The sequence below is a fragment of the Benincasa hispida genome, chromosome 9, assembly GCF_027475165.1.
Source record: "Benincasa hispida cultivar pf3 chromosome 9, pf3_genome.v1.1, whole genome shotgun sequence".
NCBI lineage: Eukaryota > Viridiplantae > Streptophyta > Magnoliopsida > Cucurbitales > Cucurbitaceae > Benincasa > Benincasa hispida.
Window position 1 is genome coordinate 74,951,023 of NC_143486.1, and position 72,089 is coordinate 75,023,111.

The window sequence follows — 72,089 nt, forward strand, 5'->3', positions numbered from 1 at the left end:
AAATTCCCTTCACCGAGAACTAAGTTCAAAGGAAAAAATGAATTATAAGGTAGTCGAGAAATGCACTATCTTTATATTTTGATCCATCCTTATGATGTGAGTGCATTATCCTCTAACTATGTGGAGGGTTGAGTTTTTCAATAAACTCTTAGTAAAATTTGTAGCTCCTATAAGTGAGATGTATTGTATTATAGCAACACCCTTGACAAATTTTATCTATATAAGTGTGAGAGTGAGACCACTCTTTTTAAGAATATGGGACTTATTCTCAAATACACTCATAAAATATCGGGATAAGCACAAACCCTTAAAGTGCTAACCAATGAAGCTCATGTCAACATCTGGATAATTATATGTGGATAATAAATTTTCTATTTCCTCATTAGCATTATAGTTCAAGTCGGAGACCATTACTAACGCCGGACTAGAGATTATTATTTCACTAGTAAAGGTTCAATGCAAAGTGGCATCTTTTATGATGCATGATGATCTTTCTTTTGACCAATATTATTTTGATGTCTATCTTAAATATTAAAAATGAGTGGAAAAATGTTGTTACATTTTCAATATTTAACAACTTTCTTTTTGGAGTTTTAGTTGAATCAAAGAAAGAGTTGCTAACGTGCTTGATTTATATACTTAAATAAAAAGTTTAACGCACTTGAATTTAGAGGTTATTTATTATGAACATTAAAAATCAAGATCTAGATTTGAGTATAAATAGGGGTAGCATCTTTCCCTCAAGATGCACAACTTCAATACTATATATATATGAAATATCTACTGTAGCGATAGTTGATATTTTAAAGAGATACAACACAAATCGCAGAGGGCTTGAATCTCCTAAAAGAGAGTGAGATATTTGCACCTCAACCTAATTGTTAACGTATTTGATTTTTTCAATATTAACTTCATTTTTCTCTGTTACTTGAAATTCTTCCATTTTTTATTTGCCAAAATGAGTATAGATTAACTGACGTATAATATATGTCAAAGACCAAAAATTTATAGTTTAAATATCTCACCAACATTTACCTAGGAAAAATGTCTTCAATTACATTTCTTTTTTCTCCTAAAAAAGATATTGCCTTTCATTTATGAATTTTGCATTTATGCGAATTTCATCTCATGTTCGATCACCTATACCGAGGGTTTTAGAAAATTTATTAAGGATGAGTTTTAAAGTTAGGATAATAATTTAAGTTTAAAGAATTTGTAATATAAGAAACTAACATAGATAGGACTAAAAAAATGAAAGGACTGATCAGAGGAATAACATATTTTAATTTTCTATTCGTAAAAATAGCAAATCATCATTTCATTCATAAAAATGGAAAATGAATTAAAAATAAAAAAATAAATGAATTTATAAAAGTCTAGACTACCCCCAACTATATAAATGAGATTGTAATTGACTTATTAAGAAATATTCTTAACTACACTGTAATTAAAACAAACATCTAGAGACTATCAGTGTCTCTCTTGGTCAGGCTTTGAGCACCGCACAAACCTCTTTTCCAATCAAGTCGTCGCCATTTTCCTTTTTGAAATCGACTCCTCCACCAACAGTAGCGACACCGCCGACTTTAATTATGTCTTCATCTCTTGCTTCATCGAGCGTGGCTCCCTCTCCTTCCACCAAAACTTCACCACCAACTTCGACTTCGGCTCTTTTTCTATTGGCTTCATTTATTGCTCCTTCAGGACCACCAGTGGTCACTCCACTCCCATCTTTTTCTATCTCAACTCTGTCGACACAGGCTCCGTCGTCGATCTCAACCCCTAGTAATGGTTCTTTCGTGAATTTCACTGCCTTGAATCTATCATCACAGTCACAATTTCCTCCACTCTACTACTTTAAATGTGATTGGTCTGTCTTCACTCTTCACTCTACTACTTTAAGGAAGGCGTCGACGCAAATAAGAAGAAGGGAGAAGGCAAATAAGAAGAAAGGAGATGGCATGCAGTGCTGTTGAGTTAAAACAACTTTACATTTTTGTTTAAAAAAATTAATAACTTGCATTATATATATATATATTCAAATATGATATTTGATTGTATAAAATTTTTAAACCAATTAAAAAATCAAAATGTAAAAGCATAAAAATAAGTTGAAAAAAGATAAATAAATAATAAATAAAATAAAATAATATTTGAAAAAATTGGTTTAGTTTTGATATTTTAAAAAAATAACAATATGATTTTGTGATTTAAAATATGTGAGATATTCTAAGAGAAAATAAAGATCATAATAGAAGAAACGTACAAAGGAAAAAGTTAGTTACATTGTAATTCGGATAAGGGTTCTGTAGTCATAAAAAAATCTTGTAAAAGTTTTTTGCGATACATATTTAGGTGACCTACAAAGATATTTAGTACGTGATCTAAAAAGGTATATTTTTTTTCCTATTACAAACTTCATAAAAAAGAAAAAAGAAAGGACAAAAAATGTCGGCAAGCCACTTGGCATGGCCTTCTAGTTCATAAAGTTGGCAAAAACATAAGGGATCCAAAAACAATTAAGAAATAAGAACAAACTCGATGAGGTCGTTTTTCTTCGTAAATGTGATTTGTTGGGAAGTGGACGAAAAGGGTATTGGAGTTTCTCGGACAACGAAATTTGTAAGACATGGAAAATATTGTACTATATCACTTATTAATATTACAATCACAACTCATCAAATAATTTATTAATTTATTGTGTTCATCCAACATAATTTTTAAGTATTGGTTTTATAGTAAATAATGAATGGAACTCTTGAGGGAAATTTTAATTTAAAAAAAATAAGAGGAAACCAATCTTTGGTTAGAAAATCTCAACAAAATTTTGATAAGCCTCCCTTATGTACTCCAACTTGAGCTTTGGGTTTAGACCCCAAGGGATACCCATGTTTTGAAAGGAGTGAGAAGATAGACCAATGTGGATTTGGTGGACGTTCCATAGGTGCACCACTATCCGATCGAGTGAGGCGTATGTGTGATTATTTTTAATAAAAATATTATTATTTTTTCGAACAATTAGTCAGAAAGGGTGTGTGTTCTGATTGGTAACGGTGCATTTCCGATCGAGTTTTCTTTTTAAGTTGTTTTATCCTGGAGACGATGTGACAGACTTGGGCAGAGTCACGAAACGTCTTAAAGAGAGCGAGTTTTGCGACTCAGCCTATAACGAGCTTCTGTTTTGCAGGTTTTATTCTTTGCTCGACCTCCGTGACCTGACCGTTTGCTACTGTCCTGTTCGTCATCTGAGGGTTTTGTCATTTCCAACAGGAACTACTATGAAAATTTTTTTATACTACCATAATATTAAAAATTTTCTCGTATGCCACTTACAAATATATACTTAAGTTTTTAATTTTTTTAATCATTATAGTAGTGAGAGATCAAACCATCCATGAATCAAAGATAAAGATAAATTGTTGCTTTGTATATTTAGATACATTGGAGAGTGGTTTTGAAATTATTAAAGCTACTTTTCTTTAGGTTCAAAACTATTACAACACATGGTTTTAATTATTCAATATTAATTTATATTATACAAAAATTACGTTTAAAAATATAAAATTAAGATTACGTTTGGTAATCATTTAGTTTTTTATTTTTTGTTTATGAAAATTAGGCCTATAAGCACTATTTCTTGCTCTAATTTTTTTGGAATTTTTATCTAATTTTTATCAATGTTTTCAAAATCAAGCCAAAATTTGAAAATTAAAAAAGTAGTTTTAAAAAGTAGTTTTTGTTTTTGAAATTTGACTAAAAACTAAACTCTTGTACATAAAAAAGATGTAAAATGTTTTAAGAAATTCAAAAACCAAAAACAAAAAACGAAAAACGAAATAGTTATCAAACGAGACCTAAATAAATGGTTTAATTGAAAATTTGACCCATATAATTTAGAAAAAGTTGGAATTTAGTTCATATAGGCTAAAATGTAACTTTTAAAATCTAAGGGACAAAATTTTAACTGGACAAAATTTTCAATTTAACCTAAATAAAATTTTGAAGAATTAAATATATGCTTTTGACATTTTAAATATGAAAAAGAAAAAAAAATTAACCATCACAAAAATCGCTCTTAAATATCCTTTAGGTATGTTTGGATTCACTACAAATATATATACCTTTAAATAAAGTCAAAAAATGTAAAATAAAATCCAACAATGGAATTTATATTGTACTGAGATAATAATTAATAATTAATAATAATAATGGAGATTAAATAAAGTTAGATAGTTGGTGTCCTAAAGTGACAGGCCATTAATTATTGATGACAAGTTGGTGCCCCTGCATGGAGTACTTTGAGTCAATTTAGAACACACTAGAGATTTGAGAATGGATTTTTGAATTGTTTAAATAATTTATGTTATGTTCAAAAATAATTTTGAAATATCTCAAAATCCATTTTGATGGAATAGGTATAAAATAAAATATTAAATTAATTTTGAATAATTAAAAACATATTTAAAAGAGTAATTGTTTTAAATGATAAAATTGCAGGGGATATTTACAAGTATAATAAAATTTTATTGTTTAATCTTCATCAATGTCTATCACTGTCTAGACAGTAAAACTCTGTTATATTAAATAATTGGTTGATTCTCTTATATTTGAAAACAACTCTAGTTAAAGTTATTCTCAACCCAATAAAAATGATTTTAAATCTAAAATCATTCATAAATATATTTTTATTACCCATAAATGTTACGTACACTTATTCAGTAAAATAAATTTTTTTGTCTTATATGATTTTATTTTTAGTTTTTTTTTTATACCGACACATATTCAGTAATTGTTTTAAATGATAAAACCGCGGGAGATATTTACAAGTATAATAAAATTTTCTGTCTTATATGATTTTATTTAAAGATATTACATACACTTATCCATAAATGTTACCTAGAAAATTAGAGGTAGAAGTAATATTTATAGGTTTAATTGTTAGAAATAAAAACGAAAATTTAAATGGTTACCAAACGAAACTTTAACTTTTTGATAAAGTGGTACACTTCATAAACTAAATGAATTATGCTCTTTCATTTATTGGCTTCCACGTTAGGGTCATTTTGAAAATAACGTGAGATTGACCTAAGATTAAATAATTCTTTATATAGACAAAATTATCATGTAAATTAATTGAGAGTAGGTGCCAAAGTGAGTGTTGTTAGGTAATTGAAAGTTGGAAGCTGAAATCCTCCAACATCTAATTTGTTGTATAAAATAAATAAAAAAATTAAAAAGAAAAAAAAAGAAAAAAAAAAAGAGAGAGAGATGGGAGTTGGTACTATCAAAAGTTTTTTCACACATCATTCGAGTAAGATGATTCTTGAACTAAAGGCTTTGGATGTGTTTTTGGTAGCCAAACTGGAAAACAAAAATTTGAAAATAAGAGATTGAATGAAAAACATAGTTATAATTCATATTTTTAGATATGTGTTTGATAACCGAGTCAAAAAATTGGATCTAAATTTAAACAATTGTTCAAAGGGGGTTTAATATAATATATTTATATCCATAATACTAATTGCATTGCAGTTACTAAATATTAAGCTGAATAATTAAGGCCAGTTTGTTAACTATTTGGGTACTTTGTTAACCATTTTATTATTTTTTTTTTATTTTTTAAAATTAAGCTTGGCACTATTTTCACTTTCAAATTTCTTTCTTTATTATCTACATTTCATTAAAAGTTTAAAACCAAACCAAAATTTGAGAAGTAAAAAAAAGTAGCTTTTAAAAAAAAAATATTTTCAGAATTTGGCTAATAATTGAACCAATGTACTTAAGAAAATAAAAATCATTATAAGAAATGTAGATAAAATAAGCTTAATTTTCAAAAATAAAAACCATAACTCAGATGGTTATCAAACAGGATCTTGATTTTTAATTTTTTGTTTTTGAAAATTAAGCTTATAAATACTATTTCGACCTTTAAATTTCTTAATTTGTTATCTATTTTTTTACTAACGATTTAAAAAAATCAAGCTAAATGTTGAAAACTAAAAAAAGTAGCTTTTAAAAACTTGTTTTTGTTTTTAGAATTTGACTAAAAATTCAACCATTGTACCGAAGAAAAATGCAAATCATCATAAGAAATTGAGATAAAATAGTCTTAATTTTAAAGAACAAAAACAAAAAACGAAATGGTTACCAAAGGGGCCTAATTAGTTTAAGGATGTGTTTGGAATACATTGTCAACTATTTAATTTAAAAAATAAGTCGTTTTGGAAGAATTGAAGTGTTTGGCAACAACTCAAAATAACTTTTCAAGTGTATTTTAATCAATTTTTCTTAAAAGTATTTAAATAAAAATGCACTTTTTCAAAAACATTTTTTTCTCAAATCAATCCAAACGGGTCCTAAATTTGGATTCTAAAAATTTAAATACAATGACAATATAATAAGATTGTTTTCAATATTTGCTTATTTGAATTACAACAATGGTAATTATAATGGGTAACACTTTTAGAGCTAATAATTGAGTGCATAACATTATTTTTAAAAAAAATTGAAAAATGATAAAATACATTTGTGATAGACTATATTATTAATAGGAGTCTATCATTGATAGACTTGAGAGATAAATCTAAATTTTGGTATATCTATAAATTTTTTTGCATCGTGCTATATTTACTAATACTTTCGACCTGATTATATTTGCAACTATTCTTTGCAAATAAGAAACCTTTCCAAATATAGGTACCTTCCGATCGCGAACATGAAAAAAACGCTCCGGGCCATTTTTGTGGGCTGGGCTGAATCGAAGAAATGGAGGCCCAAATTTTATATTGATTGTGTCGTTATTGTTAATGTGACAAGGCCTACCCCAAATCGTTCATTCAACTCTTCTGCTTGCTCCCGGGTTTCAATTATGAAAATCAATATCCAAGATTTCTGTCTACTGGTTTTTCGTTTGGTTTTTTGAATTTTCATATCCTCATAGGTGCAGATTTTGATCCTTTCGAACAATACTGTAGTTTATCGAAAATGCACGAACGGCTGTGCAAGCCTCGGAAGCTGGAGGAAGAAGAAGCTTCAGCATTGGAAGCCGCAAAGCTTCGAAATCTGCAATCTCAATTGCTTTGCAAATCACCACCAAAAGAAGTAGAATATCTGAATTCCTCATCGCTATTCTGTGTTCCAGTTACAGTTTAGGTTTTTCTGTGATTTGAATTTTGGATTGAATGTTGTAGCTATGCAAAGGAAGCTCTAGAGGTCAGCACTAATTTTCTGGAAATGAATCCGAATCTATATACAGCTTGGAACTATAGCAAACTTGCGGTTGAACACTACTTGAAGGAATCTCCATCAGACATAAGAGTCGATCAAAGCAATTCTCAACGAGGAACTTAGAGTAGTAAGTTTTCATTTGGTAGCAATGGATTTGAAGCTCTTTTTTCAATTCTTTACGAGGCTTTTGCTTTTAGTGAATCAATCTAAACTGCAATTTCATTTATGTGTTTGGTAACTCAACACTATTGTTCACAATGAATAGTGGCCACTGATTTTGGTTTCTTCGATTCATCTTTTGGTAGGCTGAAAGTGCACTGCGTCAGAACGTCAAGTCTATGGCGTGTGGTATCATCGAAAATGGATTTTGAGCAAGGGGCATTCGTCCACCGATCATGAGTTGTGACTGCTTGGAAATTTTCAGAACTCGATGCTAGGAACTTTCATGCATGGAACTACAGAAGGTTAATACCTGCTTGCGTTCTCCTTATCCAATCCTCCTAGGCTGATAGCCGTAGTTTACTGTCCATTTTGAAGGTAACAGTCGGTATATTTCTTTGTTTATTCATTAGATTTGTGGCACGGCTAATGAACATACCCGAGGAGCAAGAATTGAAGTACACAACAAATATGATAGACATAAATTTCAGCAATTATTCAACATGACATAAGCGCAGGTATACCCTACGTAATGCTGAATTTATTTATTTATTTTTCTGTGAAAGATTTAGGTTTAGTTTAGTTGTGTTGGCTCATCGTTCTTTGTTCATAAAATCCATCTATTCCTGGTGTCTTTTTGAACGGTAATTCAGACTTGCTCACCACAGATCTCAACTGGTAGACTTTTGCCAGAATTCTATTAGCCATTTGATGAACTTGGTAAGGATGGTACTTAGTGCAGGTCTTTTGTTGTTGTTTTTTTAATGTAAACGCAAGAGAAGCATATAAAAAGCTATTTTCACTGATTCGGATGATCAAAGTGGTTGGTTTTATCATCTTTGTCTTCTGGACCAAACGGTGAAAACAAATCCTCCTTGTCCAGTTTCTTCTTGGCCACCTCATAGAAGTAATGTGGCATTATCAACTAGAGAGTCTTTATTAAGACACTGCTATTGCTACAAAGAGCAGATATCGCCATATATTGGTAGTATTACCTATCTACGGCTCAATAATTTATCGATTTCACGGATTGAATCTGTAGAAAAACTTCTATGGGTGCAAGTGTTGGACCACAGCCACAATGAACTTCGATCGATTGAAGGTATACTTTTTGACATGGCTTAGTGATAGCTGAAATAGTGTGCATTTCACTTTCTCACCTTATCTGTGGTCATTCACTATATCCTATCAAATCTATTGAAGAACGTATTCGTTTTATTGGCAAACCATTGAAAACTCATATTTGATCACTCAAGTGCATTTCAAAGTTAAAAATAATATAGTTGCATGCTCTAGTTTCGATTTAGTATTTAAGGATTTAGTTGTGCCTGTGTGATTGAGAAAATTGATGTTGATTTTCTCTACCATTCTTCCCCAAACTCTCTATCAAGTATAAAAAGTTTGAACCCTTTTTTACACACGTTATATCCTTTCGTTTACCATAAATAATAAGTCGTTTATTTTCATGGAGTCTTACAAATATAGCAAAATATCACTAATCACTATCTATAAGTGCAAACCAGTTTTTGTTTTAGAATCGTTTTCAAAGCATTTATGTGCTCGGGAGCCAAAATGAAAATGCATGCTACCTACTGTACTGGACCTTCGACCAGGTATTCAACCCTCTGCATGATCCTTAATCTACGATTAAGGTTGCAAAGGTGGCAGGTGAACAGTATGGGCAAGGATGTCCACACAAAAAGAAGTTGGCTTATTGAATGCAACAAGAAAGGGCTCCCGAAGAAAGGAAGCATCATTGGCTAAATCCACGAGCCAAAGACAAAATTATCTGTCATCCAAGACCCTCAGTGTCTATCCCCAGTACAATCGATTGACTCGTTAAACAATACAAATGGTCCCCGGAGTTTTATTATATATATATATATATATATATATATATATATATATATATATATATATATATATATAATATGTATGTATATTTCCAGGAGTTTTAATTAGTCAACCGATTGTTTGATAAAATGGCAACTGATTGTACCGATCTCCCAAGTTTTTGGGAAGCTCATTTACTATTAAGAGATCTAAGCTTTCCTTCCAATTGGATATGGAAGGAAACACGATATCTAGTAGGGGTATACATAGGCTGGGTTGAGTTGTGATATTTTTCTTAACCAAATCGAAAATTCGAGTTGGTCAAGTTGGCAACCCAAATGACCCAAACATGGTCTCCAATTTGAGTTAAGTTGGGTTGGGTTATTGGGTTGATATTATTTTTTCTTCTTAATTTAAAATACTTAAATTTATCTACAACACATATCTAATAACTAAAATCTCATAAAATTGAATTCTTATATACCAAATATCTATGGTATCTATTACAAACTTTATATAGAAACATTCTTAAAAGAAAAACATAAAAAATTAAAAAAAAAAAAATCATCAGTTCTAAAAGAAATATATATATATATATATATATATATATATATATAAGTAATTCGGGTTGGGTTGGGTCAACCTAATTTTTTGTTTATTCAACACTAAACCTAACCCAATCCAAGAAAAAATAGAAAATATTCAATCCAACCTAAAAACAAAACTTACCCAACCCAACTTTCAAAGTTTAGATTGGGGAGTCTGGATTGTTTGGGTTGTCGGATCATTTGTGATAAGGATAAGGACCTCCACATATCTTCACAATGGTATGATGTCCACTTTGGATATAAACCCTTGTGACTTTACTTTTGGTTTCACTACCCAAAATCCTCATCTTTTCTAATCAAAATCCTAGATTGGTCGCATTCCCAACCATTTCAACCCCCCTAATATCCAGGAAAAGGTTTAAAGCATTTCCGGTAAAGCTTCTTCCCAAACTCCACTGGCTTGATAGAAAACAAGTACAATAGATGTCATAATACTTCTTATCTATATCCAATCCTCTCTCCACTTTGATAGTTCATCTCCTGCATATAAAAAGGTATGCTACGAACTATCATAGACCCTCAATTGAACAAGCCATTGTATTGGATTTCTTTCCACCGCAAGGTTAAGAACGGAGGATTCGATATCGCATTCAATAAGCATTAAAATTATTTAAGTTTCTGGTGATCATTAGAATTAGGTGACATGTCTCGAAAGCTTAGACGGATACATATGGCTGGTTAACGACATGGAAATCAATAGGGCATCCAGTTCTTTGGGCTGTTTCAAAATAACTTTCATTATACATTATAGTATGTGCCAAATGTATTTAAAGGACTATCGATACTTTTCAGTTTTAATAATCTATATTAAGTTCGAGATTTGTGTAGCAATCAGAAATGACCCAAATGAAAGGAGAATGTTGAGAAGCTAAGGAAGTATTGGACCCGAAGTGTATAATTTTGAATTCTAATTTAAGTAATTGTTTAAATGTGATTAATATATTGTAAATCACTAAATATTATAATGAAATAGATGCCTATTAGTACCCATGATTAGTGTTCTAAAAAAACATGTGTAATTCTTCTATCACCACCACGTGTCATTCTACATAAAGTCCAAGTGTCTTGTGGAGACTAATCTTTAGTGTCCACTTCATTTTACCTCTTACTTGTCAAGTTGCATATAAATAGTGACATTTGGTGGATCTTAGTATTGCACAATTAGTGAAAAAAGAAAAGAAAGGATTGGAGAATTTTAAATTTTCATATCTTCTATTTACATCAACTTTATATTTTGTATTTTATTTTATTATATTAGGCTTTAATATTTATTTACTTTATTATATTATATTTATTTTAATATTATATTTTATTGACATCCATGTTTCCGTTGTGCTCTTCAAATTCACAACACGTTATCAGTACGAGCACTTATCGTTTTCCTCGCTAAAGGTAGGTTCTAAAAGTATGTTGGTTTTTCTCTTTTCGCTATAATTAATAAATTTAATGTTATTTTGCATATTTAATATCTATTAAATTTCTAAGATAAATATAATATTTTATGATAGTGCTGCCATTACGAATCTTATAAAATTGAAATCCACCTAAATGCTATGAATCTTGAAGAGACTATTAAAGAAGGAAATACGATATCCAGTCAAGATAAAACAAAAGTTATGATTTTCCTTTGTCATCATCTGCACGAGAGATTGAAAAAGAGTATCTTACAATAAAAGATCCTCATATCTTGTGGAAAAATTTGAAAAAGAGGGATGGTCATAAAAAAAACAATTATTTTTTCTAAAACTCGTTATGAGTGGATGCACTTGAGACTACAAGATTTCAAATCAGTAAGTGATTACAACTTTGCATTATTTAAAATCAGTCTGAAATTGTTATTATGCGGAGAGAAAATTACTGATACTTATATGTTAGATAAAACATTTTCTACATTTCATGTCTCGAATATGCTCTTGTAGCAGCAATATCGAGAGAAAAGTTTTAAACAGTATTATGAATTAATTTCATGCTTTCTCGTGGCCAAACAAAATAACGAGTTACTAATAAAAAAATCATGAATCTCGATTAACCAAAATGACACCATTTCCTAAAGTGAATGTTGTGAATTTTAATAATAATCGTGGTCGTAGTCAAGGTCGTGATCGTGGCAGAGGAAGAAATAAGTATTATTTTTGTGATGGTTCTAATCATTCAAATTTCAAAAGAACCACACAAAATGATGATCACAAAGGAAAAGTTCCACAAGATAAGAGTTTAAAAAATGTTGAAAATAGATGCTTCCAATGCGGAATGTTTGGGCATTGATCACGTACCTGTCGTATGTCAAAACACTTAATTGATCTCTATCAAGCCTCCCGAAAGGAAAAATAGAAAAATATAGAAGTAAATTTTGCATACCAGAATAATGACATATTTGACCCATCCCATATGACAAATTTGAATGTGGTAGACTTCTTTGAACCTCCTGAAGAGAAAATCGGCAGAATTGATGGAAGATCAAGTGTTTCATTTAACTTTGAAAATATCTAGATCTAATGTTGTTTTTTTCATCTTCATGTTTTTTTCTTCTCTTAGTAGATGTTAACTTTTGTATATTCCAAATGTTGTTTTTCTTATTGTAATTATTTTCTTTTAGTGAAGAAACCTGGATCATTTTCATATGTTGGGTGACTTAAAAATGAGTAAATAAGATTTATATCTGGCAGACAATGCAACTACACATACGATACTTACAAGTATAAAATATTTTTCCAAATTGACAATGCTAGAAGTAAAAGTCAATACGATATTAGGTTCTGCAAACCTAATTGAAGTTTTTGGAAAAGCAAATATTATTTTGCCTAGAGAAACACCATTTACAATTGATAATGCATTGTTTTCAAGTCAATCAAAGAGAAATCTACTTAATTTTAAAGATATACATCACAGTCGTTATCGTATTGAAACTGAAAGTAAGAATAATGTGGAATATCTATATATCATATCTATTGTCTCAAATGAAACATATACGGGAAGAGTTGTTTGTTTTATCTTCTGGATTATATTATACTCATATACAAGTAATTGAAACATATGCAACAATAAACCTGAAGTTCATGAATCCATACATATTTACAATTTGACATGACCGATTGGATCATTCAGGATCTATAATGATAGGGGGAAATTATTGATAATCCAAATGGACATCCATTGAAAAGCCAAAATATTCTTCAATCTAATGAGTTATCATGTGATGCTTGCTCTTAAGGAAAATTGATAATTAGACCATCATCAGCTAAAGTGAGAACTGAGTCATCTACATTTTTAGAATGAATTCATGGTGATATATATGAACCTATTAACCCACTAAGTGAACCATTTAGATATTTTATGGTATTAATAGACACATTCAGTAGATGGTCACATGTGTGCTTATTATCAAGTCGAAATCTTGCATTTGCAAGATTACTTGCTCAAATAATTAATTTAAGAGCACACTTTCCTGATTATACAATTAAGATTGTTCGTCTTGATAATGTTGGTGAATTTATATCCCAAGCTTTTGATAATTATTATATATCAATTGAGATAAGTGTTGAACATCCAGTAGCTCATGTTCATACATAAAATGGTTTAGCATAATCATTTATAAAACGTTTGCAGTTAATTGTTAGACTATTGCTTATGAGAGCTAAGCTTCCTACATCTGTATGGGGACATGCTATTTTGCATGTAGCATCATTTGTACGCATTAGGCCAGTAGCTTATTATAAGTACTCGTCATTACAATTAGCTTATGGTCATGAGCCAAATATTTTTCATCAGATAATTTTTTTTATGTGCAGTATATGTTCCAATTGCTCTACCACAACATACTAAGATGGGTCCTCAAAGGAGGTTAGAAATATATATTGGATATGATTCCCCATCAATTATCAAATATCAAATATCTTAAGATGAGTGATGTATTTATTACATGATATGTTGATTTTCATCTTAATGAGACAAATTTTTCAACATTAAGGGGAGGAATTAAGAAGTTAGAAAAAGAAATTACATGGAATGCATCGTTATTGTCTCATTTAGATCCACGTATAGATCAATATGAACTTGAAGTTCAAAAGATAATTTATTTACAAAATATATCAAACTAGTTACCAGGTGCATTTATAGATGCAAAGAAAGTAACTAAACCACATATACCAGCTGCAAATGTTCCATCGAAAATTGATATCTCAACACAACAAGTTGTCACTAATGAGTCTGGAAAACGTCAGAAGTGTGGTAGACCAGTGGGTTCTAAAGATAAAAAATCCTCAAAAAAGAAAAACAATGAATAGTCAAGAAGACTTGGTTGAGGATGTAAATACCCATGAAAAAATCCTCGACATGACTAGTGAAGAAGGTGAAATAACTAAAGATAATAATGAGATTTCAATAAACTGTCATGACAAGAAAAATATGGAAATGGATTCATGCAATTATTAACATAGAAAACATTGGCTTTAGTGGAAAGAAGTAATCGAGGCAGAATTAAACTCACTTTCAAAAAGTCAGGTTTTTTGAGTAGTGGTCCGAACACCAGAAGATATCAAACCTGTGGGATGAAAATGGATATTTGTGAGGAAAATAAATGAAAATAATGTGGTCATAAGATATAAAGCAAGACTAATTGCACAAGGTATTCTTGATTATGAGGAAACATATTTTCTGGTAGTGGATGCAATTACATTAAGATATTTAATTGGTCTGACTGTGTATGAAAATCTGAACATGCATCTTATGGATGTAGTCACAACATATTTATATGGATCTCTTGAAAATGATATTTGTATGAGAATCTCAAAAGGATTTAAAGTACTTGAAACATATAAATCAAATTCCTAGGAATTGCATCCAATAAACTTACAGAGACCATTATATGGATTGAAACGGATATTTTTTTTAAAGAAAGATACCAAAACAACCCAATATATCCATATGTTTTTATAAAGAAATCGCAGTCAGGATTTGCTATTATAATTGTATATGTTGACGACTTAAATATAATTAGAACTCCAGAAGAGCTTTCAAATGTTAGTTTCAACAAGCATGCAGCGAAAGAAAACAAAATCATTAAGCATTCTAATTCATTAATTTTAGCAACAAATCAAGCATGTTCATCAAATGAAAAGAGGGTTTCAGAAATACTTGTGAAGATTTTCTTCTTCCTTCAAACTCAGCTGCAATCTACTCCTCTACTGGTCGTGAACCACCAGAAGATATTCCCTTCTATCGTCTAGGATTCTTAGATTAAGTTGCGGGACTCAAAACAAGCTAAATTAAGGGAAGAATTGGGGAAAAATATAATGGATATCACTAAAAATTAAAGAACACTTCTTCAAGAACTCTCAGCCAAATCCTCTCTTTGTATATCTTTTCAGCTGAAATTTCTGTGTGTTTTATCAGATTGCATAAACAAACCACACCTCCTACTTCAATAAATTGAGTGGGATTGAAATGAAATAGTGACTAAGGTGTTCGACCCAAAGTGGGAAAATCCCATTTTTCTGGTTTTTTAAAATTTCATATTTTTCTTTTTTTTTTTAATTTTGAAAATAAATTTCAATATCAAAATCATTTTTCAGTTTTAATTCTTTAATTAAACTAAAAATTTATTAATTTTACAATAATTAATTCAATTAATTAATTTTTCAAATATAATTAATAATTAATCAAACAATTTAATTAATTCTAATATAATTAAACACCAATTCCATTATCATGAACCTCTATTCATGAATTTAATATTTAAATCATATTTAAATATTATTCAATTATTCAATTTCATTTAATTTAATAATTAAACGTGTAATTATATCGCATATAATTACTAATTCCCTTTATTCGAATTTGAACGTTTCAAATTAACTCATCATGTTATTTTAAGGTTTATTTCGTTTGTGAGTTAGTAGGGAGACCTAATGGATCTACATATCATGGGCTTCAATGTTTCAAATTACTAATCCTCATTCGTTAACTACTGAGTCACTTCACTAAAGTCAGTAGTTGCACTCCTCTCACTGTAGATATATTATATCCATTCGATATAACCATGATTAGTAAGTTAACCCTTCACAGATTATTCGTAATAACAGTTGGGTCAATAGTTGTTTCACCTCCGAGATTACCTCTTGTTCCTGAAGTCTCACCGATCCTCTAATGAATAATTGGTTTGAGATCCAATCATCAAACCAAGTCCCTCTCGGGCCAATGAGAGGGTGAGACCCCTTGTTCAAGATCTGGAGTTAGCACTTAAGGGAACAACCTCTCTACTAACCCTAAAAGCGGGTAGAAGCGAATTCTATCTTGCACCTTATGTCCCCAGCTATCTACCAAGTCTTACCCCTGAAATGGGAGGTTTATTGAGCCGGTGTTGTTGAGCCAATCCTCACCTATGAAAATCTAAGGATAATCTCGAATAAACAGGAGTTCATAGTTAGCTCAGGATTAAGGTTAAGTTACCTAGGTCATTGCTTTGAAATAATCAGTCTTTAAACAATAAACAACATTATAAAGTAAGAGTGATTTATTTCATGGTTCGATCTTATACAAACTCCTTACATAGGACACCCTCACTCTTCATGTCTCCCCATGAATGAATTAGGATCACTTCGTTTCCAGCACTTTACAACGAATGTAATAACTGGCCGCATCCGATAGTGTTACTAGAATAAGTACCCAGCCTTATTCATATATTATAGACTATTTTGGCTATTTACTGAACTTGATCTACTCTTATGTCTCCTCATAAAGTTTAAGTATACATATAATAACCATGGATCTTTAAGTTTGTTGGATTTAGTTTTAAGAAGTGCAATTTATATATTCAACAACAATTTTATTGAATAAACGTCAATAACATCTTTATTGAAAACAAAATATGTTCCTAGTTTACAAACTACGAGTTTTAAGACATAAAATACAATATCAAAGGCAATAGAATATCTTAAGATAGAATTTGAGATGAAAGATCTCGGAAAAAACAAAAGTTTACTTTAGCTTGCAAACTGAACATTTAGCAAATGAGATATTTGTTCATCAGTCAACTTATACAAGAAAAGTTTTGAAAAGATTTTATATGGACAAAACACATCCATTGAACATTCCAATGAAAGTTCATTCACTAGATGTGAATAAAGATATATTTCGACCTCGAGATAAAATGAAGAACTTTTTGGACATGAAGTACCATATCTTAGTGCAATTGGTGCACTTACGTATTTTGCTAATAAAACAAGACCAGATATTGCATTTTCAATAAATTTATTAGCAAAATATAGTTCTTCTCCAACAAAAAAACATTGGAACGGAACGTTATCTCCGAGGAACGATCGACATGGATTTGTTTTATTCAAATAAATAAAATTTTGATCTACTTGGTTTTGCATATTCTGGATATTTATCCGATCCACACAAAGCTAGATCTCAAACAAGTTATCTATTCACACATGGAGGAACGGATGTATCGTGGCGGTCAATGAAATAGACCATAACAACTACTTCCTCAAATCATGCTGAAATTTTTTTATTCTTAAGACTAGTCGAGAATGCGTGTGACTAAGATCAATGACTCAACATATTCGTGAAACATGTGATTTGTCTTCGAATAAAAATTTTTCAACGATATTAAACAAAGACAACATAACATGCATAGCTCAAACCAAATGAGGATATATTAAATGAGATAGAACAACGCATATTTCACCAAAGTTTTTCTACATTCATGATTTTCAAGAAAATAGAACGGCACCTTATAATAAATTTGTTCGAATAATAACCTAGCAAACTCATTTACAAAATCATTACCAATTGTAACCTTTGAAAAATCGGTGCACAATATTAGAATGGGACAACTCAAAAATCTCAGGTGATGTTTCTATGAAGGGAGCAAACATATTGTATTCTTTTAGGACTATAAATTACATGAAATACGTACTCTTTTTCCTTTACTAATTTTTCCATTGGATTTTTCCTAATAAAATTTTAATGAAACATATTTCGTATATATAATGAACATTTAAATGGCAATATCATAAATATTATAATAAAATAGATATTCATTAATACTCATGATTAATGTCTTGAAAAAGCATGTGTCCATCACACGATATATAATTCTACATAAAGTTTAAATATCTTATGAAGACCCATGTTTAATGTCCACTTCATTTTACCTCTTATACCTCTTATTTGCCAAAAATAATGACATTTAATAGATCTTGATATTATAATTGGTGAGAAAAGAAAAGAAATAATGGAAAGAATTTCAAATTTCCATATTTTATTATTTTATTTTATTATATTATGCTTTATTTATTTTGATATTTATTTACTTTATTATATAATATTATATATTATACCTATTTTGATATTATATTTTATTGACCACGACATAATATTCTATATAAATCATAAAAAAAATTTGTAATGTTATCTTTTTATGGATGCGTTTTATGTCAGTTTCCTTTTATAATCTTTTTGTAATATTATATAATTTCTAACTAATTTGAAGTATTTTTATCTTTATATAATATAATCCCACTTCAAAATTTAAAATTTAAAATTCAAAATCTTCCCATTAGAAAAATATAAAAATATTATTTTTAAAATTTGTGATGTCCAAGTCACACTATCTAAAAACAGTTTTTCAAAAATAGAACGAATCAGGGGCCACAGGTTCGGTCTGCATGCCATCATTTCCGTCTACCCAAAGTCTTGAATTTGAGATATCACATTTGTTCGAAAAACCCTAAAAGATCGTTGCTGTCGAATAAATATTTTAAATAGTATCTGAATACCCTTACCAACAAGCCCTAAAAAACACTAAATTGAGACAGTCTTCGTGCCCCTTTGCTCGCACAGCCTCAGCCATTTCTGTTTCCTTTTTCTGAACAAGCCTCAGCAATCAAAATATAAATCGTTGTTTTCAAAATTTATTATTCTCTGTGATGAGACAACCTCGTAGTCGTATTGATACTTCCTTTTGCCCTCTTACTTTTAAATTACCGCTGCTTCGAAACATATTCACAACCTTAATTCGGAGACTTAACTTTTTCCAAAAAAAAAAATTTAGTCTTACTCAAATTTCACTCACGTATATAACCCTAATTTTCCAAGTCAAAAGCGGTTGGAATTTTGATGTGATTTTTCAAACCCGAGGAAAAAAAAAAAAAAAATGTATATATCAGCAAAAGTATTTAAATTTACATCTAGAAATTATTGGAAACATGCATATTGGCTTTTTATTGGACATAAATGAATTAAGAAAAATGAGTATTGTTTCAAAGCTCCAGATTCGAATGAATGAAAATACTACACGATTAGCCAAAGGATGAAAATATAGGGGATAAAGATTGAAGCCCGTGAGGGGGAAAGACGGTAGATGGATGGTAATAGGAATGTTGGTTAAGATGGTGTCATCTGATATCAAAAGTTAATGAACAAAAACACTAGTGCTTTCTATGGATAGTTCTACTATAGGCATCATTTCGCATCCTGAAGCAGTAAAATTAACAGTACAACAGAAAAAAGAATTATCTATAGAGATGATGGGAGAATCTTCCTTCAAGTTTAGATAATTTTCTAGCACTAGAATAGAATCTCAAACATAAAAGCAACAATGCACCAAGAACGTGTAGTTAAAATCAATGTTGATATGAAAATTACATTTAAAAGCACAAAATTAAATATTAAATTAATTTTATATGATTGAAGTCGTGATTTTAAATATGACAAAAGTGATTTTAACATTATACTTCCAAACATACCCTAAATCCAACTAACAAACTAATATATACACACAGAAATCTTAATCTCACTTGATTTAGAGTACTTATCAGCCATCTAAAAGTGCTACCAATACAGGCGGCTGAATATTTATTCCACAAGGGCTTATTCAATCTTATCGTATACCGAATTTAAACAAAATGGGATTCCTGATGCAATCAAGAATTTCTCTACCTTGGAATCAATCATGGAAAAGCATGTGATTTTGACTAAATCATGGCCCTGAACTCTAGAATCAACCATGGATGAGCATGTGATTTTAACTATAAATCATAGCCCTGAACTCTGTAGCACACAACTTAAACGTGAGGCACATCTATAATGAACACAGGATGCTAAAAAGAGCTGCAACTAAATGAGAATCAAATAGCCTAAGTTGGAAAGAGGACCCTGTTGATAAAGAAACACGAGGAAATAAATGAATTTGTTTACTAAGGCCATACTTTACGAAGTTCCAGGAATACATATACATACAAACCATATACTTACAATCAGAATTATGGACCTTGAGATTACGAACAACATTAAACACGATCTTGTGGTTGTGGGGCCTAAGCATGTACAATGTTTAACATACCTTGACGTCGTAACACATTGTTGTTCGAATGGGTAAGATACTCTGGTTTGAAGTCCATCCACACAGATCGGAAAAAGAATCTGCATTCCTAATTCAAGACAAGACTGTGACACACCCACAAAATGGTAAAAAATCTTATAGGTAATATCATTAGTCAAGTATGATGCGGAAATGGAGATTAAATAAACCAAAAGATATGAAAACTTGTGCCGCAGATAATCGACGCTAGGTTCACAACAAATAAGGCACTAAAGCAAATGAATATATGAACAAGGCCATTACCTTTGCTCCACTTTCAGAATAAGGGGAGGCAGCTCCAGGCCGTAGTTGACTTGCATTTCACAAAAATTGCTTGGCAGAGACAATTTCAATTGAGAGAAGAGAGCACTTTTCCTGCTATAAATTTCATATAATTCATACGAAGAAAAAGAAGTAACTTCTCTTTTTTTCTTTTTTTATTTTTATTTCTGCTTTTGCCATTAGGGATGGCAACAAACATAGTGCGGGTTCATAAAGATTACAGGCCTGGTAGTGGAACAGTGCAGTTAGCAGTAAAAATACGTGGAACTGTATTACATTTGGATTTGCGATGTTATAAACCCATTGCAAAAGCCATATATATTGACGTAGAATAATTTACTGTTCCTATGGGATACTACTAAAAGCTTGAGCTTTAATTTCTGCTTAATGGGGCTATATATCCAGCCTTATACAACCACCAAAATCTACAGTTGCCAAAAGACCAAAAGGATTCAGTCAGTTGAAGATATTGGTTACCAAGGTTTGCAGTTACTGCATAATTGGTTAGCTCTCCCACATTGGCTTTTTAACCATCTGGGAGGTGTTTTTACGTTCCACCCATGGCTATCAACTGCTGTGGAGATTTGAGCAATTTCTTTAGGGACTCGACTATGCTTGCGAAGGATGGCCGCTGAACAGGATCACTGCCAAAATAAATAAATAGATAAAGAGGAACAAATGTAAGATTCTATTTTTTATTTTTCTGGTTTGTTTTACAAATTTGGTCGAGAAGAGAAGAAAAAGACACCAAGCTAGATGTGAAAATAAGACTAAGTACGGCATATAAATTGGGAAGGAAATAACTTACTCTGCCCAGCATGATTCAATAAGGGAGGCCAACAACGGAGAAGTACTTGATGGAATAGAAAGCTTTCTATTCTGGAAAGCAACAGCTCCCACGACCTAAAAGTTTGTATAAACATGTTAAGAGGAAACAACAGGAAAAACGACCATTCCAGTGCCTATTTTACTCAACCTATGATGATAAACTGTGTAACATGAATGCTGTGGCTAACCTGAGCCGGGCCAAGCCCACTCCATGGTTGTTGCATGGTTACTAGTTCCCAGAGGATCACTCCAAAACTGTAGACATCAGACTTTTCATTTGAAGGCTCTCCACGAAGGAATTCTGGAGCCATCCACTCGGGCTGAAAATAAAAGCAACAGAGTTACATGCTGATTGATGGACGGCTGAGTAAAATTTTAACCTGCAAAATATTGGTGCAAGATCTGACTTTCTATGGCAAAAGATACGATATGAAGAATGAACATGGGAGATGTACCAACTAGAAAAGGTTAAAATCAGAAAATAGATTTATTCGGTGAATGAAAGCCAGTGTTTTCACACAGTATGATGGGATCGTGTGTTGGATTTGGGTTCACAGGCATAACAATTATACCTAATATTTGGAACATGTTAGGATTGGTTATATGGTTAAACCATTGCACCCAAGTGGTCAGCCTATTGTATCAGTTGTATAAAGGCCCGAATGTCCAAGACCCCGTCATTTATAATGTTGGGCAGACCAAGAACTAATCTCATCTCACCATAAAGGACATGGTACAAGAACTTCAATTATTCAAGATCCTAGGAAACCAATATTTAGAAAGTTCAGATGTTCTTAACCACACGAACACGAGTGGTGTTCATGCACATGGGAACAAAGACATTTCTTTCAAGTAGAGAGCAACTCACCGTTCCAGCAACAGATTTCGATGATATGAAAGTGTTTGCTTTGAATCTGGACAACCCAAAATCACAAACCTATCACAAGCACATGGAATTAGCACAGGAAGCCAACGGTGAACTCATGAAATCTTGAGGATATTCATGAAAATTTTAAGATACATAGTTTCCAATACCTTCACCGTCCAATTCTTGTCAACCAACAAGTTGGGGGATTTAAGATCCCAGTGTACTATAGGAGGATTGAGACAATGTAGGTAGTTGATTCCCTTTGCCTGCAAGAAAAATGAGAATTACTTTGCTAATTTAAGATAATTGTACAAACAAAAAACAGGAAGAAAGAATTAGACACGAACCACATCCAGCGCCATGCGCAATCGTTTCCTTTGATCCATCAATTCACCAGAAGATGGCCTGTGGATTAGGCGGTATAGACTACCCCTGTTACAAAAATTCAAAATTAGACATACAATTTATAAAGGACTGATAGAATAGGAAGGAAGGGGGAAAAGTAGTGTGGAGTGGTGGCAGTGAAATAACCTGGGCAGATATTCAGTCACTATTGAAAGATGAGGCCGCTTTGTAACTGCACCCATAAAGAGTACCACATTCGGATGGCGCACCCGCTTCATTATTGCAACCTGGGAAATTTTACAGAGTACAACTGAGCCATGGTCATAGCAATTTCATTACTCTAACTACACAAAAAGTGATTATACCATAAGTCATGCAACTACTTGATAAATATATTGCCATAAATTCCAGGACACCATTAATTATTATATTGGCAAAACAAAGTCATGAGCTTCTGTTACAATTCGTTGCAAGAGCATACCAGGCGTGTAAGCTCAATTCACCTTTTAGAGAAATTGATAAGATCTATACACTTTCAGGTATTGAGAGCAACTGAACCGAATAGGGAGGAACCAGTGTATAAGTAAATTACTGTTTTAAAATTTTCATCGTACCTCTCTTAGAAACTCTTTCAACTGATCATCGTGGAAATCCTGCATGGTTAGAACCTTGACAGCAACGTCCTATACAGAATAAAAGTTGTGTATTAGCACAGGTAGAAATATCAAGATATGTTGCAAATGATGAGCAGAGAACCAGCAATGGAAACAAGAGACCCCTGATCTATACTAGACATCTTCGTTCATCAATAATGTCTTCCTAAGTGCATCATAGCTTCTGTTTCAATTTAAAGGTAATAGGGAGGCAAGGCCCGGACAGTAATGGGCAAGAGTCGGGGAATGGCTTCCTATTATCATCCCCGCAATGAACAATCCCCATCTCTGAAAGAAAGTGGGGTAGGAATTCTCCTGATTTCAAGTACTTGTTCGAAACGGATAAATTGATGCAACAAAATTCATTTAAAGCATTTGATGTCATGTAATAATTAATAAATTTTGCCAACACAACGTACATAAATTTCCTTGATGAATTCATGCATTGAAATATTAAATAACACATAGTATTCATGAAGAATAATATAAATTAAAGGAAAGCATCTAGAGTCCAGACACAAGGGAAAGGTAATGCATTGCTCATTGTCAACCCCAAAAAATTTGGATGATTTTTTTCTATATGTTGTTGCCTTTTCATGGGGTTTCTTGAGCCCAGCAGAGAAAACTAGCATTCCAACTAACCATTCTCCTTAGGAAATTAACAAGGTAATGGAACAGAAAACTATTAGATTAAATGACTCGTCTGTTGAAACTTAATACACTAGGAACTGAACATAAATGTTGAATCATGAGTTAAAGAGAGACAGAAGAAACTAACCGATCCATGCCATTCAGCACGGTGCACTGTACCAAATGAGCCTGCAAGAACAATAAAGGGGAAAGTTCAGGATCAGCTATCTGTGTTTATACATTTAATACAAGCAGATATGACGAGATGTGGAACTACCAGCCCCAACACGCTCCTTTATATGTAATTCATCCCATGAAATTTCCAGCCAATCCATTGCAAGTGATGGTTCAAGTGTCAGGTATTTCGGATATGTTGATGCTGAAAAATTTTGAGACCTACCCTCAACCTCCTTTGAATCAGTTTGAGTTGACAAGCTCAATTTGGACGGATTAATGCTAGTTTCATTCAGTGAAATCCCCGCAATAACTGCCTCTTCTTGATATATTTCTTCAACGACAACCTTGTTTTCACGTAAAGACACCCCCCCAACAGAACTTAACACCTCGGAGGTATCAGCACCTGCGGATGGCATTATATGACTTTGAAGCACACACTCCTTGCTCACTTTTGTCTCCACACACAACTGAGTTGATCTCATACCCATACATGCTTGATCAACCAATTTATCAGTTTCAGCACCTGGACTCCTATGTAAAGTGCTTCCCCCTTTCATCTGGTACTCTCCCAAGCCTGCAAAGCATTGATCAAGAAAGAGATATTTTCATGCCCGTTTCCAATTTAAGAGACATTCAACCTCATACAACAATACCAAGTTGCATTAAACAAAATAGTACAAGGATGCCACGTGCATGTTCAAAAAAAAACAAAAATCCTTCCTAGAGAAAGCACACATGACCAATGCTAGCCTAGTATCAAGAAGACACCCTATTTTCGAGGGAAAAGAAAAGGAGGCAAAGAAAGTAGTTTCAACTTTACGTCAATAAAACGCCAGCCAGTTCGAAGAATGTAAAATCTAACATGCAGTGCACCCCTAAAGGATGGCTAGTGCTTACAGCTTATGCATAAATGAACATACATTTTAACTCGACCAGAGTCTGACACATGAACTACTAAACAAATCCCCAATACATTTATCGTATCAAAATTCATCCAAACTATGCTACTCTAGTAGCAAGTGAATAACAACTGAATTTTATTTAAAAATGGTCAACCACCTATTTGTGCAGAAAGTCTGGCAGTTTTAAGCCAGTAGAGAAACTAAACACATACACTCAAGGAAAATGGAGTGCTAACAAACCTGAACGTAGAGGATTTTCAGGAAAACCACAGATTTGCTTTGACTCAACAGTTTGATGATTAAAATAACTTTCCACGTAAGGTTCTTGAAACTCTTTTAAATGAGAAATGTGGAGCGGCGAAGGCATTGAAGATTGGAATCCTCCATTGATTGAGGAATCTGGACCATGTATATTTCCCGGTTCCCCCACTAAATCAACTACATATTCCCTGTTAAGAAAATGAGCATCCATAAACAACAAAATAAGACATCTTATACTAAATATAGAAATTAAGTGCACACAGTCCCAATATATGGTTGGCTTCAGACGAAATCAAACAAATCTAGAGGCATTGTCTTCATTAGCAATGAAGCAAAGTTGTTGATTAAGGAAAAAATTGGAGAGCCTAGATATATAATGTGCATAGGAAGAGCACTATTTGGTGTTTGATGTATTGGAAACTTCTGGATATTTCACAACAGGATATCCACAGCCTCCTAAATCCATGATCAACATATATGAGAAATGATTCTAATTTTAAAAAAGGAACAAAAAAGAAAGAACGAACAAACGAATTTGTAAGAAATAGAAACTATATCTACAATTATTACTAGGTAACACTAGAAAGGAAACTTAATAATTGCCAACTCCCAAATTCATGTTGGCCAAAGAGTAATGCAACAACTTACAAAATGATCCTGGCTTATGACTTGACAACTGAAAACTTCATCAATATCCTATTTGCTTGTAATACCACATAGTTAAAATTGCAATCCTAACATCTTTTAGTCAGTGAACCCTTATGAAAAAGGTTTAACAAGATAAAATTGATGCCTAGGATTTCACCGTGACAGCTGAAAGTTGTGCAACTTGCCGTGAAAAAGTTTCCTAAGAGGTAAAGCTTGATTTTCTAACCTCAACGATTTCTTGTCATCTTCAATTTTGACAAGGCAAGAGGATCGATGATCTGCAACACAGTACTTGCAACCTCTAGCTATCCGACATGGCAAACCTATATAATCTGCCAATTTCTGATGCACAAAACAATAACCCTCACACGATTAATATATTGTAGAAACATTCCCAGTAATTGGCAAATTTACCATGCTTACACTTGAAAGAAAGCAGCTAATCATTCAAGTCATACAAGTTTGTACTGCGTTGCTATGAGGTACCCCACCAAATTCCAACACATGCACATGCAAGGAAGATGACAAGGACTGGACAGATTCCACATAGCTAAGTTTTAAGATCTACAGTGAAGTTTCTATAGCCTTGCCAGGAAAAGAGCAAACTGGTGCATATCATTTAAAACAACAGAGATACTCGTTTCCTTGGGTATTCACTTAGACAAAATCACAACTGGCAAGGCAGTTGTACCCTTTCACCCTTTCCACACTGAAAGTTACAAGACTCTGAAGACATTAAAGTACATCCCTAATCCACTAAACCACAAAAACAGCAGTAGGGAAATAAACCATTCGCCCAGAGTGAGCAAGAGATCTCATTCCCATAATTGCATAAAATTCTGTAACCCACCCAACAAGGAAATAAAAGTTGGTGTGAGGTTATCCTCAAAATCTAGTTGCAATCTCCCTTCACCACAATGCCCCAAATTAAAATCATTATTATGACTTCTTATAATGCCATTACATTCTTCTATTGTATTATTTACAAAAATAGTTTTAGTAATCATAAGCTTGGGAAGTGTGGAATTTGTCTCCAACAGGCATAAGTATGAAAAATATTCAAAAGCTAAATAGAAATAGTTTCTCAAAGCACAAGGGGGGAACGCTTGAAGATGGAATCAGCAAACCATAAAATGCACTACCTTGAAAAGGATTGCACGGTGCCTGCATAGTCCCATAGAAAGACTACCAATTGGAAGAACGATGCATTTCTGAAATTCCCTCAATCTTTTGCTTACCACTTTCCAATGGAGGTGCAGCCCCCCTTGCTCCACCGGAAAAGTGCCCCTGCTTAAAATAAAAACATATTTAAAAAGAAGCACAAAAAAATTAGTTACGCAATAAGTGTCAAATTATTGAGAACGTACCCCATGTAGATCGCAACAAGCTTTCCTAGTTTCTCCACCAACACTAAGGTGCTCTCTGAAGCACAATATAGTTCCTGTGCTTTGTCTTCAAGCTCTTTCAGTCGAGAGTCCCCACGTCTATCAACTAGAATCACCTCCATTGACGTCTCACTTGGTTCAATGGTTCTAAGCGACATCAGAGGAGGTAGCCGTCTACCTTCCTCAAAACCATTGCACATAACCCAGAGATACGGGTTCATACCCAGAATATTGTAGAAACCATCTGATATTTTGTCGGAATAAGACAGGCAACCACTTACCTGAGAAAATGCGAACCAACAGTCGAACATAACTAATTTGAAGCTTAAAGTGTAGCCTTGAAGAAAACTATTAGTTTGCAATCAATCGCACAAATTCCACCAAGATTATAGGTGTAGTTGAGAGCAGAATTTAGATGCAAATTACACAGACCATTAGCAACAATGATAAATTAAAAAGCTCTGCTATTAACGCACGGGAAATGTGGAAGGAAAAATAAAAGACCAAGGAAGATCGAGACAGTCCCAAGGTTCCGTCCACTGATTAAATGTGAGAAACTTCTTCCGAAATTAAAACAGTTAACACCGCCATTGGAGACATGCTTGAAAATAGTTCAGAACTTGATGATGTACTATGGAGGATAAAATAAAATTTGAAAAGATAATTGAACTTTTTTCATTTGATCACTGAGAACATTAGACCTCGAAATGTACACAAGTCAGAAAGTTGGAGATAGATAGTGCATGTACCCAGAGTCGATAAGAAACAGTTTCAGCGTCCGTAATTTCCACCCTGCCTTCCTCCATAAGCACAGGATCGCCAGCGAGATTAGCATGGGAACGAAGCGTTGCCGCCAGAGCAAGTTGCAGGTAATAACTCTCTTTCGCTCTTTGTGCTATGCTTTCCTTATCATCTCCAACCTCAATCTCTTCCGGCCTCGCCGTGTGCGAGGACAATATCTTTGACGCCGATGAATCCTTGACGTCGCTGGAAAAGTTTCCATCCACTGTCCCCGTTCCCGTGCCTGAAAACAAACTCCCCGCATAGCTACTCCCGCTTGATACTCTAGGCAGTGAAACTTGCCGGTCAAAGTTGCGGTCAACACTCCGATCCTTAACCGACGCTGTATCATGCTCCGGCTCCGAGGTAGGTGGCGGAAGCAAAAGCTCGCGGTCCTCATCACAGTTTGAAAGCCAAGTTTTCACGTGAGCTGTTGCCGACCGCGTTGCTTTCTTGTCCACCAACCAATCGTAAAAAGCAGGCAGTTTCTTATTGCTTTGAGCCTTGTCCCCCGTGAAAAGATCCGATACAGCGGAACTCTTCGTGACGCTAAAGTCGCGCGCAGGCCTCGGAGTCGGTTTCGCGTCGTTTTCGGTACTAAAAGTGTCTTTGTTGATTTTCTTCTCGTGATCCAAAATGTGTTTGGAGGTTGACGCCGAGTCAAATCCGCGATCCGGAAATTGCCTGGGGAAGAAGTAAGTCGTTCTATGCGGCATTTTTCACAGAGTTCCAGACACCACACCAAGAACAACGAATGCCGCACACAAGCACAAAATCAACCAAATTACTACACTTCTTCAACTCTCTCTCCCTCTCTCTCTCTCTCTCTCTCCGTCTCAATCGCTCACTCGCTCTAAATCCTTTGTAAATCACACACTTGACCTTCTTTCACCACCTCTGCATACGATCAAGAACAACAAACAATGTCCAAGTTCCATTAGCATAATCAAACAGTTGCATACTATAAACACCTCCAACTCAAATCACATAAAAACACAACGAAAAAACATAGTCGAATTCCACAAAAGCGAAGAAAACAGAAACAAAAACAAATCAAACGGATCAAAACAGCTTCATAAGCAACCTGAATGCGTGCAGTAGCTTATTCCGAGAGTATAAAACGACGAGACGAGGGAACGAAGACGGAGAAACAAATTTCCAGCAGCAGTAAAGCTAATTTATGGGGTTTGAAAGAGGAAGTGAGAATTCGAAAATGGAGAAGGTTGGGATTCGAGACGAGAAAGACGGTGGCGGATGAGAGATAAAAATAGGAGACCAATGGAGGGAGTTGGAAGTGAGTTTTTTAAGCTCGAAAATTGGAAGGAAAAGAGACAAGGAAAGAATTATGAAATAAATCGGTGGAGAAATAAAATAAAAAGGTAATTTGCAATTATACATAATATATATATTAAATAGATAAATAAGAATGGTGGAAATAGGGAAATCCGGGGGCGTATATGCGCGCTTTGCGTTGTTAAAGAACACGTAAGATTAAGCTCAACGCTCATAGCGACACGTAGCACTTAACCCCCGATCTCAGCTCTGCTATGCGATTCGCAGTTTTTTTTCTATTTTCTTTTTTTTTTTTTTTAATCCTTGTCTTTTACTGTGGGAAAATCTTAGGTATTTTATTCGACATTTAGTAGCATTGATCCACAAAATCAATAAATAAATATCCAAGGTTATCTTTTTTATATTAAACACGTATGTAGACACATACAGGTGGATTGTGTTTAAATGATAACCTGAAGGGTCTGTAGTAGATGGATAAGGTTGGGTACCTTATTTTGGTGATACTACAAATAAGGTCCGTTTTGTAGATATTATAATTGCTGTAAAGTTCTACAAATGATCTGATCTTAATCACTTATATAGAGACATGCAAGCAGGGGTATTCTGTACAAAAGGGTTTGTATAAAATCGAACCATGAAATGAATAGTCTCATTATATAACATCGTTAATAGTAGAGATGTACATTTCACCAGGATGACCATAGGTGACATGACTTGAATTTTAAGTGAGTTGTGAATTTTTGTCCATGAAGGCGGTCCTTTGATTTACATGGGTGAAAATAGCCAGTTCGCCAACTATTGCCTACCATTTTAGGGATTTATTTGATTGGGGTGCTAGGAACACAGCTACACGCGATGGAATTCACTCATTCCCTACTACCAGAATACAAAGATAAATTGCTCCCTTAAGGGCTGGTTCTAAGACTTGAACAATGTGGCGCCACACTCTCTCTTAACCCGATAGAGGTTTAGTTAGAGTTGGACTGTGACTTATTGTTCATAGAGAAATCAGTGGTACTTAAGGAGTTAAATGTAACTACAGGGCCAAAATGGTAATTTTGGTCCAACTATAGTTATGAGTAATTTGTGAATGGTTAATGCACTGTTGACTAGTTATATCCAATGAACACGTAAATATATTTGTAGTATGAATAGTGCAACTGTCGGTCTTTAGTGGGGTGACTATTAATGGAAGTTGATTAATTTAATTAAAGAGATTTAATTAATTGATCAAGAAGCATTAGACTTTCAATCTACATGTCTATGAGGTCCCCTCTAGAGCTCAACTGGGATTATTGAGAAATAATTTTGGATAAATTTGAACTATTCAAATTAATTTGGGAAATTAATTATATATGATATAGTTAGTATAACGTATTTGATACATTATAATATAAAATTTATTTAAAGATGAAATGAATATTTGAATATGATTTAAATATTAATTATATATATTAGATTCATATAATTAAATTATATATAAATTTTATTTATATTAAATGCTATAATTTTTTTTAGGGAACTCAAACTACAGGTTATATTGTATTTGATACAATATGAAAACTATATGTTATGTATTATATTTGATAAAAACATATAATTTAATATATATTATATGATAAGTTGGTTATCATATATATTAAATAATTTATCAAATTATTTTTTGAATTTAATTAAGGAGGGACTTGTTTCTTTCTTTAGAAAATGTGGACAATGGGAGCTTACATAGATTATCCTCCTCCCAAAGCCACAGATGGTGTGTGATTTCAGTGAAGGTCTCTCCCAGTAAAAAAAAATCTCTCTACTAAATTTTATCCCTCTTCTAAAAACAACAAAGCCCACACATTCCTATAATTTTCAACCCCTAAAGGAGAATACAGAGGATTATCTATTGGTGGTTCCCCTTTTGGTTTTTGTTGAAGGATTTCAATTGAAGAGTTCGTGACCGATTGGATAGGATTTTTGTGAAGATTTATGGACTTTAAGGGTTAGTATATTTGAACTCTAATCTCTTCTCCTCTGTTTAGCATGCTATAAATTTATTGAAAATGCATATTTTGTTCTGTGTGAAAAACTAAACTTGGGACACGATTTCGCTTCCGCTTCAGATCTCACAGTTCTTTTAATCGGTATCAGAGTGGTGTTTTGAGTCTCAAATTTTTTTTTTGGAATATATTATAGAGTTTATGATGAGTACTGTATTAAGTTCTGCATTTATGTTGATGAATGTAGTTTTTGCACATATTGGATGTCTTCATATTGATTTTCTGTTTACTACTTTAATTTTTACAAATTGATTTGTAAGGGCACACTGTTTTTGGACATATTATGAAATATACTTTGTAATTTGATAAGCCTTGGTCGTTCGTGGCTGTTTTGATGAAGATATGGAAGAAACGGGGCCAAAGTTGGAGCAAAATCAGTGTTATAAGTCGTTGTACATAAATACTCTATACAGACGTAGTGGCGCTTCGACGCAAGGTGAAAGAGAATTGTTCTCGCAACGTCGTAATGCTAGGGTACAACATCACGACAATCCGAGACAGAGAGACACGTAAGGTGTCCGATTCACATGCGATTCACCTGGGTAGTTTGGTTTGTGGTTCAATTCGCTATTTGGTTTGGTCCAGATGGTTTTTGCAGTGGTTTTTCCTTATTATTTTGTAATAATCTAGGTTTTAAATAATTAAATCAATATAAAAATTATATTGATTTAATTTATTATTTTAAAAGTCAATCTCAGTCCATTAATGTGTTGTTTATTTAATTTTAAATTATGTATTGGATGTATGATTTATTTTTCTCATATATGTCATAACGTATGTCATATGGAAAAATCACACCATAGGTTACTTATTTATTTTTTCATTGATTTATCTTATAGCATTCTCATGCATCATGTTTTATAAATATTATAATATATGTTTGCACGCATTCACACCATAGGTTACTTATTTATTTTTTCATTGATTTATCTTATAGCATTCTCATGCATCATGTTTTATAAATATTATAATATATGTTTGCACGCATTCATAACATAGCCATGCATCATTTACATTATAAGGGTTATAAAATATAGTTTGGATGTATGGATGTATGTATATTATTAATTCTTTTATTACTCTAGTATATAAAAAAAATGTATGATTAAGTAATGAAAATTAAAATTGAGATTGTATGGAACATGACACTACTTTAGATAATTTTATAAATGTTACAATTTTATTAAGTACGTCATTATATACAATGTTTGACTTTAATTTATTTTATTTTTATAATTTTTATAACTAAAAGAAATTAGAAATTAAAATCAATAATAATGAATTGCATGCAAACTTAGGTTAAAATCATTTTTTAAATAGTTTAAAATTTGATTCACATAGACCTAAGTTCACAATATTTCTAATATGAATTAGAGTTTAGTTTAACCTTTTTAATTGGTTTAATAGGATTAAATTGGTTTTAATAAAAAGATTAAAGTTGTAACAAATGTATCTATAAGAGACCTTTATCTAAGGCTAGTTCTGTCTAGGTTGGGGTATTTAAGCTAACGGAAACGGAACACCCCTACCTGTAACTGACCTGTAAAGTGAATTAGATAGATTTATTACAAGCATGAAATTGTTGATTAAAGTTTATTAAAATGTATAATGAACATTAATCAAAATTGTTTAACTATCCAAAGTGTTATTATTGGGCAAACTTATACAATCACTTAGTAAAAATAAGTAACCTTATTTTTCCTAAGTTAAATTAATCCTAGGTAAAATACTCAGTGGGAGGAAAATGAGGTATATGATACTTCATTATTTCTATCATGTTCTCATAGTTTACATCGTGAGACCTATACTCGGCCTCGAGGCATCTTTGCTTGTGTCCCCCCAACGGATGGTGTTTGTATAGGTCAATACCAAGGTGAATGGAGAGAGTGTTTATAGTAAGTGGGAGCGAGATGTGCGTCAACACATCCCATGGTCTCTCTCATTAGTTTGTAGTAAATTTTCATGTTTGACCTCGAGACACCGTTGCTTATGTCCCCCTATGGATGGTATTTGCATGACTCTTTACTCAAACTCCATAAATGGATAGGGTTGCTTTAGTATTTGTCCCAATCAGTTTTTCCCTACGGTTGGCTCATTGAAGTGAAACTCTAGAATCTTAAATGTGGGGTTACACTTACAGAAAAATGTTAAGCTAGTTAACAATTTTCGGACCGAACAATGGTGACTAATATTTATAGAAATAAAGAGTTGTTTTGTATATTGGTTGAGATTGTCTCATTTTAGTGAAGGGGTACTCGATCACCCTACGGTGGCTTTTACCTTATCTCACTGAAACATCATTACAAAATAGATGTCACATAGGGTGCATTAAATTATTTTGTTAAATGTGATCGATTTTTCCAAATGGGTAATGCATGGATTACTAATATAAATAAATTGTATGTTTCAACAATTTTTTCAATATGACTTATGTGACTTTAAATATGCTCACTACTAACAAATTAACCGGCGATAATTACATCATGTGGAAAAATATAATCAATACAATTCTGATCATCAATGACTTACGATTTGTCCTACTGAAGGAATGTCCTCTAGTCCCAGCTCTGAACGCCGCTTGAAACGTTTAAGAGGCACACGAGTACAGGGTGCGGGCAAATGAAAAGCCCCGAGCATATATCTTGGCCAACCTTTATGAAGTCTTAACCACATTCATACTCACTCCCCGTGAGATCATGGAGTCCCTGTGGGGAATGTTCGGATAATCGTCCACTCAGCTCATACATTACGCTATTAAATTAATCTCCAATGCTCGTACGCAAGAAGGAACCTCTGTTTGAGAACATGTTTTGAATATTATGGTCCACTTGAATGTACCTGAGATGAACGGGTCTGCCATTGATAAGGCCAGTCAGGTTAGCTTCATCCTCGAAACTTTTCCTGAAAGTTTCTTACAGTTTCGTAGTAATGTTGTTATGAACAGTATCTACTACAACCTAACCACCTTGCTCAACAAGCTACAAACTTTCAATCCTTCATAAAGACAAGGAATAGTAGGGTGAGGCAAATGTTACTTCATCCTCTAAAAATTTCTACAGACGTTCAACCTCTAGAACTAAGTTTGTGCATTTCCCTTTCGACACCAAAAAGTGGAAGAAGAATAAAGGTGGAAAGGGGAAAGCTAATCCGCCAGTTGCTGCCCAAAAAAGTAAGAAGGCCAAGGCTGCAAATGAAATATGTTTCAATTGCAACCATTAAGGACATTGGAGAAGGAATTATCCCAAGTACTTGGCGGAAAAGAAGAAGACCGAGCAAGCTAAATGTGATTTACTTTTATTGGAGGCTTGTTTAGTGGAGAATGATGATTCAACCTAGATAATAGATTCATAAGCCACTAACAACGTTTGTTCTACGTTTGATTCCTAGCGACAGTTGGCACCTGGTGAGATGACGATACGTGTAGGAACTGGGCACGTTTCTTTGCAAGGGCAATGGAAGAACTCCAGCTTAATTTACAGAAAAATTATATTTTGTTAGAAAATGTATATGTAGTTCCGGATTTAAAAATGAACTTAATTTCTATAAAGTGTCTTTTTGAACAAAATTATACTTTATCTTTTAATGTAAATAAAGTGTTTATTTATAAAAATTGTACGAATATTTGTACTATTAAACTGGAGGATAATTTATATATGCCAAAACTATTAGCAATTAAAGCTCTCCTAAATACTAAACTATTTAAAACTGCGGTAACTTAGAATAAAAGATAGAAAAATTCTCCTAAAGAAAATACCCATCTTTGGCACCTAAGATTATGACACATAAATCTCAATAGGATTAAAAGACTGGTTAAGAATGGACTTCTAGGCGAGTTAGAAGAAAATTCTTTACTTGTATGTGAGTCATACCTTGAAGGCAAAATGACTAAAAGATCTTTTACTAGAAAATGTCATAAGGCCGACTTCTATGGTCCGATGAATATTATAGCAAGAGAAGGGTTTTAATATTCCATGATGATTATTCCAGATATAGGTATATTTATCTAATGCAACATAAGTCTGATGCTCTTGAAAAGTTCAAGGAGTACAAGGCTGAAGTTGAAAATGCATTAAATAAAACAATTAAAATATTTCGATCTGATCAAGGTAAAAAGTATATGGATTGAAATTCCTCTTCTAGAAAGGTAGCATTTGTCGACACAAACACTTTATTATCTTTAGGATCGTAGAAGTAACCATCTCACGTTCCTTTAGGGTAACCTACAAATAGACACAATTTTGAACGAGGTTCCAATCTCTTAGGATTTGCCTTAAACACATGTTTTGGGAAACATAAGATCCTGAAATGGTGTAAACTATCTTTACGACAATTCTATAATTCCAAAGATATTCTAGTAATACTTTTGGAAGGAACACAGTTCAAAATATAAGCTACAGACTGCATAACTCTAAAACGAGTCAGGTAAGGAAATATAACTCATCATAGACCGAACCATGTCCAACAGAGTTCGATTTCTCATTTATGATATACCATTCTGCTGAGGTGTACCAATTGGCAGGAGTGGAATACAATTCCATGCTCTATCAAATAGTCTTGGAATTTTAGATCCATATACTCTCCACCTCGATCATATCGAAATGTTTTAATAGTTTTGTTTAATGCATTTTCAACTTTAGCTTTGTACTACTTGAACTTTTCAAGGGCTTCAGACTTATGTTGCATTAAATAAATATACTTATATCTAGAATAATCATCAGTAAAGTGATGAAATATTCAAACCCTCCTCTTGCCTTAATATTCATCGAACCAAAGAGGTCTAAATGTACAAGTCCTAATGGTACTTTGGCCCTGTGACCTTTTCCAGTAAAAGATCTTTTAGTTATTTTGCCTTCAAGACACGACTCACATACATGTAAAGAATGTTATTCTAACTCACTTAGAAGTCCATTCTTGACAAATCTCTTAATCCTATTAAGATTTACGTGTCCTAATCTTAGGTGTCAAATATAGACATTTTCTTTAGGATAAATTTTATGTCTTTTATTCTTAGTTATCGCAGTTTTGAACAATTTAATATTAAGGAGAACTTTAGTTACTAACGGTCTTAGCACATGAAGATTATCTTCGAGATTTGTGTAACAAGCATGTACTACATTCTTGTAAACAAACACTTTATATACATTAAAATTTAAAGAGTATTTATATTCAAGCAAACATTTTACAAAAATAAGGTTCATTTTCAAGCTTGGAACCACATATATATCATCTAATAAAATATATGATTTCTGTAAACAAAGTCGAAGTTCTCCTACTATCGTAGCTGAGACGACGTGTCCAGTTCCTACACACATCATTATCTCCTCAGCCTCTAGTTTCCGCCAAGAACTAATTCCCTAAAATGAAGAACAAACATGGTTAATGGTACCTGAATCTATTATCCAAGCCAAATCATCATTCTCCACTAAACAAGTCTCCAAAATAACTAAATCACATTTTACTTGCTTAGCCTTCTTCTTTTCTGCCAAGTACTTGGGAAAATTCCTCTTCTAATGTCCCTCTTGGTTACAATAGAAATAAATTTCCTTTACACTTTGGCCTTTTTTTTCCCTGGACAGTAACTGGTAAGTTGGCTTTCCTTTTTCCACCTTTCTTCTTCTTTCACTTTTTGGTGTCAAAAAAGGAAGACACAGACTTAGTTCCATAGGTCAAACTTCTAAAGAACTTTTTAAAGGACGAGACAATATTTGCCTCACCCTTCTATTCCTTGACTTTCATCAAATATTGGAAAGTTTGCAGCTCGTTGAGCAAGGTGGTCAAATTGTAGTCAATCCTGTTAATAACAACATTGCTATGAAACTATAGGAAACTTTCAAGTAAAGTTTCCAAAATGAAGCTAACCTAACTAGCCACATCAATGAAAGACTCATTCATCTTTGCCACATTAAAGTGGACAATTATGTTGAGAACATGTACTCAAACAGATGCCTCTTCTTGCATACGGGCATTGAAGATGAATTTAAGAGCGTCAAACCTGAGTTGTGCAGACAATTGTCCGAACATTCCCTGTAGAGACTCCATGATTTCACGGGCAGTGAGCATGGAACCATACTTCTTGGCTAAAACTTCAAAAAGGTTTCCCAAGATATATGCTCGGGCCTTTTCGTTTGTCCGTACCCAGCACTCATATGCCTCTCAAACGTTTTGAACGGCATTCGGAGCTGGGACTGGAAGACATTCCTCCACAAGGACAAATCTTAAGTCATCGATGATTAGAACTGTATTGATTGTGTTTTCCATGTGATGTAATTATCGCCAATTAATTTGTTGACAACGAGCATATTTAACGTTTTGGAAGTCATGTTGAAAAAATTCTTAAGCATGCAATTTATTTATATCAGTAATCGATGCATTACCCAGTTTGAAAAACCAATCAAATTTAGAAAAATAATTTAATGCACCCTATGTGACATCTACTCTGCAGTGATGTTTTAGTGAGGAAGGGTAAAAGCCACCATAGGGTGATTAGGTACCCCTTCACTGAAATGAGATCATCTAAACCAATATATAGAACAACTTCTTGTACCTGTAAATATCAGTCACCATTGTTCGGTTTAGAAATTATTAACTAGCTTAACATTTTTCTTGTAAGTGTAACCCATAATTTTAGATTTTAGAGTTCTGCCCTAATGAGCCAACCGTATGAAAATACCAATTGGGACAAAAAGTAAAGCAATTCTATCCATTTCTGGAGTTTGAATAAAGAGTCATGCAAATGTCATCCATAGCGGGACACAAGCAAAGGTACTTCGAGGTCGAGCATGAAAATTTACTACAAACTAATGAGAGAGACCGTGGTATGTGTTGACATACGTTCCACTCCCACTTACTATAAACATTCTCTCTGTTCACCTTGGTATTGACCTATACCAATACAAGGTCGAGTATAGATTTCATGGTGTGAACTATGAAGAAATGTGAAAAGGAAAAATGAAGTATCATATACCTCATTTTTTTTCCACTTAGTGTTTTACCTAGGGTTAATTTAACTTAGAAAAATACGGATAATTATTTTTGCTAAGTGATTGTTTAAATTTACCCAAAAGTAACACTTACTTTGAATAGTTAAATAGTTTTGATTAATATTCAGTAAACATCTTAACAAACTTTAAACAACAATTGCATGCTTACAACAAATTTATCGAATTCACCTTCCAGGTCAGTTCTCAGGTAGAGTTGTTCCGTTTCCGTCAACTTAAATACCCTAGCCTAGACAGAACTAGCTTTAGACAAATGAATACATTTGCTACAATTTTAATCTTTTATTAAAAACCAATTTAATCCTATTAAATCGATTAAAAAATTAAACTAATTTCTAATCATATTAGAAATATTGTGAACTTAGGTATATATGAATCATATTTTAAAACTATTTTAAAAAATATTTTGACCTAAGTTTGCATGCAATTCTGAACTATTGATTTTAATTTCTAATTTCATTTAATTATAACTGTTATAAAATAAATGAAACAAATTAAAATCATACATTGGATTTAATGACATACTTAGTGAAATTATAACATTTATAAAATTATCTAAAGTTGCGTCATGCTTCCTGCAATCTCCATTTCATTACTTAACATACATAACAGTTATATACTAGAGTAATGAAATAAAAATAATAACACTCATAAATACATCCAACTATATTATAACTCTTAACAATGTCATTATGCACGCAAACATATATTATAACACATATATTATGTGATGCATGAGTATGTTATAAAATAAATCATGCAACTATATTATAACATTTATAATATTCATAATGCATGATTAATATATAACCTATGTGGGGATTTTACTATACGACATACATTATGACATATATTAAATAAAAATAAACCATACATAAAATGCATAATTTAAATAACAATTTATGGACCTCGATTGGATTCCTAAACCATTAATTAAATTAATATAACCTTTATATTAATTTAATTAATGAAAAACCTAACTATTACATAAATAATAGCTAAACCAGTTCAAGACAGGTAAATTGGACCTTGAATTGCACGAACCGGATTGTCCAAAACTCGAACCGATCGCTAAACTGCCAAACTTCACAAATTGTTCGCTAATCTCATGAAATTTCCATCTTGGAGCGGCACAACCTATGAAGCACAGACACAGATACGGTATACGATACGGATACGATCGGATATGGCGATTCGTCAATTTCTGAAAAATTAAGATACGGATACGTCTAAGGATGCGTCATTTTTTTATTACATATTTTTTAATATATATATTTCTAAAAAATGAGGATACTGATACATTGAAAATACATTTTTTTTCTTTAAAAAAATCTAGGATATAAATAAATTTAGCATATAAATTAATAACAAAAGCACAAAATAGAATACAAACACTGAAGTACAATACAAAAAAAAACAATTTCTAAAATATTGAAGTACAATAGTTAATAAAATACAATAGAAAAGTGACTCATATTGCAAAAAAAGAAATAAGAAAAATATTAAAGAGAGAAGTATGAAGATAAACGAATAACTTGTTATTGAAAATATTCAAATGGTTTATATTTTGGTGGACTTTGTGGGGACTCGAATGTGAAAATTGAGATTAGATGATTCTAGTATAAAGTTTGGTCCGTTATTTATTTATTTTTTCTTTTAGTTTCGAACTCGAGCTTTTTAAATAGGTTGCCTAATTTTTAGATTAAGAAAGATTAGATGAGTTCCTTGTCTTTTCTTCTTTAAAAAAAACTACGCATAGAAATAGATAAGTCAAATCGCGTGTCAGATACGTATCTGGGAAGTATCCGGAAGTATCGGTATCCGATACGTATTTGATACTGATTATTTGCCTCACATGAAGTATATGTGATTCATAGATCGCAACACTACGAAAATCATCTCTGTCTGTCGCATCGTAACATCGTGACACTACTGTACAGACGCGAACTCCTTCATTTTTGCTCTGATTTGGGCCTTGTTTTCTTCAGAAAATCATTGAAATTGGTACGAAAGGCTCAAACACTGAATTATAGACTCAATTGCTTAATTAATGCCAACAAATAAAGGGCCCTTACAAACCAATTTATAAAATTAAGGCAATGAATCTACACAGTCTGATCCTGAAACATCCAAAATTGCAAGCCATATACATTCCATACACATTCATCAACATAAATGTGTACATAACCAAACTATAATTTAATTCCAAAAATTGAAAAAATTGGGAACCAAAAAATGCCTCATCGATACCAATTGAAGGACCGTGAGGTCCAATGCGGAAGTGGGGATCATTCAAATTTTCAAAATCACATAATTAAATACAGAGAACATAAATTATGCATCAGATAATATTTTACAGCATGTTTTATAAGGAAGAATTAAGTTTGGATTACACTAACACTTGAAGCCAAAAGTCTTCACGAATTCCTTCTCCAACCGGTCACGAACAAGCCTCAGAATGTGAACATCCAAACTTTGGGCACCACCACAAAATAACCTCTTGTATTCTCCTTAAGGGTTGAGAATCACAGAAGTGTGTGGGCTTTGTATTCTAAATTTTGGAAGAGAGGGAGAGAAGAATTTTAGAAGAGAGGAATTTTTCTTTCTAGGAGAAAAGCATTAGGAAAATTCTCACATACCTTCTATGAAACAAACCAAAAGGTCATCGTAGAAACTCCCATTCCCCACGACTCATTATGAGAGAAAAAATAGGAGGAGAGAGTCATAACTCCCTCCTAAATTAATTTCAAAAAATTAATTTAATAATAAAAATTATATATATGTATGATAAACAACTTATTATATTATATATTAAACTATATATTATATCGAATATAACACATAACCTATGATTTTTATATTGTATCAAATACAATATAATGTATAGTTTGAATTCTTTTAATCATTTACGATATTTAATATAAATAGAATTTATATTAAATTTAATTATATGAATCTAATCCAAATAATTAACATTTGAATCATATTCAAATATTTATTTCCTCTCAAAATAAACTTTATATTATAATGTATCCACTACATTATATTAATTATTATATATAGTTAATTTAAATTAATTATATCATATATGATTAATTCCCTCAATTAATTTGAACAATTTAAATTAATCTAAAATTAATTATCAATAATCTCAGTTGAACTACAGAGTGGATTGTGGATCTGTAGGTCGAAACTTCAATGGTACTTTGATAATTAATTAAACTCTTTTAATTAAATTACTCAACATCCATTAACTGTCGGTTACTCCACTAAAGACCAACAACTACATTTTTCGTACTACATATATATTTTTGTGTCTATTGGATATAACCAGTCAATAGTGCGATAACCCTTCATAAATTACTTGTAAGTACAAATATGCCAAAATTATCATTTTGCCCTTGCAGCTACATCTTAGTTTTTAAGTACCATTGATCCTTCTAATGAACAATAAGTCATAGTCCAACTATGACCAAGCCCCTCTCGGGCCAAGATAGGGTGTGGCATTACATTGTTCAAGTCCTGGAATCAACCTTTAAGGGAGCAATTTATCTACTTACTCCGACATTAGGGAAGGAGTGAATTCCTTCTTGTGTAGCCGTATTTCCAGCTCCCTAATTAGACAAATCCCCAAAATGGTAGGTTTATTGAGTCGGCGATCTGGCCCTTCTCATCCATACAAATAAAAGGACCGTCTTCATAGGCAAGAGTTCACAACCTCACTCAAGATTCAGGTCATGTCACCTATGGTCATCCCGGTGAAATGTAAGTCTTTATTATTAATGATGTTATATAATGAGACTAATCATTTCGTGGTCCGATCTTATACAAATTCCTTTGTATAGAACACTCCCGCTCACATGTCTTTACACGAATGATCAGGATCATATTATTTGTAGCACTTTACAACAATTGTAACATTTACAAAGCGGGTCGTATTCGTAGTGTCACAAAGATAAGATACCCAACCTTGTTCATCTACTACAGGCCATTTAGGTCATCTACTACAGGCCAGTTAGGTTATCACTTAAATATGATCCACATGTATGTCTCTACATACATGTTTAAGCTACAAGAGATAACCTCATATGTTATTTATTGGTTTCGTGGGTTAATACTACTAAATGTCGAATAAAATACCTTAGATTTTATTAAATAAATAAATCATTTGTACATTACAATTACAAACTACATGACTCACAAGATTTAGGGCATCAACCCTAACAATCTTTCACTTGTTCTAAAGCTAATGAGGTGTACATCATAAAAGTCACACTAATATAAAAGTATACAAAACAAGAAATTAGGGTATAAAATGTGTCAAGTACAAAATCTCCCGCTTGTCCTAGACTAGATGTGGCATGTCCTGTAAACCCATACTTTGCAGGTGACCCTCAAAGATCTTAGTCATGAGGGCCTTTGTAAATGGTAGCAACATTGTGCGTCGAAGCTATCTACGTGACGATCACGTCCCTTCGATGCACAATCTCTCAAATGAGATGATACTTTCGCTCTATGTGCTTCTTGCATTTGTGACTTCTAGACCCTCAGGAATTACCACAATACCACTATTATCACAATAAATGGTGGAGGGCTTAGACATGTCTAGAACTACCTTCAGATCAGCAGGAATTTCATGAGCCACACAGCCTACTTAGCAGCTTCACAAGCTGCTGCATATTTAACCTCCATAGTGGAGTCGGCAATGCACCCCTGCTTGGTGCTTCTTCAGGCTACTGCTCCTCCGTTAAGAGCGAACACTGATCCTAATGTGGATTTCCTAGAATCCTTATAAGTTTAGAAATAAAAATCAGTGTATCCTGGAAGGATCAAATCCTTAGAACCATACACGAGCATGTAGTCCCTCATTATCCAAAGATATTTGAGAATGTTCTTAACGACATTCCAGTGATCAAATCCTAGATTAGACTGATATTTATTGACTATTCCTACTGCATAGTAGATGTCAGGTCTAGTACACAACATCGCATACAACAAACTATCAACAACCAATGCATAGGGGATCCGTTTCATTTCCTCAACCTCTTGAGGTGTCTTAGGACATTGTTCCTTAAACAAAATAACTCCATACCTGAAAGGGAGCAAGCCTCTCTTGGAGTTCTGCATCGAAAACTTGACAAGCATTTTGTCAATGTACAATGCCTGAGATAAGGCCAACGTTTTGTTCTTTCGATCTCTAAAGATCTGAATGCCCAGAAAAAACTACGCCTCTCCTAAATATTTCATTTGGAGATGTTGCTAGCCAATTTTTAATTTCAGTTAATAGACCTACATCATTCCTAATGAGTAAGATATCTACATACAATACAAGAAAAGCTACTAAATTGTTGACGATTGTCCTGTAAACACAAGATTCATCAGCATTCTAATCAAAGCTATAAGATTTGATTGAGATTTGATTGCAGTATCAAATCTTATATTCCAAGATCAAGAAGTTTGTTTCAATCCATAAATGGACCGATTAAGCCTACAAACCTTTTGCTTCTAACCTTGGGTTATGAATTTCTCAGGCTGCTCCATATATATAGTCTCCTTAAGATTGCCATTCAGAAAAGCAGTCTTGCATCCATTTACCAAATCTTATGGTTATAATACGAGACAATGGACAGGAGTATCCGGATAGACATCAACATGGCAACAGGTGGGAAAGTCTCCTTATAGTCGACTCCCTCAACTTAGGTATAACCCTTTGCCACAAGTCTAGCCTTAAAGGTTTGCACCTTCCAATTAGCATTTGTTTTCTCTTATATATCTATTTGCAACCTATAGGCTTAACCTCATCAAGTTGATCTACAAGATCCTAAACTGAATTGAAGTACATAGACTCCATTTCGATATCCATAACTTTGATCCATTCATCTTTGTCGATATCCTCCATTGCCTTCTTGTGAGATAATAGATCTTCAATATCTCCATCAGCTACGATAACTAGGGTTTCTGTTAAACCCATGTAACCAATAGGCGGATTCGCAACCCTCCCACTACTTTAAGGCTCCCTCAACGATTGAGGTAGATGTGACCTACTAGATGAACCAATTTCAACAACTTTTCCTGAGGTATTGGGCTCTTCAACAACTCTTGTTGAAGGTTTAGGAGTTTCACTAGAAAGTTCATTTAACACCATCTTACTGTTGGATTCCCACTATATCTTCAATGTATGTTTGAAACCCTTTGGAATAAGGACAACAGAAGTGGAATTAATATTCTTAATTTTTCCATCCCCATTCATAATATGAAAGACAGAGCCAACTGTTGGGACTCCCACTTTTGTCCAATATTTTTGGAAGAAAAACGCATTCAACCAATCTGCGCTAGAAGCTTTTAGCGTTGTCATACTCTTCACAACTAATTCAATCTCACCCACACTAAAAGATCGAGTAAAGTTATTTTTTCACATCGTCCGAAATAATATGAGGGATGACATTAAGAATTTTCGTGACACTTTCATTTTGCGGGGTTAAGGAACTAAATAAATTCCCAAAGTATTTTATGGTCATTTCTACAATTTCTTCTTTCATATTTACCCAGGTTCCTTCACCATTTTGAAGTCTATTAATCTTGTTGTGTTGCTATATGGTAGGACCATCTCTTTCATATTTCGATCTCCCACACTTTCTTTCACTTCCGCTCTCTCGCTTTTCCTTAATTTTTTCAAACAAACTCTCTATTATCTCCCTTTCGGAAAAATCCAACAACACACTATTCTCTCTCATATGCAATATGAATACAAAAAAAACCCATATAAAAATTTATAGCCATGGTTGTCCACAATCTGAGCACCATTAACAAACTCATCAAAGTTCATGAAGTTTAGGCTTCAAATCTCAAACATGAGTTCCAATTTATCTCGCCCTCACTCATGTCTTACTTCCTAGATCGAATCCTACTAACAACTGGTCTCGCTTTCACCCATGTCTTACTTCCTACCTCAAATCCTAGTTCCAATTAATTTGTGATTTCACCTACCAATTTTTTTCTCGCTTTCCATCCCACTCTCACTCATGCATTTTCTTATTCTCATTTCAATTCTTGCTCTCTGGCTAAAATTAGATAAGTTGGTTGTGCCTCACTTTGATTTAAGAGTGCATACCAAGATTTTTGTTATTTTTTAAAAAACCAAAAATAACTTAATATTGATTATATATATTTTATATAATTAAATATTATATGTATATATACACACACATACATCTAATTTTTAATTTATTAAATAAAATAAAAAATGAATAAGTAAGAAAGAAAAAAAAGTGAACATGGCATCACAAAATTAATTAGAAATATAAAATGATATTTTGGTAATCATTCAAAATCCATTAAAATTACATAGAAAAGTAAACACCATCAATGAAATTTTGATTGTGATTCAACTCATTCCTATTATATATATTAGTAAACACAGTGAAGAGTAATTTTATTACTGTTACAATCTAATCTCTTTACAACGAAATACAATCCAGTCTGGCGGAGCCACGTAGGGGTCGGGGGCACGTGCCCCCCTCAATTTATCCTCTTTTTTATTTTAAATATAAATTATAAAGTGATATGTGTTAATATATATATATATATATATATATATATATAATTTCAACCTAAATGATGATACTGGTGCTAGCTTGTTGGCATTATTTTGAATTTCAAATGAATATAATGTGTCTTTTTTTTAATAAATAAATAGTCAAACAATACTTTTTTTATCGACAACAGAATTGCGCAATTTATACACTTTTTTCTTCTTTTTAAAATTCACTTTTCAATCTCAAATCTCAAGACATTCTATTAAAAATATTTCATTCATTTTCTTTTTACATAATTTTTATATTTATATTACGCTATATACATTTTCATTTGTTTCCATGTTAGTTTTACATTCACATTACTCGTATAGGTTTTTAAAATTAATTTCAAAGTTCTAGCTAAAAGATTATCTGTTGTTACTCTTTTGGATATACGAGCTGGACAAGTAAGTTTTAAAATATTCTTAGACTTTAAGTTTTGATGCTTTCAAATCTATCTAATAGAATGTAATATTCTTATTATTAATACTTTTGTAGAGTTATTCAAAATTAATATGGAGAGATATTATAAAAGAAAAATAATAATAGATATTGTAGAGACATCATCTTTAAAGAAGAAAAATGTTTTGGATTTTGATCAATCTTATACGGAAATAAATTAAGAAGAACTACCTGCAGATCTTGGTCTAAGATATTGTGAATACAATGAATTTAGTCAAAATCTGTAAAGAAATACTGCAGAAAACAAGAGAATTTGATTAGGATTCGTTGTTGAGTATGGTTACTGATTTCAATCATAGTTACTAATTGCAACTTTAAGAACTAAATAATCATTTTACTTAAACAAATACTGAATTTTTCTCTGCGTGACATGTCTAAATCCGAGTAATTCATTTTGATAGAAAAAAGCTTAGTTAACTTGCTCAATTTTACCCAAAAGACTTTTCAGTTATTAAACTCTCTATGTTTGAGGATCAACTTCAAAATTATATTATTGATATGCGTTTAAATATTGAATTTATTGAGCTAAAAAACATATGTGATCTTGCAGTAAAAATGGTCATGACGAATAAAGACAAGGTCTATCCACTAGTTTACAAATTACTCACCTTAACATTGATTTTACCTATTGCCACAACTATTGTGGAGAGAAATTTTTCTCCTATGTATATTGTAAAGACTTGATTGCGTAATCGAATTAGAAGTCAATGAATGAATGATTGTCTTCTAACCTATATTGAAAAGGATTTATTTGATAAGTTAGATATTGAAGTTATCATGGATGGATTTCAAAACATGAAAACTCGTCGATGACAATTGTAATGTATTAAGTTAGTTAATTTATGAAGTTATGAACACTTTGTTTACCTTCATTTGTAGATTTTTTCTTTTCCATCCATGATAACTTCAATATCTAACTTATCAAATAAATCCTTTTCAATATAGGTTAGAAGACAATTGTAATGTATTAAGTTAGTTAATTTATGAAGTTATGAACACTTTGTTTACCTTCATTTGTAGATTTTTTATTTTATTTTATTTTTTTTTTGTTAGACTTATACCTATAATGTCCCATATATAGAATTTTGGTTCCGCCAACTAAATCAAGTTATGTTCGTAAACCAGACCTAGACTTGAATTGATGGAGTTTTTGGATAATAAAAATTTTTAAACAATAGATGCACTTTTAAACTATTAAAGAAAAGACACTTTGAATTGTCAAGCGATTTGACACTTTTTTTTTCCCTCTCTTTAAAGGAGAAGAAGGGGATTTAACTTTTGAGCCCATTTGACAATACTTTAAGGAAAAAATGAAGCCTAATCTCTTCAAAAGATGAAAAAAAGGTTGGAATAATCAGGTAAATAGTCGTGATTACACTATCATTTGAAAAAATAGCAAAAGGTGGAACACTTTTGAATTATAGCAAAATGCATGGAGATCACATGAGTCAAACTTTTAGAAATCCTAAAATGTTCTCATCTCGTCTCTCTTAATTGCAGTGTAATTAATTCAACATCCATATTAATGAAACTGTAATCAATTCCTCAATTATATATTCCAACAGATAATTTTCTTTAAATCTCGGGATTTAACAGTTATGAATTTATATATCAAATTTAATAGTTATTTTCAATTTTCAAGTCTTCTACAACAACTAATTTTTAAATCTTGATTTGAAATTTAAATTATCATATTATAATAATTATCCTAATTGAAATTTATTATTTTTATTATACTTTCTATTAATCTTAACCAAAATTTATAGTTTTAAAATACTTTCGAATATTATATTTATTATCATTTTGTTTCAAACATAAAATATTAGAATACAACACGTAGCCCAACCCTTCTTCATCATCTTCTTCTTGTGGCTATTAAACGATTAAGAGTTTTGTTCAATGGTAAGTGGGATGAAAATAACTACTATCATGACTTCTGATTTATTGAAATTTCTGTTGCTTCAAACACATCTTTTAAACATCTTGTCGATCTAATCCAATCTTAGGCTTTTCAATTTGTGAATATATTGAATGAATATGTGGTTGTAACTATTTTTTTTTAATATATGTTAATTTTTTCATTCATTATTACTGTATTTTATATGTTGTTCCTTGTACTTTTGCAATATTTAGTTACACTCTAATTATCACTATTTAACGTTTTCACATCTCTTTGTTACAACGTAATCGTATATAACTGTGTATAAAACTTGTTTTTTAAATGTATATGACACTGTAATTATCACTATTTAAAGATTTTTCATTATCAATACTTTAAGATTTTTTACTTCTGTCATGATCTTTGTGTTTCTATCTTAGAGAAAACTTAAACAATAACACTTTTCTTGTTTTATATTTTCACTCAAGAAATCTATGAATTGAGTTTTTTTTCCTCAATGGTTCATATTTTGCTCATTCATTCAACCATGATATGCATTTGTTGATTGTATTTGTACATAATTTTAAACGATGTGCAATATTATAAAATATTGGCCATCATTCTAAAACTATAATGATATATAGTTATTTGTCAAATTAGATTGTTTAATTTAATTATCGGTTTTGACTAAATATTATTTATCTAATTCAAATAAACTTTTTATAAATATTTAGGAATGACTAGATATACAAATAGAATTTCAGACTTCAATTCGCTTCATTGGTAGGATAATTAAAAGGAAACAAAATAAAAGGACCATAAAATACATTAACTATAATTAAAAAAATCATTTAAAACATAAACTAAGAGGTTGGTCTAAACAAAAAACATAAATTCAGAAGTTCCAATTTTAGGAAACTTTAATCCAAAATAGTATATTCATTAATGATCATATTCTATTACGCTTGACCCAAGTGAAGGTCAAAGGATGAGCCATTCTCGTCTAACAAATTCTTTAGATTTTTGTGGTGTTTTGCCATTCGTTGCATCAATCCATATTCCAGTAATTGGTATATTTGTAGCATCCTTCAATTGGACTGATTTTGTAGCTCTACGTCGGTCCATTTCCTCTCTTTCCTTCTTTAATTCTTCTATAATCGTCCCCAACTATCAACAATAAATAATTAATTTAGTCAGTATAATATTGTTATTTATTTCTAAAGTATCATTTATATATAATTATACTTTATTTATAAAAACTTACATGTCGTAAGATGATTTGTGTTGATTTCAAGTTTGGGTTAATTATATCCAACCTTCTTTTGACCTTTTATATTCAACAAATGGAAATTATATGTTAGTAGGATACAAAGTCTACAAGTTTAATACAGTGTCTCATTATACTTTACCTGTTTATTCTCGTGGGTTATCGAGGCTTGCACCTCAATCAATGAACGAAATCTACTAGTTGTACATGTTGATGGTCTAACAATTGCATCCTATTAGTAGGCAAATTAATTTTTTTTTTTATTAATTTTACATTTAGTAACATGTTTAACCATACCGTTTTTGTTTTACTTAGATTGTTATTTCAGTTCAGTTTTGTTAGTAAATGTTAATAAAACTGTTAGTAAACATTATGTTTTGCCTTATCTTTTACCATCACTTTTAATAAGAAAAGCAAGATATTGTTTTTTAAAATGGATTCATAGTTTCAGTTGGTGATCCCTTAAAAATCAGACATGATCTTATTTTAAAAAAAATCAAAACAAATATAAGGTATTTTGAATATAAAAAATCCCACATGTATGTCGAACCTTTGTTTTATCGTGGAAGATTTCAAGAACAAAGAGTCATCGTCCTAATCCATTAAATTGTTCAGTTCGAACACCGTATACAGTCGGAACACCTCCTATCGACGACCAAAGCAGGAGCAACTCTAAGAGAATGATTGAATGAAGAACGACCGGAGAACCTATAGGCCTCCAAGAGTAGAAGCTTGAAGTTGGAAAAGTTGGGGGCACCTCCTATCGATGGTCGGAGCAAGAGTAATTCCAACAGAATGATTGCATGAAAAACGGTCGAAGCACCTATGGACCTCCAAGAGTAGAGGCTTGAAGATGGAAGAGCATAAGCTTGAAGATGGAAGGATTGGGAGGAGGAAAATTTAGGATGGGGAAGAGGGAAAGTTCGTGGAAAGAGAAAATGATAAGAGGAAAAGTTGAGTATAGGGTTAGGTTTTCGGAAGATAAATGTGTATTGGGTTTTAAAAGCTTTTGGGTGAATATAATTAGAGTGTATCTAAATTTTATCAAGCATTGTATCTATGTGGTAGGGATAATTTGGACTTTTAAGTTATTTATTTATTCTGACTAGCTATTTTTACAAATGGAAAGTAGGTTTGCTAATTGTCCAAATGAAAGTTAAATTATGTTATTTTTCTTGTTACCCAAAAAAGATTTGGTCAAGTAGCCAAGTTTGTCTTATATTAAAAAAAAACATTTTGTTTAATTGACATTTTAATTAAAATTTAAGACCAGCGATTAATTTGTATTCAATAAATTCGTTTAGGTTGAAGTATAATATATATTTTTATTCCTTTTTTTAAAACAAATTTATTTATTAAGCCTCGTAGGCAAAAACAGAGTACAAATCCTTATCGACAACTTGAAGGATTGAGAGAGAGAAATCTGATCACTAGACACCATTCAAGTTATTTTCTCTTGCTCCCTTAGCCGTACAATCAATCACATCATTAAAATCTCTATTTATATGTGCAAAAGATATATCAGTAAGCGAACAAGATAAATTCCCGATTTCTTCTAACCAACAAGCTCATTGACTCCACATTTCATTTTTCCTATTGATCAGATTTGTAGCCTGCAAACAATATGATCCAACGATAATTCTACTAAGGCAAAAGACCAACTTCGCAAGTTGAAGGCTTCAAGGATTACTCAAATTTCAGCTAATGGTTCCAAGAAGGTATATTCCATTCTATATGCAGACATGCTACCATCATCTTAGATGAATCTCGAATCAAGGCACCAAATCTAGATGAAAGAGGAAAGGTTTTTTAAGCAGCATCGACATTAACTTTAAACTAATCAGGATGGTGAAGGAGCCAGGAGTAAGGCTTATAACTCTTACTTTTAGTCAGACCACCCGATTGAGTAGATTTATGCAATAAAGTAATAGCATAGTCATCTGTGTATTGGAGAATTCATCTACCTTATGACTTGAAGATGAGGTATTTTCATACATTTATTTAAAGGGTAATTGCACTTGGTAGTATTTTTAGGAATAATAATCAAGTGTATACATCATTTAAAAAAATTTACAAATATAGACAAGTTTATCAACGACAAACTTTTATAATTGATAGATTCCTAAGTCTATTAGAGATAGACTTATATCGTTGATAGATTCTTACAATTGATATAGTCTATCACTGATAGACTTCTACCAATAATATGATCTATCACTGATAAACTATTTAAACTTGGTCATATTTGTAATTTTTTTTACATTATGGTATATCTACTAATACTTTAGGTCTAATGTCTATATTTGCAACTGTCTCTTATTTAAAATTATTTATATTGAACCAAATAGCCCAACAAGTGATTGCAATAAAATAAAACAAGAATATTTAACCATACGTATATTTTGTTTTCCTTTTAGGATGAACTCTCTTATTTTATTATTTAATGAGAATTAATTTATTCAAAGATTAATAATATATTTAAAAAAAATAGAGATATCAATCAAATAAACAAATATAATATATATAGAGTGAGACATCAATTTCATATCTCGAAATTAATAGTATAATTTCATGTGATTTATTTATTATTGTTATTTTTAACTAGACAGTTTTAAAGCTACCATCATTTATTTATTTTTCTTTAAAAAAAAAGCTAATTTATCAAGTATTTTATCCGATATAGCACTTTCCGCTGTTCTCAAATTCAGATGCCATTCATAATTCAACCTTGTTTCCTTTTTTTTAATTATACTCTTTTGTTTTGCTTTTCGTTTAAACCAATGATTATTCAGATAAGTGTTTATTTTTCTATATTTTCTTTTAATAGTATTACACTGCCCAAGAAGAGATAATTCTATCCGTTTCCCACCTCTTTACCTTTTTTTGCGAGTTCCCAATTTTTAAAAATAAAAATAGCTATTCACAAAAATCTTCCTAACTTCCATATTTTTATTATTATTTTAAATATCATATTAGTCCGGATTTCATTTTAATTTTTATATTATTCAATGTTTAAATTACTCTTTTTTTTTTAAGTAGGTTTAAATTAGTCACTATACTTTTATAATTCTTAAAAGTTAGTCTCTCGTATTAATCTAGGATTTATTATTGTTTATTTTTATGTATAAAAAAGAATACTTATCAATATTCTTTTTATAAATATTTTAAAATTCAATTACTTTTTTATTATCAACCTACGTATAACTTAATGGATTAGAGCATTATAATTTAGTTGAAAGTTTGAATCTCACTCATAAATCAATGTCTTATTAAAAAAATATTTATTTTTTTACAAGACATAAAATGGGAGAATCAAACCTCTAATCTTGAGATGAATAACATAAATATTATGTCAGTTAATTATATCCACGTTGGTCGCTTTTATTCTCTAATTATTTAATTAAAAAATTAGATTAGAATTTAATTGGTGTCATTTCCAAGCCTTGTGTCTATTTGGACCATGACTCTTTCTCTAATAAATAAATATATAATACTTAATTAAATTCTCTTTCTCCAACTAACCTACAGATTTGTGTCTGCTCAAAACAAATCAACATGAGTAATGGCTTCTCCACCTCTCTAAATAGCCCCACGTGAATTTACTTTAATAGTCCTTTTAACTTTTTCCTATGGGAATGCTATATTATGAATTTAAAATGTTAGGTTTTTAAATACTATAACGAGTATAGAGATGATGATCTAGAGATTTGGTAATTTGATTATAGATAAGAAAATTTTACTTTTTTTTTTTTGTTGATACGGAAAACGTGAGATTGTGAGACTTCAGATACTTTTATTCATGATATAATATTTTTAATTAATTAAGTTATGCTCGAGTTGACAAAAAGATGAAATTGCAATGAGACAATTATAAGATGTTAGGACACTTTCACCGTCTCAATCTCAAAAGAAATCTCTAATCTCATATCCACTACTAATCCAGATTTAGGTAACTAAAGTTGAGATTAGATAGCACAGTTTTAGAAATATAAATAGAGTCGATTACCAAATATCATCACAATGAGTTGCATGGATGTAGCCTAAATTCTAATCTAGAATATCATTTATCAATTTTTCGTATAACATTTTTTTTTCTAGGAATATAAAAAACTACTTTTTTCCAATTTCAATAATCTAAACTACCTTTCTTTTTAAAAAATGAATTGAATTTTGAAAAATCAGGTAAAAAAAAATCAGAGATGTACCATATACTTTAATTTTATACGTTGAGGGTTGTCCAAGACAAGGCCTGAATCCATGGGTGGGCCTAAGCTCGAAGGGTACAAGAGGAAACATAGGGGAACACGCATCCGGAAAGTGAAATGTCAATGGCTTGAGGTTTGAGTAGATAAATATCTATAAATAGGAAAATAATCAAGCTACACTCATCTAACACCTTGTAACTTTGAGCACTAGAAACAACCTTGACATCGCCAACATTACACTAAACCAAAGCGCGAGTGTTAGAAGAAGGGCATATAAATAACCTCATTTGATGATTCCAAAGAGGAAGAGTAAATAGTCTCTAAACGAGAGTCATAACCTTATTTCTTGCGTGTTTGACTTAACCATATATTTTTTGTACTATCTTAGACATTGAACACCCTATTAGTGCGAGAATCTCTTAACACAACAGTTTAGAAAGTTATAAAGTTAGATCATACTAGAAGAAGTAGACTAAAAATCAAGCATACGAAAGTTCGTAACGATACATAAATACGGATGAAATCTGAACATCAACGATATATCCGATCTCTCTTTTTTTTTTTCATTAAAAAAAAACAATATCCTGATATTGCTGATGTGATTCTTAGTTTATCATTGTGCACTTCAAAAATTATTAAATTGGCAACAACATCAAATGGCATCGTCTTCAGAAACTCAAAAGCCCACTATTTTCCTTTTTCTTAGTAACTTTTTCTTGCAGTTGGTGATTGGATGGTTTGTTGGTCCAATTACCATTCAGATCAGTGGGGGCCATTTCCCAGCTCCTTTATGATTTAATCAACCAATGAATAAATTATATATTTATCTCCTCAATACTTTCAAATATTTTATTGGTCACATTTATGTTAGTTGAATTTTCATATAATATTAAATATTAATGTTAGGTTTATATTCAGATTTTTTGTTTAAAAAAATGGAAAGATCAAAATATACATGTAGCTTAATTATATCACCGAGATACAAAAAATTAATGATAAAGACCAAAATGATTTATAAATATTCATAAAATACAGCAATTAAAATAAAACAAACATGACACGTTAGAGATGGAAACAAAAGTAAAATATTGCGTATGTTGAAAAAGGAGTTATAATTAAAAGATGGTTTAAATCTTATTTTAGTTCCTTGACTTTGAATAATATTCTATTTTACTCTCTAAACTTTTAAACATTTTAGTCCCTAAACCTTAAAAATTATTTTATTTTGGTTCCTAAACTTTTAAAAATCTTCATTTTAGTCCATAAACTTTTAAAAAATGCTTATTTTGGTCTCTGATATATTAAGATTTTGTTAACTTTTTAACAAAATGATGAGGTAACTTGTATATTTGGATGATTGGGCTACCGTATAAGTTAGTTAAGCTAAAGAGTCTAAAGCTTCAGTTTTGAAGGTGGCAAAGCAGGAGAATTTAAATAACATTTTTTGTTCAAAATTTTGGTCTTTTAGTATTTCGACAAGTTGGTTGTTGACATTTTACTTCACCTCCATCTTGTTCAATACACAACTAGAGTCTAATCATCCAAAAATATAAAATTTTCCATATTTTTGTTGAAGAATTAAACATAATTTTAATAATAAAGACTAAAATAAATACTTTTTAAAAATATATGACAAAAATTTAGAGATTAAAATAGAATAAGATTTAAAATTTATGAACTAAAATATTATTTAAACTTCGGAAGATTGATGTACTTAGACCTCGTGTGAGTGAACAACCTACATATTTCTTTTTCTTTTTCTTTTTTTCTTTTCAGAACCTTCAAATTTTGAATTATTTTGACTCATAAAAATTTTATAAATATAATTTAAAAAAACATATACTTTAGCTAAACTTACTTAATAAAAAATAATTTATACTTATATTGAATCTAACAAGGGAATGGTCTAGACTTCATATTAAAAGCAGCACAGCTCATGAAAGAAAAATAGATAATAGAACATGAAGACAAAAAAGATAAATTATTACCAAAAATAATTTAAAATTGAGGACAGAATAGCATATTTATCAGTCAACTGTTTTCCAAAACTTCATAATTTAAAAGGAAAAAAAAATACTTAATTTGGAAAGAGACAAGGAATGGACTGTAGCTTAAGCAACAGTTTGACAGTACAATATTAGTATTATAATGTGCTATAGTATATTATGATACTTATATTATATGGTTCAATTAAAGAGATTTAAATAATAAGATTTGAGTCTTTTTATGTCCTCAAATCAAAATCTTTCACTTTTTCTTCATATGGAAGCCTATTAGCTAGCTCCTCTTTCCACTTTTTTTTAGGGAAAAAAAAAACCATATACCTACTTTTGTTTTTTTAATACTTTTTTTTATTATTTTTATTGGGATGAATGGAATATGTGTGGAACTAGAAAGTGCTTAATTCTTTTTTATTATAAGGAATCAAAGTCATGCATTTATTTTTTATTTTGTTGAGATCTTGTCATTGTGTTTTCTTTCCTTCCTTCTTTCTTTTTTTTCTTTCCCTTTTTTTACAAATAGAATCTATGAATAAAAATGAGGTTGGATTTAAAAATTAGGGTGAATACAATCATTAAATATTAAACGATTCTAAATTGTTGATACGATTTAATTATTAATAAAATATATATCTTTATCCAAATTTCAGCTGGATATAACATACATGGTTTAACATATGTTTTGTTATTAGACAGCTCGTTAAGTTAACTTATATTTTAGTCCTAACTTGATTTATGTTTTTTAGTATCATGTGAGGTGTTATCCTCTACTTTCAATTGTATTTGCTTTATCAATATTAAAACAAAATTACTTCTCACATAAATAGTTGTTGTAATGCCTTGTGATTGATTACCTGATATTGTAAAATAGTTGATAATTTCGAATAATTTTTGAAAGAAAATCATATATATATATATTTTTTAAAAAATAAGTTTGCCTATAAAACATCTTTTCAGAATTAGTAACATAGAGTGTGTTTAATAATAAACCTTTTTTTAGTAACATTTAACATAGTTTGTTAGATGATTTTGGATAACTAAAAGTGCTTTTGGTAATTTTCTTAAAACAAGATTTGTTAAGAAACGTTTGAGAGGTATGATTATCCAAAATACATTGAAAGCAATTTTAAAAAATCCTCGAAGTATATAGTAATAAACCTTTCTTTAGTAACATTTAACATAGTTTGTTAGGTGATTTTGGATAACTAAAAGTGCTTTTGGTAATTTTCTTAAAACAAGATTTATTAAAAACAAAAGTTAAGAAACGTTTCAGAGGTATGATTATCCAAAATGCATTGAAAGCAATTTTAAAAAATCCTCAAAGTATATAGTAATTATTAAAAAAAAAAAAACATATTTGTGAATACTAGGTCAATATTGAACATAGGACATGAGCAATATTGTACATTTTTGTTATTAAAAACCACATTTAAAATAAATGCAGCCGAGTGCATGATTAAAAATATTTTTACACGGTGTTTTAAAGAGAAAGTGATATAATATTAGATTGTGCTATTAATTTGAATATATAGATTATCTTTTATCTTACATATTAGAATACAATTCTTCAAATGCACGAAATTGAAATTGAAATTGATTAGTTGAGTTCTTTAAAAAAAAAAAAAGTGAAACGATTTATTAGGAAATAGCTATACAAAATATCATAATATTTTCAGTTAAATGCAGATAATAATAATAGGCAAGAAAAAGTTTAGGCAGTTGAGCAATGTATTTAATTTGTTTTATGAAGGGTAATTATTTTAAATAGTAAAACTGTTAGAAAATATTTTCAAGTATAGTAAAATGTCATTCTATCTGTGATAAGGATGGCAAAATTCTCCACGGGTTCCCGATCCAATCGGGACTGGAAATCTCCGGTTTGACTGGATATAGGGGTCAAATTGGGGATTTAAATTGGGTCCCTGGTCGGGGATGAGGCGGGAATGGGGAGGGGATTCCTGCCCAGTCCCTGACCCTGAATCCGATCCCTGCCTCCGCCCCGATTTTTTTTTAATTATTAACATAACTTAAAGCTATTGTTTCAGTTAGTCTTTTTTTTTTTTGGGAAAATTATTTCATATTGTTGAAAATATTTATAATATATAGCAAAATTTTAGAACGATAGACACTGATAGACTTCTATGATAGTTCTAAAACTTTCCTATAATTTATAAATATATTAGTTTGTTTTTCTATATTTAAAAACAACATTTTTTTAAAAAATTTTCTAATATAATAAAATTTATAATAGAAAAACATTAAAATACTCTTTTAATTGTAGTTAAATAAATATATGTAACAATAATACTAATTTATTACATAAAGTTTACAATTTCAATATAAATACTAATTTTAGTTAATTTTAAATAATACAAATAATAAAATAAAAAGCCAAATTTTCTATGCGGGAACCCGAATCCCTAACCCCAATCCTAACTCTCAAAACGGGGATTAAAAATCCCCATGGGGACGGGGATGGGAGTGCATCCCTGCCCCGCTCCGGACCCGTTGTCATCTCTAATCCGTGATAAATCACGATAGACGTTTATATCACTAAGCGATAGACTGAGATAGACTCCTATTCGTCTATTGCTGTCTATCGTCGATAGATTCCTATCAGTCTATTACTATTCATTTTCCTTTATTTCCAAATAATCCTTTTATTTATTTATTATTTGTAAATTCGTGTGCGTGCGTGTGTATTGTGTGTTGTGTGTGTATGTGTGGGTTATGCGTATATGCGTGTGTGTTATACATCAATTTTTGTGAATGTTGTTGTAAATGATATAAAGTACATTCTAATCTATACACATTAGCTATCACGTCAAAATTCATCTTTTTGTAACAGAAAAACTTTTTTTTTAAAAAAAAAAGTGTGCACAAAGTTAAAAGGAAAAAGAACTTTTTAAAATTTAAGATATAGTTAGATCTATTTTAAAATGTTTTATTTTTTTCTTCTAATTTTGTGCATACTTTATTTATTTATTTATTTATTTTAAATTTTAACTTTGTGCAAAGTTAAAATTTTTCTATTATAATGAGATGAATTTTGACATGATAGCTAATGTATATAAATTAGAATGTACTTTATATCATTTACAACCAAATTCACAAAAATTGATGTACGACATGCGTGCACCATGTCTGCACACAACACATAACACATAATACATACACGCACGCAACTACGCACACAAATTTACTCTAGAGAATTACATACACAATAAGTTTTACCTACATAGAATTTACACGAATTTACTATAGAGAATTATACACACACCAAAATTTAACAAAGTTTTACCTACATAAATGTAAGGGAGAAATATGTTTTTGATCTATGGGCGTTTGGGTTAGTTTCCATTTTGTCTTTAAATTGAAATATTACCTTTTTAGTCGGGGTGTTTGATGCAAGAAGTTGGAGTTGAGATAATGAAGTTGCCAACTCCACTTATTGTTTCATCCAAAAAGCTTGTGGGCCCACGACTAAGAACAACTCAATATTATGCTTTATTAATTCCTTACTTCATAGTATATTATTAAAGTTCTAATCTATTTCGTTTAATAACCATTTGACTTTTATTTTTTACCTTTTGAAAATTTAATATATGAACACTCATTGTTCTATTATTTACCTTTTGCCATTATTTTCAAAAATCAATTCAAAATTTGTTTTATTTTTTTTAACATGTTTTTGTTTTTAGAATTTGGCTAAGAATTAAACACTTGTATTTTAAAAAAAAAATGAAAATCTCTATAAGAAAATGAGAGAAAATCGACTTAATTTTTAAAAACAAAAACAAAAAATGAAATGATTACTGAACGAGGGCTTAATTTTTTGTTATGATTTTTTTTCCCGTTTTTACATCATCTAACATATTTCTATTTAAACATGTGAACTATTAGCCAATTTTCAAAAATAAAAACAAGTAGTTGATTTTTTTCCTGAAAAAATTGATTTAATAAAAAAAAACTCCTAAAATATAAATAACAAAACATAGAAACCAATAGATGAAACTGGTATCTACAAGTTTAATTTGTAACATCTAAAAACTAAAGACCAAATAGTTATCCAATAAGTCTAAAGAATGTTGAAATCACAATCAATTAATATTTATATAAGAAATTCTTCCTACCCCACTCATGTGTGTATACATATAATATCTGAAAAGTTAAAAAAATTAATGATCTTATAACACTACAAGAATTTTCATTATTCCCGACGAAACCTTTTCAGATGCACGAAAAGTCGTCGATGCATCTCACTTTCCCCGACAGTGAAATGGCGGAGTCGAGAGAAAACCTAATCTCGACGGATCATTTACTACCGTCAGGATAACCAATCTATCCCGACGGTCTATAAACCAACCGTTGGACTTATACAACTATCACGGCGATATCATGATCGTCGGAAGATTTTATTGTTCTTTCGACGGTCGAAGCAACACCGTTAGGGTAATTTCGCCGATGGTGTTTGATTTATCGTTGAGAGTAGTTTGATTTTTTTTTAAAAAAAAAGAAATATAAATAAAATATTTTATGAAAAATTATCATATTTTGGCTGACGGTATGCAAGTAATTGTTGAGATAATATTTGGTTTGCCTGACGATATTTGAGTGAATGTCGAGCTTTGGTGGAGTTAGCACAATGGTATGCGGGTGATCGTCGATCAATAGGTATTAAATTAAAAATTAGGTGGGAAGTTATGAAGTTATGTCGACGGTGGTGTCAGAACACCGTCAGCATAACTTCGTGTTAGCCCGACGATTTGCATGTGACTATCGGGAATTCGTAATTTCGTTGACGGTGTTTGATTTATGTCGGGAGTAGTTTGATTTTTAATAAATAAGAAATATAAATAAAATAATTTATGAGAAATTATCATGTTTTGGCCGATGGTATGCAAGTAACCGTCGGGATAATAATTGGTTTGCCTGACGATATTTGAGTGACCATTGGGCATTGGTGGAGTTAGCCCGACGGTGTGCGGACGACCGTCAGCCGTTAGGTATTAAATTAAAAATTAGGTGAAAAGTTGTGAAGTTATGCCGACGGTGGTGTCATTTATCCCGATGGTGTTTGATTTACCGTCGGGATATTGACAATTATCCCGACAGTTTATCCGACGATCATCAGGAGAACTTCATTTAAAATCCTCGTCGCAGTTTTTTCTTTTCCTTCTTCATCCATTTTTCTTTCTCTTTTTGATCTTCGAAACCCACAAGCATCAATTTTTCTCTTTCTGCTCGCCGTCCGGTAGCCGTCAGCTACCCATCCGCTCACCGTTTGATTTTGGTAACATTTTTTCCTCGTCCGAGATACATAGGCAAATATATCGTCACTGTTTATTCTATTCATAAATGACATTAGATAGTCATGATGATCCAACATGAATATCCTTCTGTCCTCTATTGCCTATATCATTTTAAAACACCAAAAAGTTTCAATATTCACAAATATATTTATTTCTTTTAGAAGAGGATTTTAATGTTGATTTAGTTGGTGATTGAAAGATTTACAGAGGACCATTTTTTCAATGCCACCTTTGCAATATTCACAAACATGAATAATTGGTTTGTGAATATTGGTATGTTGGTTCATCGTACCTTTGCAATATATTTAATGTGAATTAGTAAATATTGTGTGTTGGTAATATTGTTGTGTTGGGGTGTTGATTTAGTTAATGTGAGTTATCTTTTTACATTACAATGCATCACAATTTTGGTGTGTTGGTTCATCGCACCTTTACAATATCCACAAACATGAATTTGTGTAGAGATTTGAATTAGCATTTTTCCACCCGAATATGTTTTGTCTCCCCTTATTTTAGATAACCAAACTCAAAATGCCAAACAATATAACAACAATTACATAATGGAAACCCAAATTTGAGGAACTTGTCACTTTGTAATCTTTTTTATGGCTTTATATATTGATGGTAAGTCACCAAATCAAATACGTTATTATTAGTTTTGGTTTTTTTTTTCTTTTTTTAATAATAAAATTATTACCATTGTTATTTTATTTAACCCCAAAATTTTGGAGTATACATCAATATTTGTCCAAAATATTGTAATAAACATGTCATTGTAAAAAAATGATTTGTTACCGTATCTATACTTCTTAGATGACTCACATATTTGTTTTGAGATTTTGATTTCTAGATTTACTACAAAATCCTAACGTTTATGGCTTCAAGCTCAATATGTCAAAATGTGTACATATTTTGACATGAATGAGTCTAGAAACTTTAATCTAGTTGTTGGCACACAACAACCTACCCTCCATTAAAGAGTTTATTATACCAAAACTAAAATTTTCTTTGGTGGGATTAAAAGTCATAAAATAAGAAGCTTTTAGGTTTCATAGATTTTTTTAATTATATTATTAAAATTACAGATTATTGTCTAAATCATACAAGTTCAGCTTACCGTATATATTATTAAGGATGGATAAAGAGTGAATTAAGATTAGGAACAGGTTATCAACTGAGTATGCAAAAGTAGTATATCGATTCCTTGAAGTTGCAAAAATTCATGTTAATAACTTAGGAAAAATAAGATGTCCATGTAGAAAATGTTTGAATGCAAGGTGGGAGCCAATAGATGGAGTTAAACGACATTTATTCATCAATGGAATTTCTCCATCGTATCATCAATGGGTATATCATGGAGATCTAGTCAACTTGTCTAGGGGATATGAGAGTCACACATCTCAATCGACACATGATGATGGATTAAGTACGATAGAGATGAATATTATAGATGAAGAAAATAAAAATTTGAATATTATAAATGATCTACAGTGTCCAATTTCCCATGTAAATGAAGAAGAAAACGAGGATGAGATGCACACCAATGCCTAAGAAAGAGATAACAATTCAAGCTTATTTGAAGACTTAATAAATGAAGCATGCAACCAGTTTATACCCTGGTTGTACAAATTTCTCTTCATTGTTGTTCTTGGTGAAGTTGATACTTATTAAAGTTCTTAGCGGTTGGACTAACAAGTTGTTTGATTTGTTACTTGAATTATTAAAAGAAGCATTTTCCGTTGAAGCATCTATACCTAATTCATTTTAGAAGCTAAAAGAAAATTATGTGACTTAGGACTAGGTTATGAGTCTATTTATGCTTGCAAATACGATTGCATCCTATATTGGAAAGAATTTGTCGATTTTCAATAGTGTCAGTATGTGGTGAATCTCAATACAAAGTTGAATCTAAAAAAAATTAAAAAGATCTCACATAAAATTTTATGACATTTTCCTTTGATATCGAGATTGAAGCGATTATTTTAATCTAAACATATTACACCTGAAATGAAGTGGCATAAAAATAAACGTGTTGAAATTAATGGAGTGTTGCGACGTCCAGCTGATGCTGAAGGGTGGAAGCATTTTGATCGTGAGTTTCCTCAGTTTGCTTCAGACCCACGAAATGTTCGTTTAGAACTAACTGTTAGACATATTTAAATAATAATATGTTTAATTAAAGTATGGGCTATGTATGTGGATTAATAATTTATCACATTGGGTTATTTTATTAGATTGGACCTTATTATGTGATCTAATTAATTAAGGCCCTAGATTCCTAATTGAGTATGGACTTAATGGGTAGAAGCACATTCCTAGTTAATTAGGGTTTAATGGGAACCCTAATTGAACTTGTATATAAAGAGACCTTAGGCTATGGTTCCCAATATACCAAAGAAATAAGCACTAAAGTCTTTCTTGAATCCCATCTAGAGAGAGATCCCATTTAGGGCATTTAGAGCTTTGGTTGAGGAAGATAATAGCCGCCACTTTAAAGTCATCATAAATCTTTTAATGGAATCTGGTATGTATATATTCTTGACAATTTGACATGAATGATTCTAGGGCTTATCTATTCAATATAGATATAGAGTATTTATGCTAACACTAACTTCAGATGGCTTCAATTCATTCGAGAATATGAGTATTTCGTATAGTATGTGGCCAGTGGTGTTCATTCCTTGCAATTTGCAACCTTGAAAATGCATGAAAGAGACAAATTTCATTGTCTTCTTTCTTATACCCGGTCCAAAATCTCCTGGAAAAGTAATTTATATTTACTTACAGCCATTGATTAAAGAGTTAAAGGAGTTATTGAATGATGGTGTGCACACTTATGATTGTGTTAGTAGCGAATACTTTCAACTACGTGCGTGCTAATTGTGGACTATTAATGATATCCCCGTGTATGGTGACCTATCCGGATGGAGTACCAAAGGTTACCAATCATGCTCTATTTGTAAATAGGATACATCATCATCGAGGCTAAGAGAAAAACAATGTTTATTGGGCCATCGACGTTATCTTCCATATAATCACAGCTGGGGCAAGAGCAAACAATATGATGTAAAAGTGGAACGTAGACCTCCTCTAGTTTTCATGGATGGGGAAGATATCTTATGAGGGGTGAACTTGTTAAACTTTTTGTGCTCAGCAAACATCCAGAGAAACGTGGTAAAAAATGGAAACGAAGTTTGAATTGGAATAAAAAATATATATTTTTCCAACTTCCATATTAGTAGAAATTTTTATTGAGACATAAGTTGGATGTTATGCATATTGAAAAGAATATTTGTGATAATTTGGTAGACACATTGTTAAATATTGAGGGAAAAAATAAGGTTACAACTAATGCTCACTTGGATTTAGAAGATCTAAATATACAAAAAGAACTACACCTGCAAAAGGTAGGAGATAAAGTTGTAAAGCCACACGCTGCATACACATTAACTACTAATGACAAGGTTGCATTCTGTAAGTGAATGAAATCAATCAAATTTCTTGATGAGTTTGTGTCAAATATATCAAGATGTGTGAGTGAGAAAGATGGAAAGCTATGGGGGCTAAAAACTCATGACTCGCATGTTCTGCTTCAGAGGCTTATTCCAAATGGTGTTTGAGCATATTTAGAAAAAGACGTATCCACTGTTGTCATTGAGTTATAAAAAATTTTCTATGATCGTGTAAAAACAGTATCTATAGGGATTTGGATCGATTACAAAGAGACATTATAACCATACTTTGTAAGTTAAAAAAAATATTTCCACCAGCATTGATGTAATAGTGCACCTAGCAGTCCATTTGCCCTATGAAACAAAAGTTGCAGGTCCAATTAGTTATAGTTGGATGTAACCTATCAAAAGAAGCTTATGAACATTGAAACAATATGTAAGAAACAAAGCACGTCCCGAGGGTTCTATAGCAGAAGCATATATAATTAATGAATCGTTAGTATTTTGTTCTTTTTACATAACTGGAATTGAGACGAGGTTCAATAGTGACAAAAGAAATTATGATAGACTTCCAGAGGATGAGATATGTGGTGAATTTTCAATGTTTAGAAAAAATGCACGACCATTAGGATGTTGGGTTTTATGTCATAAAACTCGTAGTTTGTAAAAATTAAATATATTTTATTATAAATTAAAGATGTTATTCAACATTTCTTCAATAAAGGTATTGAATCTATTAATTGCATTCATAAAGTCTAAATCCAATAAACTAAGATCTATGGCTATTATATGAATACTTGAACTTTATGTAGAGACATAGAGATAGATCAAGTTCGAATAAATAGCCAAAACGGCCTATAGTATATGATTAAGATTGGGTACCTTATTCTGGTAACACTATTGGATATGGCCTACTCTGTAGCTGTTACAAGTTGTTGTAGAGATACTACAAACGAAGTGATCCAGATTCATTCATGTAATGAAATGAGGAGTGGGGGTGTCCTATGCAATGAGTTTGTATAAGATCGGACCAAGAAATACGTCACTCTTACTTTATAACGTTGTTTACTATTTAAGACTAGCTATTTCGCTTAGATGACCTAGATAACTCAATTTTAATCCTGAGCTAACTATAAACTCTTATTATTTGGGATTATCCTTAGATTTGCACGGGTCCTCCCATTTCAGGTGTAAGATCGGGTAGATAGCTGGGGACATAAGATGCAAGACGAAATTCACACCTACCTGATTTAAGGATATGAGAAAAGTTGTCCTCTTAAGTATTGAATCCAGGTCTTGAACAAGGGGCTCTACCATCTCATTGGCCTGAGAGGGATCCGGTTTAGTGATTAGATCATAAACCAATTGTTCATTAGAGGATCAGTATGAACTTAAGAAACAAGACGTAATATCGGGGGTAAAACAACATATTGACCCAGTCGTTATTACAAATAACCTGTGAAGGGTCGACTTACTAGTTATGGTTAAATCATGTGGATACAAATATATCTACAGTGAGGATAGTGCAATTATGGAGCTCATGATCTGTAGGTCCATAAAGTCCCTCTACTAGCTTGTAAACATGTAAATTAAGTAAATTTGGAATGATATCAATTTGAAATGTTCAAATTGAAATTAGGTTTTGAATTTAGATAAGTTCAAATTCAAATTAGGGTTTGTATAAATTATATTTAATGTTTAATTTATTGAAATTAAATGAAATTGGAGAGTTTATGATATTTAAATATTGATTTAAATATCAATTACATGAATTAGATTCATATTTAAATTTAATCTGTGATTAATTTGATATTTGATATTAAATTAATTAATTAATTAATTAAATTTCAAATTTTAAATTCAATTTAAGAAATTGAATTTTAATATTTTATTAATTATGAATTAATTAAATCAATTTTTGATTAATTTTTTAATTAATTGATTCTTGAAATGAAAAATTGGAAAAACTAGATTATATGGGTTTTACCCATAAACACCTTGAGATGGAGATGTTCTTCCTACAAGCATACACAAATCCCACTTGAATTGAGAAGTAGGTGCTTGCCTTTTGATGGTTGAGGAATGCTTGCATGTTGAAGAAATATAAAAAACTCTCAATTTCGAAGAAGAAGGAGAGTGGTTCTTGAGCTGAGAATAGTTTCTGTTACTTCATCTTCTTCTTCACAAGAACCCTCAATATCCTTCACCAAATTCACTCAAATTCGAGTTCCACCACTCAAATTCAAGGCTAAGAATAGTAGAGAAGATCTCTTGATGGTTCATTATCGATTTGGAGTGAAAAGCAGCTTGGATTTGGGATAAATTATCAAAGATATGTTCTTTTTAAAACCCTCTTTTGAATTTATGAAATAGCATGCTTTAGAACTCAAATTAAATGTAATTAGAGTGCTTATTGATTATGTTTGCTTCCATTGCATGCTTGTGTATTCCATCATAGGAGCACTAAGAATAAGGACATTATCGAGAGAAGAGAAATGCAGTGCACATTGATACATCTTGAACAATTGCATGGAAATAAAATCTTATCGAAAGCATGTTTTGAACATTCTATTGTAATTGATGATTTTGATACAAAGTGTGAAATATAAAATTGAGACACGTCTCTTACTTATAGGCAATATTTGAGACTAATTCGACATGAAGCTCAAAGTCAGGATGATTTATACAGAAGGCACCAACGAGGCTTTCCTGATTGGTTCAAATCGCATGTAAGTATGAGTTTAAAAGACAAGTAAAAATTCAATTGAATTGATTGTGTTAATGGAGTACGCTAAATCTCGTATAAATATGGGTTTAAAAGACAAGTAAAAATCTCATGTAATTAATTCAATTGTGTTGTACTGAATTAACAGGTTCTTTCATTGCATGAAAATGGAGATATGTCTGATGATATATATTCACTAGTGATGGGGTCAAGTTCAGAAGTGCGCTCATATATTGGATGTATTGTTAATGAAGTACGCTATCATAGTATTGAGCGTAATAATTTTTGGAGTACACAAAATAGCCGGATCATGGTGCCTTCAGAAAGTGAAGGTGGGGGAAATCTCCATAATTTCTATGGTATTGTCAATGAAGTATTAGACTTCTAGTATGTTAAGAGAAGACATGTAATTATGTTTAAGTGCACTTGGTTCGATACAGACCCTAGAAAGACCAATAGAGTACACATGGATTTGAGGCATATATCAATTATTACAGCTCGTCATTGGTTTGTTAACGAGCCTTTTGTATTTTCAGTCAAGTCAAACAAGTGTTTTACATCAATGATCCCAAATATGGTAATAATTGAAAAGTGGTGCAAGTAGTCCAAAACAAGCGTATGTGGGACATGCAAGAAGTGGAAGAACGTGAGAATGACCAACCTGGGTTATTAGAAGTTGTGAATAGTATTACTTGTACAATCGATGAATCAATGAACGATATCAATTTATGTAGAGTTGATGTTGATCCTATAGTCGTAGAAGAATAGATAATTTAGCGAGTTGATGATGACTTCATAAATGACGAGGAAGAGGATGTACAATCATCTTCTAATAGGAGTTTGAGTTTCGATGAACATCTTAATGATACGGAATAACCATGTAAATATGTATCTTCTTTTTCGTTTCATAACTTACATATTGTTGTTTGCACAGGAACAATGGTAGGTCACACTGATGAGGAGGCAGTCATGGAGTATTTATCGCCCGAGCATATTGGCGCATCATCCTCTGTGGGAGATAATTCAGGTTATTTTAGAATCACATTTTATTTTAGATCCATAATCGGTAATTTGTATATAAACTAATGTTTAATTAAACTAACGACGTATAATTTATTCAAAGTCTGGTTGTATGACTAATATGGCTGGACGCGTTTACTCTCAAAACGTTGATTTAGTGTGCAACAATTTGGGAGAATTCCTATATATCAAGGTCGACCATGTATGAGAGAAATCAATTTGCAACAATGCAACAAGGTTTAGCAATGCCATTGGTACCAACGTTTAGGAACCTTTTTCTGTTCATTATGGATCATGGAGAGAGTTACCAATAGAAATTAGAGAGCTAGTTAAAAGTCGATGATTGGTAAGATCGTTATTTGATATTTTATAAATTATATATATGCGTCTGCATCTACAAAGATACTAATTAGTTTTTATTTTCTTTCTTAATTCAGAACCATTTTGTGTTAAACTTGTCCATCCAAATGGTCAATAATTTCATCTATGAACAGATGAAAAGTTCATCAAAAAATATAAAGGGGAATTACATAAACACTATAAAAAAAAATATGCAAATCCTGAAGAGGCACGAGCATACCCACCTGATCGACTTAAAGATGACATAGAAGATTGTCACTTTTTATGCAATAAGTTTGAATCCACCGAATGGAAAGTAAGAACTTTTTGTGTTTTATTTTGTTTACTTACATTTCAATTACTCATTTCCTCTTAATTTCTTGTTTTTTTAGAAAGTGGCAGAGACTGATCAAAGGAATCGGTCAGCCCAAAAGTACCCTCATACAGCTGGTTCTAAGACTTTCATATGCATACGAGAATCCATGGTGATATTAAAAGTATTTCTATATTTGATTTCTAAGAAAGTATTATTAATATCTTCTATGTGAATTGTTTTACAGAAAGAGGACCCGACTGTCAAACAATGGACCTAGTGGACTTATTTAAGCAAACACACTGTAAGAGTGACCAGTCATTTGTTAATCAGGCCGCTAATGATGCATATGAAAGTTTTTATTCTGCGATGTAACTTTATTTATATCCAATCGCCATACAATAATTAGTCATAATTGTTGATGGGGAGGTAAGTTGGTTTGTTTAAGTAAACGTATATATAGGTTTAAGTAAATGTAGATATGTCTTGGTTTGTTTCAATTCTTATGAGGATGTTGGGTTTAAGTTGGATTTTAAGTTCTATATTAGGTTTGAGTTTGAAACATGTAGTTATGATTTCGTTGGGTTTAAAGTTCTATATTAGGGTTGAAGTTAAAGTGGGTTTTGTTTGTTAATGTTCTTGTATTGGTTTTAAGTTCTATATTGAGTTTGAGATTGAAATATGCAAATTTGAGTTGATTTGTTTCAATATATTAATGTTCTTAGTTGAGTTTTAAATTCTATATTCATTTTGAGATTGGTATATGGTATATTGAGCATTAAACTTATTTAAATTTGTATTTTGTAGATACCTCGAGGTTTATGTTGAAGATGCATCTCCCGAAAATGTATTTAGGTTGTAGATGTTAATGTTACTTTCGATTAAGGTTATAGATGCATCTCCCGATTGGACCTGATGCTATCATGTAATGTTATTTTGGATTAAGGAATTGTGGATGTATTGTTTTAATTTAAGACGAGTATTAGTAACTTTTGAAATTCAAACATGTTTTCTATATATTATTTACTATGGTAGACATTTACTTGATTTTGACAATTTTTATATTAGTTTGAACGATATTTGTAAAATTCAAATATGTATGACATTTGAAAAAAAGATTTAAATAAAGAATAAAAAAAAAGTCAATTCCGACGATTAAATATATAATCTTGACGATACAAGGGGTCGGAAAAAACCATAATTTAATGTGTGTGTGTTTTTTTTAATCTTTTTCCAACGCTAATAAACAAACCCCTGACGATCCATGGGGTCGAGAAAAGCCACAAAATCCCGATGATGAAAACACACCGTCTACATAAGTCACTTTTCCCGACGATCGCAATTTACAAAAACCGTTGGGATAAAAAATTTCGTCCGACGGTGACACTAATTTTCACCGCCGGGATATAATTATTCATCCCGACGATGGCTTCTCACCGTCGGGCGATTTTTTTTTATCCCGCCGATTTTTGTACATTGTGATCGTTGGGGTTTACGAATTATCCCGACGATGTTGTTTAGGGTCGGCATAAAAGCCTCATTCTCCATTCATCGAGATCACCTTTTTTCCCTACGACATGACTGTTATATCGTCGGGGAAGGTTATGCCGACGAGGCTTTGCCCACGATCTACCTGACGATTATTTGACGGTCGAAAAAAGTTTGGTCGATGTTGTTTTCAACTGATCCCGATGATTTGTAGTGTCGGGAAAGGTTCAAATTATTGTAGTGTAATATTATGAGTAGTGAAGTTTTTGTAGTCCAAATTTTTTTTATTTAGAATTTTTTTACGTTAATTCTTTTATTTTTCAGTTGTATAATTTTAATTAATTTATTTATTTTGTTATATTTCTGCTTATTCATAGTTATCCATTATTATTTTCCTGATCATGGTGGAGGTTTATTGCAACCATATATGTAATTTTAACCGAAGGAGATAAAGGTTATCCGGAAGGAATAGGAAGAGACATCCAATTTGCATTTCACCGCCAATTTCGTGGCCGCGTACTCTTTCGTTTGAATGTGCCAATATGCTGTTGCTGAATCTCCCCAACAAAACAATAAATCTTAATTTTATTTTTAGAGGTTGAGAGGAAGACTTGAATTTCTATTAATAATAGAAATGGATAAAAGTCTATTAGTATTATTTAATATTATTTTTTTATTATTTTTATAAATAGTTTGATATTTTTTTTATTGATGAAAATTTTCTAATATCTTTTAAATTTCTACTAATAATATAAATTGATAAAAATCTATTAATATTATTCAATATTATTTTTTCTTTTTACGATTTCTATAAATAGTTTGATATTTTTTCCTATTTATGAAAATTTTCTAATCTCTTTTAAATTTCCTTCTTTATTTCTTCTTTGAATTTTAAATATATTTCGTGTTTACAACTTTTTCAACGTAACAAATAGAAAAGTATTAATTTATGCCCTGAACTTAGGATTTGTATAAAATTAAAATCATGATTTTTTTTTTGTAAGGGTTGGTTTGGGAAATTTTCGTATGAAACAAATAATTGTATCAATTAAAACGCTAAACTTTCATAAATATATCATTTTAGACTCTTAGTCAATTTTTTTTCTTTAGAATCATCTAACATTTACTTTAATAGTCTATTTTGTAAAATTTGAAGAGCCTACATGCTTGTGAGAATCAATGCATGAAAGATTTTTAAAGTAATCGTAATGATAAATCTAAATTGATTGACTTGTGAAGATTTATAAATTTAGTTAACTTAAATCATAAATTTCACATAGTATTGGATGAACGAAATATGAAGTAAATTGATACGCTTCCAAAAGTTAAGGATTTAAATTATTGATACCCATTACTAGTTTAGAGTCAATTGATATAATCTCAAATTTAGAGGTATAATTTGATATTTGCTCTAATAAATGTGGAGTATGTAAATTTAATGAGTTATTTGACTCACTGAATGGATTTAATAAGTCTGAAGTTAATATGTTGAAGTCAGGAAGTCAATGTTTGGGGTAGAGTTGTAAGATGAAGTTTCTAGTAAATTTGAAAAAAAATAGAAGAATGTGGAGTTGTTCGATAGGACAATGATTAGGTGCAATACAAACTGGACTTAATCTCCATGCAACCCCTTTATATCTAATAGAATAAAATTAAAAAAAAAATCACACATTTTAAAAAAATTATCACATGACATATTTTTACTGGGTGCAATTTAGGCTGCATACCTAAGTTTTTTTTTTTTTTTTTTTTTATTTAGTAAATG

At 31.5% G+C, this 72,089-nt stretch overlaps 1 protein-coding gene and 1 pseudogene across 4 annotated transcripts; one reads left to right on the top strand and one right to left on the bottom strand.

Moving 5' to 3' along the window:
- Window positions 1-6,823: 6,823 nt before the first annotated feature.
- LOC120085394 (geranylgeranyl transferase type-2 subunit alpha 2-like) lies at window positions 6,824-8,692 on the top strand (annotated as a pseudogene). The gene is made up of 4 exons (XR_016531872.1): window positions 6,824-7,101; window positions 7,191-7,354; window positions 7,533-7,691; window positions 7,800-8,692. The product of XR_016531872.1 is annotated as a geranylgeranyl transferase type-2 subunit alpha 2-like (transcript).
- An 11,896-nt stretch (window positions 8,693-20,588) lies between these two features.
- LOC120086380 (Protein kinase superfamily protein) lies at window positions 20,589-29,285 on the bottom strand. 3 transcript variants are annotated; one of them, XM_039042998.2, is made up of 16 exons: window positions 29,037-29,285; window positions 27,922-28,849; window positions 27,155-27,453; window positions 26,930-27,074; window positions 26,014-26,129; window positions 25,119-25,327; window positions 24,077-24,550; window positions 23,948-23,988; window positions 23,131-23,199; window positions 22,703-22,803; window positions 22,519-22,603; window positions 22,339-22,437; window positions 22,172-22,240; window positions 21,492-21,623; window positions 21,284-21,378; window positions 20,589-21,119 (listed from the first exon to the last, which is right to left on the bottom strand). In XM_039042998.2, exons 2-16 carry the CDS (start codon window positions 28,666-28,668, stop codon window positions 21,023-21,025), a joined length of 2,778 nt encoding a protein of 925 aa, XP_038898926.1. In that variant the 5' UTR covers window positions 28,669-28,849; window positions 29,037-29,285; the 3' UTR covers window positions 20,589-21,022. The 3 variants fall into 3 exon arrangements, with proteins under 3 accessions (XP_038898926.1, XP_038898927.1, XP_038898928.1); XM_039042999.2 differs by lacking the exon at window positions 29,037-29,285 and having other exon boundaries at window positions 24,200-24,550; window positions 27,922-28,809; XM_039043000.2 differs by lacking the exons at window positions 20,589-21,119; window positions 21,284-21,378; window positions 29,037-29,285 and having other exon boundaries at window positions 21,570-21,683; window positions 27,922-28,809.
- Window positions 29,286-72,089: the final 42,804 nt, after the last annotated feature.

Coding starts and splice junctions, on each gene's coding strand:
- LOC120086380 (XM_039042998.2), bottom strand. CDS start 28,668: ATGCCGCATAGAACGACTTACTTCTTCCCCAGGCAATTTCCGGATCGC. Junction 22,604..22,702: donor GTGACTGAATATCTGCCCAG/GTTATTTCACTG, acceptor TTTTTGTAACAG/GGGTAGTCTATACCGCCTAA. Junction 22,241..22,338: donor ACAAGAATTGGACGGTGAAG/GTATTGGAAACT, acceptor TGCTTGTGATAG/GTTTGTGATTTTGGGTTGTC.